Genomic DNA, 72,089 nt, shown 5'->3' with positions numbered 1-72,089 from the left:
GAAGCCTTGAATATGGACTTCATTACTTGTTTTCCTCGTACTCGTAGGCAACATAATTATATTTAGATGATTATTGATTGATGACTAAGTCGACCCATTTTTTTGTCAAGCCTTCATATTCAGCCGAGGATTGTACTAGATTATATATCTGAGAGTTGGTTAAACTTCATATGGTTCTATTATCTATCATTTCAGATTGAGGTACTCAGTTTACATCTCAATTCTGGAGATCCTTCCAAAAGGGTCTTGGAACTCAGGTGAAGCTTAGTATAGCATTTTACTCAGAAATGGATGGTCAAATCGAGCGTACCATTCGGATACTAGAGGATATGTTGAGAGCATGTGTTATTGATTTTAAAGGAAATGGGATGACTATTTTCCATTAATAGAGTTCGCCTATAATAATTGTTATCACTCTAGCATTGAGATGGATCCATATGCGGCTTTGTATAGTAGGAGGTGTAGATATCCTATTGCTTGGTTCATGGTAGGTGAAGTTTCTCTAATAGAACCCGAGTTGGTATTTGAGGATATGGAGAAGGTTAGACTCATTAGAGAAAGATTGAAGACAACCCAAAGCCGATAAAAGTCCTAATCAGATGTGAGGATGAGGGAACTTGAATTTGAGGTTAGTGATTGAGTTTACTTGAAAATTTTACCCATAAAGGATGTGATGCATTTTCTTAAGAAAGGAAAGCTAAGTCCCCTCTATGTTGGGCCATATCAGATTGTGAGGTGTATTGGTAAGGTGGCTTATGAGCTGGATCTACCTTTTGATTTGGCATTGGTTTATCTAGTATTCCATGTGTCTTTGTTGAAGAGTTTGTAGGTGATTCTATCTCCATTATGACATTGGATAGTATCGAAGTTAAAGAGAGCCTTTCATATGAGGAGCTTCTAATTGAGATCTTGGACCGGCATGTTAGAAAGTTGAGGAACAAAGACATAACTTCAGTTAAAGTATTATGAAGGATAGTAGAGGTTGAGGGTGCTATTAGAAAGTAGAAGCCGATATGATGTCCGGATATACTCATCTATTTCCTTTCTTGCTGAGTTAAGGTTTTTATTTCCTTCATGATCCAATCAGCCGAAAACAATTGTTTCAATTATTCTCATAGTTTCATATGTATTAATGTTTCATGAAATGAGTTTTAGAGTTGTGTTTTAGGTTGCGATGAAAGTTTTCATGTTTTATACAAGACTCAACTCAAGAAAACCATCAGGAAATGTTGTTGTATGTACAAGAACATAATGGAATTTATAAACAAAACTCAATGGAGATTATAATTAATTCAAGAACTCTAGAAACTAGGGCTAAAATTCAATTCAACTATTTAACAATAGAATTTAGATGTAGGGCACATAGATAAACTCAATCCAATGATATGATTAGACTTACATACCTGGAAGATTCATATTATAATAAAAACTCAAAAAAATAATAGCTTTCTTTGAGGAAACCTTTGATCTTTGAACCTCGAAGCTTGATCTCGAGAAAAGAAACTCTTTTATGAAGTTCTTAGAGTGGAAGAGCTTGGAAAAATATTGTATGAAAAGTTTCTCTTTGTATCTTAAATTTTTGACTTAAAAGCCTTAGGGTTCTTGATGAAGAAGAGGAACCCTAGGTTAGGTTTGCGAGAGTTTCTTGAAACTAGATTGTTTAGATTGATGATTGTGACAGGAAAATAAGTTGGATGATATACTCAGTTAAGACACTCAAAAAACACGTAAAATAGGGCTAAAAAGATTGCAAAAGGATCCAAATAGCCTTGGAGGATGTGCAGGATTTTTCTAAGAAAAGGGCGTCTACGATATGTAAAAATCTCTAGTAGTCATAGAGTTGAGTTGTAGCCTTTTATGCTCTGACATCCTCTTAGTAAAACGGTCATAACTTCTTACTTCAAAGTTGGAATGAGTCAAACTTCATGTCTTTAGAAAGAGGACTCAAAATCTTTAATTTGATAGGTCATGGACCACCTAATTATTTATATTCTAGGACATATGATCATTTGAATTTGACCCACGTAAAATATTTTACAAATATTTCGAGTTAATACAGTGGTCCCCACCATGGTTCGTGGTGTGCAACAGTGGTATAAGTCCAACAAATCAAGACCTGTAGGTATAGGGACCATGCTAGAACCATATGCCATGGTGAGCACCACTAGTTGTGGTGCCCTCCATGGTGATCCTATCAGAGACCCTCAGAACTTTTGTTAAGTCAGGGACCATGCACCACCAACACAGACCATATTGACCTTAACAGACCATAGTGGATCTTGTGGTGCCACCCTTTCCAAAAGTCTTCTTCCAGAATTTTTAAGTCTATCACCACGACCCTGAATACAACCCGTATTGGCCTTTATGGGCCATGGTGAGGTCCCATCCAGGTAACCAGTTCCAGTTTAAGTTGGGGTTATTTTGGCCTTTTCCTAATATTTCATTAATGAATGTGGATGGCTTTTGGGAAGATTCCTACCTATTAACTACCGTAAAGTCTTCTATCCCTGTCATTCTCAACATAATTCCCCAAATCACAAATCTTCTCTCCAAGGTTTTCTCTCAAGAGTCTTCTTCTCCCTCAAGCCATCCAAGGTATTTATTCAAGGTCAAGCTTCCATTATTTTCAATCTAGGGATCATCAAGGTCAAGTTATGTGGGACTTCAGCCATGGGTACCTTTCACCCATGGAATCCCAAAGATTTCCTCAAAATTTCCATTATGATTTCTTTGATTAAATGCCCTAATTTCATGATTTGCATTGGTTCTTTTAAATTATGATATGTATCTATGATATTAACCTAATTGTTCATAATTAAAATCATATTAAATAATTTAAACTTGAATTTGAATAACCAATGATATATTCTAGTTTCAAGTATGAGTTATGAACTATGATCATCATTTTCAAAGTCATTCCAATGAAAATCTTAGTGAATGAGATTAAAGATACTTTATGCAAAGAATTTGATGAATAATTCTCTAATTATGTTTCAAGCAAGTTTAATGAAAGGGTGATTTGAGGTCCTACAAGGTGACTAAAGACTCTAATGAAAGAGTGACTTAATATCCTTGATGAAGAAGGTGACTTAAGACTCTAATGATATTTGTATAAGAAGGATTCATAATGATGGAAGACCTACACCCACATTATATGAATCACATGATAATGAGCTATTCCTATGAACAAGTTTAGGAAATATGATTATGGAAAGCTTATGATTATTTCTAGTATGATTTATGAATTTTGCATGATATGTATTTCATGGAATGATGTGCTTAGCACCGAGTGGATTTAAGGTGGGGGCTTGACCTAAGCCCTAGTAGCAACCTCTAGTGTCTTAAACTACATTTCCACCATAGGTTTTCCAATATTTCTTAGCTAGTGGATCCACATATGGCACATGATAATGACAAAGTTGGACGGAGCCTACCTTGGCAAGTAGCCCCCCTTTCTCGATGTGGGAATCATCGGATTCCCTTTAATAGATGGCATGGTCTTAATGTCGGTTACGATTATCTCCCACATATGTAAGTTCTTATGATGATTATAATATTTTGATGCATTGACCAATGAGATAAATGTTTTATTGTTCTCACATCTTTGTTCATGTTTTAATGATATTGGTCTTGCATCCATGATCCATGTTGGTTATATTCGATGTTTAGTATTCACGCATATTCTCACATACTTAATGAATTTCATGTAGTAACACATATTTTTTGCCTAAATTGTATCATAATTTAGGTTCTGGCAATCACGTTCATCTTTCTCCCACTCGTGGCTAGAGTTAGCAGTATTGCTTTGTTGGTGAGTCCTCATGTTTTGAGGATGAGACATTTACTTACTTATCAGTATATGACTTCATTTATCTTTCTTATTGGGTGAGATGGGAGATTTTCTCATGCCTCATTCAAGTATTAGAGGCATGTTAGAATAGTGAGAGTCTATGTTGTCACTTATTCTGCATTTTTGAGACTTATGTTCTATTTGAGATTTCTGCTTCTGTATCTTGATTTAGCTTTATTTCTTATTACATTATGTATGCTCATGAATGTTATGTGAAGAGGCTTGGTTGAGGTCATTCGGAATTCTAATTGTCGTGTTATAGTTAGGCCCTAGGTCGGGTCATTAAATTCTTACACACCATTTTTTATAATTTTATCTTGTGAGATGGAGGTACCGATATCGTGTTGTTGAAAAAATAATAATTCAACCCATGATAATATCCACGCCAAATAGCAATAGAAAGAGAGTAAAAACGACACTGAATATTATAATAGGGTAAATATGATATCTGACTAGAGTAATACAATAACACTGATGACAACTTGATAGTGTCAAAAGAAGACTCCTTTTTTTTTAAAAAAGACTCTTTTATTTTGTACAACTCACTACAATATTACTCCCACACTATTTTTTCACAAACTAAGAAATAGACTTTGGATTACTCTCAATGCTCTCTATTTGGTATGTCCTTAAAAATGAGCATAAATGCTCTATTTATAAGGAAAAATCTACCCCATATGATGTCACTAATGAAATCAATGAGAAATAACAATTCAAATATGTAGGTCAATAAATCTAAGCTTTCTTTGACATTGTTGCAATCTTGCAACAATTGAGGACCTTTGTTGTTGGCTTGTTACAACAAATAAAGACTTCAAATATATGGATGAATCTAACATCACCGTCCCATATGTTTTTCACGCCCTGAGCCTAAACCCTAGGCATTGTCGGCATTCAAAAATCATTGTTAGTTCCTAAGTGAACCTTTGGCCTAGCTAACTCACTAAGCGGAATACTTAACTAATAAGAACAATACTCAGATGGGTGCAGTAAGTATATGCAAACTTAGGAATCTTAGTTTAAATCTCGATACTCAAATATATATGAGATATAACGCAATGTTTTAAAAACATAACCCAAATAAATAAAACTAAATAAACTCAAACTCTGTCTGACTATTCTATGAAGCCTCTAAATACTGACTCTGAATAGGTACTATAACAGGTCCACGGCTACCTTAAAATACCATAAGTAAAGACTGAAAGAAAAGACTAAGATCTCCTTTGAATGCAAAAGAAGTCTCACCAAAATCTGTATGGGAAACTTATCTTCAACGATGTGTCAGTTGAGGATCTTTATCACCTATGTCTGCATCATAAAATGATGCAGCGCCAAATGGCTTCAGTATCTGGAATGTATGGTATGTAAAGATTAGTTGAAAGAAAACTTACTCAAGGATACTCAACTCAATGCAATTCAAAGGATTGAACTCAAAAAATAGCTTAACTCAACAAAGCATGCAATATATGTAAAACAATGTTATAAAAGATATGAATACATAAATAAAACTCATTATATAAAAATATAATATTTAAATCTTGGAGAGTTTCTCTACCCGATAACCATAACTTATGAGCTACATGATAGTACAATGAAGTGTTCCCATTTCCACAACTGTCCAATGCGTTGTAAGGGTAAGGGACACAACTCATCTCTGGATCCAATAAAAGTCCTCTTGTAGGAGTATGAGGAGTCGCCTGATTGAACGGTATGATGCTTTCCTACACTGGCTATGTAGTTTATGGGGTTTGAGTTGGTCTATACTCTTAACCAAATAGATGATCAATACTACTCCAAAAATATATTTACTGTGCTTATATCTCAAGTTAGTGTATTTACTCAATTAATTCATTTAGCCTCTTTTGGACTTACCTCAAAACTCAACTCATCTCTTTTCTTTAAAATAAATATATCTCAACTCAATGAATGCATTTTAAAACATAATTTAACTTCTCAACCTAATCTCAAAATAGATGTTTTAAATATATTAATTCTCAACTCACTTACAGTCAAAATACTCATGCTTAAAATAATAATTAAGAGACTTCTCAAATTCATGCTTAAAATAATAACTAAGAGACTTCCCAAACTCTAGCTCAAAATAATAATTAAGAGACTTCTTAAACTCAACTCATGCTCAAAATCAATCTCATTTAAAGATGAAAATATACCATGCTTTAATCTCAAACAATGCATAAAATATGTAATGTAAAAACTCAATTAAGGTTCATGTGAATGTAGACATGAACGTTAATATCAAGGACTTAACTCATGAAAATCCTCAACGTATATTTAAATATATACAAAAACTGAGTGGAACTCATATAGGTAACTCAAGAATTCAATTTATCGAAATTCAAAACTCAAACTCCAACTCAATTCGACTGAATGATTATCTAAGAGAAACTTGAAGAACTTGGTTGAATCGCTTAAACCCTAGCATTTCTCTTCCTCTCTAATTCTTACTCTCAAAATATTTTAATAGTAGTAGTAGTAGTAATAATAATAGTAATAGTAGTAATAATAGTAGTAGTAATAATAGTAATAGTAATAATAATAGTAGTAGTAGTAATAATAATAATAGTAATAATATTAAAGTGATAAAGATAGAAAAACCCCGTCGGGTACTGATAAGGGACTAATTTTAGTCCTAAAACGTCTTGTCTAAGTGTCGGGGGTTCTATGATCCCTTCCTAATTCTCTTAGAACACTCTACGGGTCATAGAGTTGGGTTGTAGCTACTGATCCTGAAAACTCTAATTTGACAGTCTTTGGTAAAATGGTCATAACATTTTATTTTGAACTCCAAATGAGGCAAACTTGGTGGAGTTGGAAAGAAGAATAATATAACGTTAGTTTGGTAGGTCAAGGGCCACCTAAATTTTAATATTACAAGAGATATGGTCATTTGAAGTTGACCCTTGTATGATCTTATATGAAAACTAAATCGATAGAGGATCTTTGAACTCGACTTAGTACTAGAGGTTCCTTATGACCCTAATTCATATCAAATAAGATTTAAATATTTAGGAATTATTCCTAATAAATATATATAATTATATTTCATCGGGTTCAGGCCTATACACATATAAAAAATAGTTTGGGTCTTAGCTTAGAAATTTTAAGGGTGTTACAGTATCTTCCACTTGGGATCATTCATCCTATAATGATGGCCAAGCTAGGAATTAGCTCACAGCACGAACACCATAGAACAATTGAAACACTAAAACTCATGAATATATATTGGATCGAAAATGAGAGAATGGCCTTAATCTCAAACAAAATTTCCCATAAGCTTTTGGGAAAAGGATTACGGGCATGATTCACTGGAGACTTCTAAGTATGAACTATTGATAAAGTTAGAGTATCTAAGTCAACGGACATGGGTTCATGAAGCATGAACGATTTAGATTTGGACAAGACTTATACTTTGTCTAAAGCTATTTGACATGAAACATATATACCTCGGGAATGGAATAAATAAGGCTACTATGCGTTGAATGATATAACTAATAGAATTTGAGCTTGGTAACTCTTCTCAACTATGCTCTTTCTTTCTGAATACTACAGTTCATTAACTGAACTCATAGCTCCCACCAAAGCGTACGTCTAACTACATGCTCTCACAGAGTTCAAGCCTAACTCAAAGTCAGAAGGTGATACACATAGTTGATCAAGCTAATCTAAACTACTAGCTTCATGTTCTACACCACTATATAGAATTTCAACCCAAGAGTACTACTCCTTAACACCATTTTCAACAAACCTCGATCCTAATCAAGAGACACCTAATGCACTGTGCATTCATCTACATGCCATAAATACCACATTTAATCCTAGTTCTATAACCACTCCAATACAATTACTTGAATCCCCTAACAAGAAGTCATCAATAGCCTGCTGCAATGACTCACATAATGACAACCACACATCCAAGCATATCATTCTAACCACTTTATGGTTTCTTTGAAGTCAACATCACTTAAGAATTTTCATTTCTACCTTGCATCTTACATCCACAGTTGCATTAACTACTACCAAAAGAGCATACCAATATACTCCTACCAAAAAGGCATACCAATATACTCCTACCTATTTATTGGGCACAACAAGATCCCATCCCGCTCTTTCTTTATATCTACAAGATTAAATGGACTAATCATGTAACAACTATCATAATAAGAAACATCAACCCTCTCCTATCTATCAACATTCAACTATACCCATCTGTATCACCGTCAAAACTAAAAAAAGATTACTGAAGGTCTTAAAGAGAGAAAACTAGAGCACGATTTATTTGAGAAATTTTGATACGAGGATATGTATGACATAACATTACTTTTCAATTCACAAAGAGTAAATCATGAATTCATGAGACTGAGTATATTATGTTACCTGACTGCCTATATGAATGGCTTCATATCTCCTAAGACCAATTTTTAAAACACTATGGAATAAGATTAAGATTAATGGGCTAAAGTCTTCGTCTCTTATTATAGGAACTGAGCATATTAGTGAATCTATCTAAAGTATATGAGCATAGGTCTTGGATATAACACTAAGGCTATAGACCTATTCCATATTCTCTAAGCTGGTCTATATTTGCTTTACTCTAATACTTAAAAATTGTTAATCTCGTGTCTACTGAACTCTTCAAGTGCAGGTACTAACATTTCTCTAAGGCTTCTTTCTAAGATGCTTATCTTAACTTCATCATACTTCTATAGAAGTATTTCTATGATCATTACCCACACTATCTTATCAAGTCACTTTATCTAACTCTTAATAATTTGACTTCTCCTTCTTAGCCTGATAACACTTATCTGTTAGGTTTATATATAACTAAATGAAGGAAATGTGAACTATAATGGGAGACTCATCATCATCTATAAGTAACCCCTTCAACCTAATTATGAATACTATAAATACTTACTTCAACCTTCTTCACATTGGCAATTGAAGGACACTAACTAGGCACACCTAGCAAATCATAAACATAGAGCCTCATACAACTATATATTATCTTAGGTATAAATCTTAAGCCTCTTGTTACCTACTGACTAGAAAAAATTCACTCTTTTCATCTAAAGGTCACATACCCCACATTTGTGACATCACACTTTTCGCAAGGTAAAATCTTAATATATTGCATATGTTATGTCTAGTCTACTAGATAAAATTTCAAAATAACACCCTCACTCTCATAATTCTATCTCCCTTTTCACAATGCTCATAAAAATTTCAAGCTTAGGGTCTAGTACTAAATATGTACATCACACACTTCTCTCATACTATACCGACTTATAACTACTAGATAACATTGAGAAATATTAGACCACTTAAAACCTCATGAAAAGTAAGTGGTCCTTATCTCATAGTTTATCTAATTACAATCTATCAACACATCTACTTTCACAAACTAAGTACTATTTACCCACTATTATACATCCTAAACTATTCAAGCTCATAACTCTATAAATATTATGAGGCTTTCAGAACAAAATCATAACCTAAAATGATTCTCCAGGTTATTTTCATCCTTTTAGATTTTTTCAGCATTTAGAGCTTTCTTGTAGCGACTTTAAGCCATTTATGAATAGCTAGCAATAATAGTTCAGTCGCCTAGACATTCATTTGGTTTTTATGCCCGTTTCCCTATTTTGGGGGTCTTGGAGTTTGAATGGTTAACTTCGGTCAAAACTCCAACAAAATGACCTCAAGTGGAATTTTGATAGTTTCATCAGCTCTAAAATAGCTAAATTAGGCTAGTAGCATGGTTGGCATGAGCATCGAGGCAATCGATGCGAGTTTGGGGACACTTGGTGCTTATTCTTTGAAATTTGGCCTAAGGTTCACATTGGTCAATATTCTTGGTAAACGCACTTGGATTAAAATTCTGTCATCATAGTTTGCTCTAAAATAATGAGTTTGGTCTATAACAACCTTTCGTTCATGTCTTGAGGCTTCTGGCCTAATTTTGAGCCTCTTTATGGAAATGACAAAATTATGCTCAGGTGTGGGACCCATCTTATTATGAGACGACCTTCGATAGAAATTTTGATTATGCCATTGAGTCTGGAATGTCAAATTTGGAGGGGGTAGCATAGTCTATTTTCACATACGGGATTCTGAATGAACCTCGAGCACCCCGTTGGAGCTTTTTAAATGCCAAGTTTGAGCTGGTGCAACACCTGATGGTGCAAGCATCATTGATCATCGCGTTCACAATCCATAAGCGTCGTGATCACAAAGCTATGTCACCTAGAACTTCATGTTCATGAGGCTGGTGGTTGAGATCATGATGTACTAGCTCAGTGACATTCGTGATCGCGAGCCCAAAGGCCGCGATCACGATGCATTGTCTTGTCTTTTAATTTAAGACCAGATGTGAACCAGACCCGACTGCCATTATATTTCTTTGATTTTACGAGCTAGGGAGCTCTATTTTTGGTGATTCCAAGTCCGATGGGTAGGTATTAATCATGTATGGTAGATATGGGGAAGCGTGCAAGGTATCATTTTAAGGTAAATTTTGCTCCCAAAGGGGCTGCTCTAGCTTGGTTTAAGCTTTAATAGTGGTTTAAATTTTTGGCTAATTTAGGGCATTTTGAGCATCAATTTGTACCCATGTTGGTGTACAAGCTTAATAATGCATTTAGAATCTTTTCATGAAGTCATTTTTGAGATTTCAATTGCACATCCCACAATCCTATTTTGACCCTTTTTTGGATCCGTCTCTAAAAAATACAATTTTAGTGTCAAAACATTTATATTGATTAGGTGGTCAACATTTTGATAGGGTATAGGCATCTGGAGTCATTTTTGGATGAAAACCTATTAGAAAGTCAACTTGGAGCGTGCGTGTTTGGCTTCAAGATAGGCTATGGTCTCCATTCTTTTGATTGAACTTTATGAGGTATTGTTTAGTATAAATTACTTGTAGTTTAGATTGTCTATGGAGGGTTAGGTTCGATTCTTGAATTATTGGTTCTTTTTCCCAATGTGAGCCTTAGGCTAGGTTGCCTTTATGAGACTTCCAGTCTAGTAGGTAATATTATTGATTATGCCCTAGTTTGTCCTTGACTAACCCATTTTAGGTGACTTGATTGATGTTTATGGTGGTTGGTGGATTTGTGCCTTAAACTTGAGATGTGGTTTGATCCTTAGTTGTTGTAGCCATTGTTGGTGGGAGTTTATGAGACTTAGTTTTCTTCATTATTGGAGTAAACTTATGTTGGAACCCTGGTGTAGTGTTCTTCACCCAGATAGGGTGTAAATTACTATCGGAACCTATTTCTAGATTTAGAGATAGAATTCCCTATGCTTTTTTATTTCCATTTGGTGGGGCTAAGTGTGGTTCCATTTGGCGGGGCTAAGTGTGGTTGTATTCTTGAGGATATATTCCCAGTTGGATTTGGAGGGTTTAATTAACATTTGAGAAATGTTTCCTCACTTTCCTCCTCCTTGTTACCCAGTTAGGGTTGAGTTCCATTTTGGGCCTTATTGTTGAGTTAGATGAGTAAACTTGAGCCGTAGGCCTTTATTTGAAGTTGGTTGCATGTGCTAGTTGTTATACCCCATACCTTTGTGCTTCTAAACATATTCTTAAGCTTCTTAAAATTTGTATTATGACCCTGGTTATCCATAACATTATCAGATAACTCTAAGGAAGAGAGGATGTGATGCCTCATAAGAGTGAATGTTGGAAATAGGTCTATAAGGATTTGAAACGAGTTGGGGGCCAAAATAACAAGTCGTGGGACTCGACTTATTTGCGTAAGCTACCAACTTAGACATTTTACATACTTAATCTACTGGAGTACATACTGAGCTTCCGTAGCAAGGATTGCATAGGCTTCTAAAGTAAGACGAGATTACGAACCCACAAAAGAGACGGAAGGAGGCACAACACCTATTCAGAAGCAAGCAGGTGATGCACCTACTTGCCCTAAGTAGGTGATGCACCTACTTGCACCAAGTAGGTGACATACCTACTTGAGGTGGGTCCCATGCTTCCACATGGCAACATGTGATTGGTCGCATGAGGTGATGTGGCTGCCTAAGGTTGTGAAACATGTCACCCTTAGGGGATGATACGTGTCACTCTCCAAAAGGGTGTATATATATGCATGGATGACTAAGACTCCATTTTTTCATCTTTACAACTTAAAAAATAAGAGAGAGTTGAGGGGAAATGTTGAAGAGCAAGAGAGGAGGGCTACGGGTTTGCTTCAAATAATAGGTAAGTCCCCATTTCATTTCATGAATTAATTATTTAAGGTATTTTATGGTGATATAATGGTGTTTAACAATGAAAAACTTCCATTTGGGGCAGCAAAAACGTGACACAAATAGTCCACTAAGTTTCAGAATGTTAAGACGAATTCCGAGGTGAATTTTGGCAAGTTTCGGATAAAGTAAGGTCTTCCCTTTCAAAGTGGAGTTAATAATGTTTTTATGGAGGGTATTAAATGAAATTGGAAGTAGGAAAAATGCATAAGTATGCTTGGCATTAGAAATAAACTAAATTGGAGCCGTTCTAGTTGAATTAAAGTTCTGTAGTGTTGTTGCGATTGCGGTGCTGTGGTTGGAGATAGTTTTATTGTGTGTTGCAGTGATGGAACATGTTCCAATAGGTGTTTGGTATCTTCTGTTTTCAGAGACATAACCCTCCGTTACGTGTGGTTAAAGGTGTCACGAAGTAAAAATTGAAAACCTTATTTTGGTACTATAGTTTTGGGCGAGTTGGTTGGAACTTGCATTGCGTAATATTGTAGTGATGTGATTACACGTAGTTGCTGGTTTTTGTTGTAAGTATGTCTGCTAAGGTTAGAGGTTAAGACTGGAAGTTTGGATAGGGCCAGTTATAGGGGAGATGCTGCCCGCTTTCCGCTAACTTCAGATCTAGTAATAAGCTAGTCGAGGGAAATGAATAAGGGAATGAGTCCTATGGATACTTCAATATGAATTTAGAATCTGGAAAGTCGAATTTCATTAATTTTAGTATATTCTCGTGCTAAATAGGTTGAAGGAGAAACAAAACAAGCTAGACTACAATCGAGCTACTACAGGTATGTAAAGATTATCTCTTTGTTTCTTTTGGCATGTTTTCAAGTTAAGTAATAAATGATATGAGCTTGAGGGTAAATCTACTCATAAATGCCAAACATAAATAACATTCCTTATTTCCTCCTTGTTGAAAGTACCCTTACAGTAATTAAACTAGGGCTTCTCAAGCCTTCCATACGTTAGGAAGTGATGAGTATGTAAAGCTATCCTTCCTTTCTCTTGGCGTGTCTTAGTATTAAGTATGATGTGCATATGAAATGTTGGGACAAAATTACTCATGAAGCTCTGAGTATGATTCACGACTCCTACCTACTTCTTGAAGTGAGAGCTCCTATGCTAATTGAGTTAGTATCTCTCACTGTCTCCTAGATGATGAAAAGCAGAGGGTATGTAAAGCTAGCCTTCTTTTCTCATGGAATGTCTTAGCCATAAGTGAATGGTATATGCAATATGGGGATAATTCCATTCACAGAACCCCGAGCATGATTCGTACATTTTATTCACTTCTTATTGTTAGAACTCTTGCGATATTTGAGTTATTGTCTTGTAAGCCTCTTACGTGATAAAAAGTTTTATACGTGAAGCCTATCCCTCCCTTCTCTTGAAATGGCTTAATGTAAGTGAAACGATATGGGATATGAGTTAGAGACAATGTGTTCACAACTTAAGAGTGAACCTAGAGGGAGACTATGTGACTCAAGCACTAAAAAGTACTAGGGTGCTTATTGGATTCTAGTTCCCTTCGGGCGGTGGGTGGAGAATGCTTCATGGCAACATCTTACTAGCTCTTTGCCCACTAATTGGAGATGTAACTTACGAACTGAAAACATAAATTCGTGGGCTATTCAAGGTCATGTGTTGGTGATAAAATGCTAAAGTAATTTAGAAGTGCTGGTGATAATAGGGGATGATTTAGACAAAGGTTAAGAACATTTACCTCCCTTGTGTAATTAACCTATAATAGGAATTATGAAAAAGGTTAAGAAGTATTATACTATGGGATTGAATGTGAACAGGGTATCAGGTGAATATAACGGGGATCGTTATGAGGATAAGTAAAGACTAGGAAGGAAGCAACTAAAGGATACATGTATTTGTGGAACATAGAAGAGCAAATAGAGAATGCATAAGAAAGACTTACACAAACTTATAGGAGAAGTTCAGAATAAAAGGTCAAGAGGTAGCGAAAGTAGAGACGAGCAATAGGACAGGATGAATGCCAGAGATAACTAGTGTGCTAAGAACAAATTGACAGGAACAGAAGATACGAGAAAGGAAGGTTATGTAAAACTAGTGTTTCCCAAAAGATATAGGAATAACATGGAATTCCTTGTGCATAGAAAACAAATGGATATAGACAAGAGAAATGAAAAGACTACTAAAGGAAGCACTCAAGATAGACATGATTAATTAAGTATGGGTATCGAACAAGAAGGGAAATGGACAGCTATGAACTGAAGGTATAGTGCGATGAAAAGGTGGTAAGACAAGGACACTATTAAAATGAAGTTGAGATATGTTTAAGGAAAATCTAAAAGCCAGTAATAGATGGATAAAGTCCAGGATGATATCTAGAATAGCGCTAAATTTATTGGTAAGGACCTCGAACAGTATGACGTCAAAGAAGGGGTGCATACAAAAAGGGATGGATATGATAAAGGAATAATAATGAGTAACTTAAAGATATTGTAAAGGATAATAAGGCTATATTTGACCAAAGGTAAGATGTTGGTAACAGAGTTACTAACTACTAGTATTGTGATATATAAGCAGCAAAAGAGATTGTAGGTGCATGTTAATACAATGACCTACATAAAATAGAGTAACCCAAGAGAAGGACAGATTATGGTTGAAATTGTACGCACTTTGTACAAATTATAGCCAAATGATTATGCGACCTATAAATATTGGTATGCCAAGAGTAAGACTAGGTGATTACTCGATAAAAGAAGTTGGTAGTAGCAATGTAATTCCTATATTCGAATACATTAAGGGAAAGTATAAGATGGTTTGAAGCAAAACCTTTAAGGTATAATCAGTACTAAAGACAAAAGCTATAGTGGAGCCCTAACATCAACTGGGGACTATACAAGGCTGTATATCCGAGGAGTAGTGGGATTTCATGAAGTCCCCACATCTATTATCTTGGATAAGGAAGTTCAATTTATGGCTAACCTCCAGGGATCATTCCAAAAAGGAATTGGGCACATAGATGAATTTTGGTACAACATTTCACCCCTAGACTAATGAACAGGACAAGCATACTATGCAAACACTAGAAAATATATTACGGGCCTGCATCATTAGCTTCAGAGGTAGTTGGAGTGATCACCTGTTACCTATTGAAGCTGCTTATAATAGTATCTAAATGGCATCAGAGAAAGCTTCGTATGGCAGAGCACCCATTGGTTAGTTTAAGGTTGATAAAGGTGCACTAATGGGCCCGAACATGAGCCAACAAGCTATTGGTAAAGTGAAGCTCATTCAGAAGAACCTATTACCAGTCTAGAGTCGACAGAAGTTATACACAGATAACTGATGTCGACACTTCAAGTTTGAGGTTTAGGATTAGGAGTTCTTGAAAGCGTCACTCAATAAGAAGAGAGAAACTTGGCCTTATTAGATCATTCATAGAATAGGAAAGGTTGCTTATGAGTTGGACCTACCACCTAATTTGAGACGATACATTTAGTTTTCATGGATCAATACTCCGCAAATGTATAAACGACCCTCCCAGAGCATTCTTCGTGGATGAGGTCCACATAACAGAGAAGTTACCCTGCAGGGAACAACCTATCACTATCTTGGATCAACAAATTAGAAGGTTGCAAACTAAGGATGTGGCTACCATCAAATTATGGTAACGAAATGAGAATACAGAAGAGATAACCCTGGAAGCCAAAATTTTTTTTGAAAATAAATATCTGTACCTATTCTTTATGCCCACAGGTAATCTACCCTCTTAAATTGATTATATGGGTTAATAAGAGGCCTATGGATGGCAACTAGTACAAAGAAATCCTGAAGCACTCGTAAGACATTATGAGACTAGTCAACATTCGAGGATGAATATTCTAAAGGGGGGAAGGATGTTATACCCCATACGTTTGTGCTTCAGAATGTCTTTTTAAGAATCTTAAAAGTTGTCTTGTGACCTAGGTTATCCATAACATTATCAGATAACTCTAAGGAAGGGAGGATGTGATGTCACATAATATTAAAGGTTGGAAATAGGTCTATAAGGATTTGAATGAGTTGGGGGATAAAATAACAAGTCGTGGGACTCGACTTACTTATGTAAGCTACCAACTTGGACGACTTACATACTTAAACTAATGGAGTACATGTTGAGCTTACGTAGCAAGGATTGCATAGACTCCTAAAGTAAGACGAGATAACGAACCCACGGAAGAGATGGAAGGAGGTGTAGCACCTACTCGGAAGCAAGCAGGTGATGTACCTACTTGGACTAAGTAGGTGACCTACTTGGACTAAGTAGGTGATGCACCTACTTAGACTAAGTAGGTGATGCATCTACTTGGACTAAGTAGGTGACGCACCTACTTGAGGTGGGTCCCATGTTGCCATATGGCAGCATATGAATGGTCGCATGAGGTGATGTGGCTTCCTAAGGTTGTGACATATGTCACTCTTAGGGGCTGACACGAGTCACTCTCCTAAAGGGTGTATATATATGTATGGATTACTAAGACTCCATTTGTTCATCTTTACAACTTAGAAAAGTAAGAGAGAGTTGAGGGGAAACGTTGAAGAGCAAGAGAGGAGGGCTACGAGTTTGCTTCAAAAAAAGGTAAGGCCTGATTTCGTTCCGTGAATTAATTATTTAAGGTATCCTACAATGATATAATGATGTTTAATAACGAAAAAATTCCATTTGGGGAAGTAAAAACGTGACACAAACAGTCCACTAAGTTTCAGAACGTTAAGAGAAATTCCGAGGTAAATTTTGGCAAGTTTCGAACAAGGTAAGGTCTTCTCTTTCAAAGTGGAGTTAGTATTGCTGTTATGGAGTGTCTTAAATGTATTAAATGAAATTGGAAGTAGGAAAAATGTATAAGTATGCTTGGCGTTAGAAACAAACTAAATTGGAGCCGTTCTAGTTGAATTAAAGTTATGTAATGTTGTTGCGATTGTGGTGCTGCGGTTGGAGATGGTTTTATTGTGTGTTGCAGGGATGGAACACGTTCCAAAAAGTATGTGGTAGATTCTGTTTTCAGAGACATAACCCTCTGTTACGTGTGGTTAAAGGTGTCACGAAGTAAAAATTGAAAACCTTATTTTGGTACTATAGTTTTGGGCTAGTTGGTTGGAACTTGTATTGCGTAATATTGTAGTGATGTGATTACACATAGTTGCTGGGTTTTTTTGTGAGTATGGCTGCTAAGGTTAGAGGTTAAGACTAGAAGTTTGGATAGGGCCAGTTATAGGGGAGATGCTGCTTGATTTCCGCTAACTTCGGATCTAGTAATAAGCTAGTCGAGGGAAATGAATAAGGGAACGAGTCCTATGGATACTTCAATATGAATTTAGGATCCGGAAAGTCGAATTTCATTAATCTTAGTATATTCTCATGCTAAATAGGTTGAAGAAGAAACAAAACAAGCTGGACTACAATCGAACTAGAGCCCGTTTGGATAGGCTTAAAAAAAGTAACTTTTATGTATAAAGTGCTTTTAGAACTTTGAAGTGCTGAAAGTTATTTTTATAAATATGCAGTTGAGTGTTTGGATAAAAGTGCTTATGATGTGAATTTTAGGGTTAAAAGAATAAAAAAAGATAGTTTGAGAATTTAGTTAAAATATAAAGGATATAAAAGTAATATCCATGGTCAAAGAAAATGACTTTAAGCACTTTGGAAAAAAAGTTAGAAATCCTAACTTTTCATTTCTGACTGACTTTAAGAACTTTATGGCTTAAAGTCAGCATTAGGCAAACACGTCCAAAAGCTAAAAAGGGGCTTTAAGTTGGTTTTGACCAACTTAAAGCCAATCCAAACGGGCTCCTACTATAGGTATGTAGAGCTTATCTCTTCCTTTGTTTTGGCATGTTTTCAAGTTAAGTAATGAATGATATGAGCTTGAGGGTAAATCTACTCATAAATGCCAAGCATAAATAACATTCCTTATTTCCTCCTTGATGAAAGTACTGTTACAGTAATTGAACTAGGTCTTCTCAAGCCTTCCATACATTAGGAAGTGATGAGTATGTAAAGATATCCTTCCTTTCTCTTGGCGTGTCTTAGTATTAAGTATGATGTGCATATGAAATGTTGGGACAAAATTACTCATGAAGCTATGAGTATGATTCACGACTCCTACCTACTTCTTGAAGTGAGAGCTCCTATGCTAATTGAGTTAGTATCTCTCACTGTCTCCTAGATGATGAAAAGCAAAGGGTATGTAAAGCTAGCCTTCTTTTCTCGTGGCATGTCTTAGCCATAAGTGGATGGTATATGCAATGTGGGGATAATTCCATTCATAGAACCCCGAGCATGATTCGTACATCTTATTCACTTCTTGTTGTTAGAACTCTTGCGATAGTTGAGTTATTATCTTGTAAGCCTCTTACGTGATAAAAAGTTTTATACGTGAAGCCTATCCCTCCCTTCTCTTGAAATGGCTTAATGTAAGTGAAACGATATGGGATATGAGTTAGAGATAGTTCCATTTATAAATTCTGGATGTGATTCATGACTTATACTAACTTTTGGGTGGTAAGGGTCTTAAAATTGTTAAACTACAACCCTCGAGCCTTCTACATACTAAATAATGATTGGATGTGTAAGCTCCTATACCTAGAGGCTCTTGGACATACTTTATGATAAAATGTTGAGAGATGTTTGATATGTTACCTAGTTTTACATGCACGTATATGCGTTATAATATATATGGATCTGGCTGAATGTACCTCGGCATATTATACTATATGGGGATTGGGCTGAACGTACCTCGGCATATGTTACTATATAGGGATCGGGCCAAACGTACCTTGCATATGTTACTGTATAGGGATCAGGCCATACGTTTCACAGGATTATTACATTATATACATTTTAGGCCGTACATTCCTCGGCATCATTATACTACATATGGATCAGGCCAAATGCTCCTCGGTATTAACCCATCATATCTATAAGGATCGGGTTGTACATCCCACAACGCTAATAGTATCATATGCCTATGATGATAAAAATAAAGATCGGGCTTGTCACGACCCAACTTTATAGGCCATGACTGGTGTCCGATTAGGGCACCCATACGTACCCTTATCCCTAATGAGTATGTTAGCCAAATAAACATATGAACAAATCAAAAAAACATCGCTAGAGAGCGCACGAAATAGATGTAGCATACAAAGGTCAATAAGGCCATCACGGAACATAAAGCCCAAAACATATATACAGAACCCATATCACAAGTCTACAGACCTCTACAGAATGCTAGCCTAGTCATATAATGGGACAGGACCCCGTCGTACCCCTGAATAAACAAACATTTATATCAAATGACCAGTATCAAAAGTTAAGCTCTAGAATAGTGGAGCACTTCCAACATTGCTGAGTAGAAACCCTAAGCTGGCAGATCTCTAAAGTTAACATCTGTACCTGCGGGCATAAAACGTAGCCCCCCGAAGAAAGGGGGGTCAGTACGACATATGTACTAAGTATGTAAAGCATAGACTGTAACAAGTAAAGCCATTACCAGAACAGAAGGTGCAAAAGTGAGCTAAATACCCAGAATATCAAAATGTTTTTCATAACCACAAATAATGTATGTAGATAAACATATGCCATATTCGGCCCCATTATGAGATGCAGTGAACAAAATGTGGTGGCCACCCCATCACTGGCGCCATAGCACAGCATACATCAAGAGTAGGGAATATCTTTGTAACAGATCATATCATATCAGATAGTCATATCGGATCATATCATATCATATGTGTACATGGCACATCATAACTCCACAAATCCCATGTACAGGTCGTACCTGCCCCCTCACATTGGGGCACGGCGAATAATACAGAGAAGTATGCATGATAACAAAACCTGGACTGGGCTCGGTGAAGGTAACATTGAGGCATCCACAAATGGAGTAGTGAGAAACTATATGCAATTTAAATCATATTTGAGACTCGACGGAATAATCAAAATGAGCTTTCGTTCAAAATCCAGACAAAAGTCATATCAAGTACCTTTTGAAAGTCACTATGGACTATATCAAAATAGAACTTCTAGGAATCATATATATGTATCAAGTCATAACAAAATATCTTTTGGAAGTCGAGAAATTGGCCATCCTAGTGGCTTCAAGAATAGGAACTTCTTTGGAATCATATGAAAGTCATATACTTGCTTCGTAAAAACCATGCCGAAAAGGGAGATTAGCTTTGTATGCTTATGTCAAATCATGCTAAGAGAAGGAATAATATTTACATACTTATGCCAAAGACATTCTAAAAGAAAGTATAAGCCTTACATACGTATGCCAAAACATGCCAAAAGAAGAAAATGTTAGCTTTACATACCTGTTATGGGTTACTTTTTATCCCGTTCGTCTCGTCGTCCTTTAAACCTAAGTAACATAAAAGAAATACGAGTATTAACAACCCTTGTTTTTCCAGCACCTTAGGATACACATGAGTATTTGTAGAACTCATCCCCTCGCTCGCCTTCTCGACTAGTTCCTTAACTAGTTAAAGAGTTAACGAAAATTGGGCAGCATTTCCCCTATAATGTGCCCTATCCGAATTTCCAATTATAGTCCTAATAGATACAGCCAACCAACAACAATAACCTTCAGCATATATATATACAATTCACATCAATCTTATACCACATAAACTCCAAATGACTCGCTCGAAACCACGATACCAAAATAAGGTTTCTAGTTTCCGTTTTGCAAAACCTTTAACCGTACGAAGTGGGGGTGTCATGTGGATACAACCAGAAGCTCCCCAACCTATTTTAGGACACATTTAGGACCTTTAACACACACCACACACCTTCATCCACACACCACAAGCACAACACCTTGCTTCGACTACAATTTAACTATAGCGACTCCAATTTGGTTTGTTTTGAACGTCGAGCATATTTATGGAATTTTAATATTTCCAGCCACTTAAACAATGTATAATACACTTCATAACAACACCATAAACTCCAAATTGAAAGGAAAACCCTTACCTTAACCTAAACTTGTCAAACTCGCCAAAACTATCAAAGCGCAAATTCTGGACAGCCTACTGTCTTGTATTGTCGCTTAGTTTCAAAGGGGTAATTTAGGGAAACAAGATTTGTGGCCTCAATTAAAGTTATATACATGTGTCTTAGGGTCACATACAATTTCTAATCAACCCTACAACAATTCTATACCAAAAGATATGCCCAAAATACCAACAGCAGCGCGTGTAGGATTTCTGAAACCAAATCTGGGCAGCACCTCACCTATACTTCATCATCTTTTTTCGAGAAGATAAAAGAAAAACTGGGTTTTATAGTATAAATTTATATCCCTATGAAATATCTTTCCAAAACATCTTGAATAACTCAAAACTAAGCTTTACACAAGGAGTTATACTATTATTACTAACAACAGTCTCATTCCAAAAATGGGTTTGTTGACAAGAACGAGAACCTCCTCGAAACCCCAACTATAAATTTTATGTTGTTAAACACCGTTTCTTAACCGAAGAATACATTAAATAATTAATTCATGGAATGAAATCGGAGGGCTTACCTTGCTTAACTAAATCCGTAGCTCTCTCTCCATGTTCTCCAAGTTTTTCTCCAATTTTTTTTAAGTGTAAAGATGCTGAAAAGTGAGTTGATCCATCAATACACATGTATATATATGTGTCCTTAAGTGGATACATGTGGAATCCCCTAGGGGTGATATGTGGCAGCCCCCTAGGGCGCCACCTCAATCATACATCCAATCCAAAGCTGCCACGTGGAAGCATGGGGTCCACCCAAGCTGCTGCATCACCTACTTGACCCTAAGTAGGTGCATCACCTGCTTGTCCAAGTAGGTGTATCACCTACTTTCTTTGAGTAGGCACGTCGTTTCCTTATTTCTCTTTCGTGAGCCCGTAATCTCATCTTACTTCAAGAGCCTATGTATTCCTTGCTACTTAAGCTCGACATACACTCAAGTAGCTTAGTATGTAAAATGTCCCAAGTAATAGCTTTCACAAGTAAGTCAAGTCCTACGACTCACTACTTGATCTCCAACTTCTTTCGGTTTCTTATGACCCTATTTCCAATCTTCTCTATTATGGAGTATCTCCTTCTCCTTTCCTTAGGATTATTTGATAGCATTATAGATTATTCGACTCACATGACGACTTCTACGAAACTTAAGAGCTTTCCCAGAAACTTAAGAAGCATTCCAAGGTACCAAAGTACGGGGTGTAACAGGGTTGTACGTCCTACAATGCTAATAGTATGCATATGCCTATGATGATAAAAATGATGCATCGGTAACACCGAGTCTTCGAGCGGGCCAAATACGGTAGGTGATAATGGTATACATGAGTTTATTTTGTGAGGTACACGTACAGTACTCTATTAAATGATCTACTTGGTTTCCTACATCCCTATTTCAGTTGTTATTTCAGTTATGTTATGCTTATATACTCAGTACATATATCATACTAACACTCCATTCTTTGGAGGGCTGCGTTTCATGCTCGCAGGTACAAATGTTCATTTTGGGGGATCCACCGGCATAGGATTTCCACTCAGCTATGTTGGAAGTGCTCTACTATTCTGGAGCCTAACTTTTAACACAGTTTATTTAGGGGTACGACGCGGGCCTTGTCCCTCTATATGATATAGTTAATACTCTTAGAGGTCTATAGACATATATATGTGGGTTGTTGTTGAGTTTGTTTTAGCTATGCCTGTATATCGTGTTATAAATGTTATTGTGTATGGTAGCGTTGTCAACATGTGTTCTCTTTCATGTTATGATACAGGTGAAAGAGGCTACAGGTATATGAAAAAGCTTTTGACCCATTGGGTTGTTATGTATAGTATCACATCACACATAGTTCAACTTGACTATAGCGGATAGATACGTATACGAGGGTCTAGGCCGGACCCCAGTCGCGGCCCCCTGGGTGGGTCGTGACACTAGTCCTGTTTCTGTGCTCTAAAGAGTAAGGAGCTTGTGGAGTCATTAGTGTAGGTAATTATGCATGTTGATTAGGTGCTAGTAATGGCATGCATTGCATTGAATCATTATTTTCTTATAAATGCAGTCGACCCCGAAATATACATTGGTTCTTAGCATTGATTTGAGAAAGCTGGATTGTAACCCAAACTATTTTATACTGATTTTCAAATGGGGGATCATACTACCTTTATTACTACTATTTTTAGTGGACTTTTTTTTTTTTATGGGAACAGACCCTACACGAGGCTCCCACCTCTCGTGCACAGTCAGGGGTTAAGCAACACCCCCAATCCTTAACATAAATAACCAAAATATATATTGATTCGAGGCATCGAGGATACGCTCATTTTATGGTATTGGACCAGACGTAGTGATTTCTAACCCTTTTTATACTGATTTGACTTTTTATCTCTGGTCACCATGACAGAGCGGACTTTGATGATCCGAAATATATATTGATATCTATATTTATATAAGACCTGGATTGGAACTAGACAGGTATATAAAGGTGTTTTCAAGCCCCCCATGGCAATTCCAAAGAGGCACATGGTCCTACTCCCTGCCTGAGACCTGAAGTAGGTGCATATATCTTGGTATGAGGAACTTGGAACTGACAGTACAACCAATTTTATTGCATGAATCTAATTCATATATGCATTGTCTATCACCAGCATAGTTATTTGTACCTATCTGTAGTTTGGGATGCTGCGTGGGTTTATCTATTTGTGAGTTAACTTCCTGAGCACACAGGGGTTTGGGAGGTATTGTCTTACTATTTCCGAACTTGTGGCAGTATAAAGGGTTGTCTTTTTTAAAGGTAGTCACTGCCCTTGTTCTTATTTATCTAACTTTTTGTATAGGGATTTAGTTGATACGGTTCTTTGGGCCTTTATGTGATATCTGTTTTTACATCGGATAGTAAGTTGTCACTTAGTGGTTTCCCCTTTCGTAGTGTGTCTTCATGTTTAGGTCTTGGGCTGGTGCCACCAAGTACGTCCTTGGTTCCCTTGCTTTGTTTCCTATCTTTCTCTTTCTTATATCTGATTGTTCTTATTGCAGGATTCCTATTTTTATTGTTAGTTACTTGTGATGTATACTCCTTGCTTACATGTTCTTTATAATTTCTTTATCTTTGAAGCTCAGTCAGTCGATGCCTACTTAGTGCCACTTGTTGGTACTCATACTTTACTTCTTCACCATGCGGATCATAGTACGGGCTTTCACTACTGATTTTGATATTGTGCAAAGCAATTCTTGATTTTAGAGACTTGGGTGAGCTCTTGGCATTCAGAGTTGTCAATCTCCTTCTATTTTAGACTTGGACTAGTCTTTATTTTATATTCAGAGATAGTCTGTATTACTATTACTATTATGGTATCCGTACAAACCTTATACTTTTGTATTTAGTTTAGTAGGTTAACTATCGACTGATACAAGGTCTTGGAGGTTGTCTTTTTGTATTATTATTATTCTTCTATTCTTCTTATTATTATTATTATAATTATTATTCATTTCTCTTCTTCTTTTTGTGATGGTCCGTTGCCTTTGGTTTCAAACTGTGGAGTTAGGCTTACCTACTAGTGGGTTGATAGTAGGGAAAATGCTTAGTAGAGTCCTATAAATAGGTGTAGAGACATCCATATCCTATCTTTGGGAGGCTATAGGGTGTTTTAGGGAAACTCTATTCTTGATTTCTTATCGTGTGAAACTTCTCTAATCAACTCTAGATAATTTCTTGGAATTCATTCCTCCTTAGATGGATTGTACGAACTTTCAAATGGGCATGGTCAAAGCATCAACATATACTACCAAGGCGTCGACAGTATCAATGACCACCTCAGCTCATTTGGATCCAACATTGGAAATTCAGCATCTCGATGGGAATACACCACAGGCAAGAGTATTTTTGGGTACACCAAGTGGTTTGTAGCTTAGAGTTGGACTCTTAGATCCTTCGTAGGGTTTTCATCGGTCTCTAATTATGTGATGGAGTTTCTAGATTTGATAGGGAATCCTCCTACACTATTTCCCGTGGAGCGAGACATGACTCGGAAATTTATTAAAGGATTGATTTTTTTGCTCTACCTAGCATCACAACACTTGATAATAGTTGGGTTTACTTTTCCCCAAGTGGTTAGTTATGTAAAGTCTATGGAGCATGTATGTATGGAGACTTACAAAAGTGGCGATAGGAGATCATGTCGTAACATAGTGGAGGTAGCACCTCACTGTGAGGTTGGCACCACCATTAGGAGGGTTACCCTCACCTTTGACCTACCAAACCCATGGCGGGATCACCTTAGGTTCCAGGCGGTCCTGTGATAAGTTATAGTACCTACAGTGGACAAATTTCACGGCAGACTTCTTAGTGTGTGCTTTTTGAGCATCTATGTTCTTGGGTTCATGTTAATCCAGTTGGCACATCTTAGTGGGTTGCAGTTAGGAGTAGTTATACATGTGATGAGTTAGGAAATTTGGCTAGAGATTGTCTACAGTTACACATCGCAGGCGACAGGCTCGACAGGATCGGGTTCGTAGGGCCCAAGGATAATCAGTTAGGGGTGGTGCCTCGAGAGTTTCTGTTAGTAGTATAGGTGTTCATTTCGGGGCTAGGCATATTCCATCTCATGACTTATGGACTTTTAGGTGCTTAGTCAATACATTTCAAAAATGTCAGTCATAAGTTTAATTTACCTTACAACTAGGGCTACCTTCTGTTTCGGGGATTCCTGTTGTGCCTTGGTTCTACTGGTAAAATACAAAGGGTGTGTTGATGGTTCAAGAGAGTCAAATTGTTAAATTGGGTCTTCTATGGTGGTTTGATTTGACTAATTCAAGCTTTGGATTCCATAGGGAATGGAATTTCTCATAGAAAGCTCAGCTTCAGGATATAGTCAAAGTAATTCATGGGATCATCTCTTGGTTTCTTACTTATAGTGCAGGTTTTGCGTGTATCAATGTGGTTAGCTGGCAACATTCTTGTGGCGTACCTTGCTATGGTTCTATTTCATTTGGGTCATTTTTGATGGTTGATCTATTTACTCGCTATGTGCCACCTTAGCCTTTCTAGATTTTGAGCGGTTAGCTCAGAATTGTATAGGCGGGTTAACTTGTGGTATTTGCTACAATGGTTCGGTTCCATTAGGCCTCTATTGGTAGGTTTAATAAGATAATAACTGCTTATATGGTTAGTTTTTCTCTTGGCTTGGTGGTTTACTTAGATTTGCACTCATGGAGTGCTGCATGGACTCATGGACTCATGCCATCAATTGCTATTGCTTTTAATTTTTGATTTTCATATTGGTTCATCTAAGAGTCCTGTTGGCAGCAGAGTGATATTGGAATTGGCCTAAGTGCATCTTTTCTTTCTACCTGTGGATTTGGTTATCCCTTGGAGTTGTTATTTTTGAAACATAGATTTCAGACTAAAATTATTGGTGTTGGGAGTCATTGGGTTAGAACTTTGGGTTTGTGCCCTGGGTTGAGGTTCTTATTTTGAGTTCTTGCCACTCCTCAATGCTAAGGTGGAACTTGCATTTCCTTTATAGTTTTTTAGGTAGTGTTTAGGTGGTGCGGGGAATTGTTATTGTAGTTTAGGATAGGTAGGATACCCATGATGACAAAATAGTATTGAGTATAGAGTATAAAGCAAAGGATTCAACTTATTAGTTATTTAACATCTTCTCTTGTCTATTGGTTGCATAATTCTAAGGTATCTTTGTGTCTTTGGTTTATTTTGGATTAGTCTGTTGCATTTAGTTGGGTTTGTTTGTGTTGAGTGGAAGTCAGTATCAAAAGAGAGAAATTGGAACTTGGGTTGACATATAAAGAAGAAAAGTGAATTTGGGAGTTTTCTCTTACCTTGAGATCTGGATTGGTGTTGCCCGGCCCGAGAAGGTACCTATAGGTCTTGCGGAGCTTATTGGCCTAGCTTCCTAATCTTTTCATGCCCTTGGATTCCTTTCTATTCTTTGACTTTTGAGGACGAAAGTTCTTTTAGTAGTGGATGTTGTAATGACTCTTTAGGTCATTTTCATCCTTTTTGATCTTTTCATCATTTAGAGCTTTCATGTAGTGACTCTAAGACATTTATGACTTATTTGCACTTACAACTCATTCGCCTGGTTGTTCGTTTGGGTTTTATGCCCGTTTCCTTGTTTTGGGGCTCTTGAAGTTTGAATGGTTCACTTCTATCAAAACTCCAGGAAAATGACATATGAATGGAATTTTTATAGTTCCATCAGCTTCGGAATGACAAATTAGGCTATTAATATGGTCGGAACGAGCATTAGGGCAATTGGTGTGAGTTTGGGGCCACTTGGCACTTAAGTATTTGAAATTTGGCCTAAGATTGACTTGATCAATATTTTTTGTAAACGCGCTCAAATAAAATTTTTATAAGCGACTAGCTTTGAAATGTTGAGTTTGGTCTAGAACGACCTTTTGTTCATGTCTTAAGGCTTCTAGTCAAATTTTGAGCCTCTTTGTGGAAATGGCAAAATTATGCTTGGGTGTGGGCTCTATATTTTTCGACATGAACTTGAATGTAAATTTCAACTTCACCATTGAGTTTGGAATGTCATATTTTATGGGGTAGCATAGTCCATTTGAGCATCCGAGCACCCCATTGGAGCATCTCAACACCTAAGTTTGAGCTGGTGCAGGTATCATTGCTCATCACATTTGTGATCCATAGGTGTCGCGATCGTGAAGCTTTTTTTCCTAGACATTCACATTTGCGATGCTGGTGGTTGCGATGGTGATGTACTAACTAAATGACCCTCACGATTGCGAGGACAAAGGCCGCGATCACAAAGCATTATCTCGTCTAGTCTTTTAATTTAAGACTGAACGCGAACCAGCCCTAACCCTTATTATCTTTCTTTGACTTTGTGAGCTAGGGAGCTCTATTTTTGGCTATTCCAAGTCTGGTGGGTGGGTATTAATAATGGGTACGTGTTGGTAGATTCGGGAAAGTATGCAAGGCGACATTTTAAGTTAAATTCTGCCCCAAAGGGTTGCCCGGAATTGGTTTGGGTTTTAATGGTATTTTTAAATGTTGGGCGGAATTAGGGTGTTTTGAGCATCGATTTGTACCCATTTTGTGGTACAATCTCAATAATTCATTTAAAACCTTTTCACATAATTGATTTAGTGTCAAAAAAATTATATTGATGAGGTGATCAACATTTTGATAACATGGAGGAATTTGGAGTCATTTTTGGAGCGAAAAGCAATCAAAAAGTGGACTTGGAGCGTGTGTGTTCGTCTTTGATTTAGGCTACCATCTCATTTCTTTTCATTGAGCTTCATGAGGTATTGTTTAGTATAAATTACTTGTGGTTTGGATTGTATGTGGTGGGTTAGGTTTGATTCTTGAATTCATGGTTTTTTTCTCGGTGTGAGCCGTAGTCTAGGTTGCCTTTATGATACTTCCAGTCTAGTGGGAAATATTATACATTATGCCTTAATTTGGCCTTGATTAACCCATTTTAGGTGACTTGATTGATGTTTATAGTGGTTGGCAGATTTGTGCCTTAGACTTGAGATGTGATTTGATCCTTAGTTGTAGTAGTCATTTTTGGCGAGAGTTTATGAGACTTAGTGTGCTTCATTATTGTAGAACACTTATGTTGGAGCCCTGGTGTAGTGGTCTTCACCCAGTTAGGCAGTAAATTACTATCAGAACCCATTTTTGAATTTAGAGCTAGAATTCGTTATGTTTTCTTGTTGCCGTTTGGTAGGGCTAGATGTGGTTGTATTCTCGGGGATGTATTCCCAGTTGGATATGGAGGGTTTGATTGACTAGCTGAGTACTGTATCCTCACTTTCCTCCTCTTTTTTACCCAGTTAGGGTTGAGTTCTATTTTTGGCCTTGTTAAAGAGTTAGAGGAGTAAATTGTTCTATTTCTATGCTCTAGAGGGTAAGGTACTTGTGTAGTCATTATTGTATGTGATTGTGTGTGTTTTTTGGGTGTTGGTGATGGCATGCATTGCATTGGATCATTGCTTTTTCATAAATATAGTCGGCCCCATGCATGCATTGGTTCTTGGCATTGATTTGACAAAACTGGGTTATAACCTAAATTATTTTATACTGATTTTCAAATAGGAGGTCGTACTACCTTTATTGCTACTATTTTTAGTGGATTGGAGGCATCGAGGATGTTTTTATTTTATTATACTGATTCGAGGCATCGAGGATGTGATCATTTTTATGATGCTAGCCCGATCATAGATATTTTTGACCCTTTCTATACTAATTTTACTTTTTATCTCTGATCCCCGCAATAGAGCGGACTTTGATTATCGAAATATAGATTGATATCTATATTGATATAAGACCTGGATCGGGACCAGATAGGTATATAGGGGAGTTCTCGAGTCCCCTATGGCGATCCCATTGAGGCGCATGGGTCCTACTTCCTGGCCGGGACAGGCAGTAGGTGTATATATCTTTGTATGAGGCACTTGGCACTGACGATACTACCGATTTTACTGCATGGCTATCATTCGTATATCCATTGCCTATCACTAATATAGTTATTTGTACCTGTAGGTAGTATGGGATGTCGTGTGGGTTTACCTATTTGTGAGTGAACTTCCTGGGCACACAGGGGCTCGGGAAGTATTTTTTTACTATTTGCGAACTTGTAGTAATGTAAAGGGTGGTCTCTTGTTTGAAGGTAGTTACTTCCCTTGTTCTTATTTATCTAACTTTTTGTGCAGGAATTTAGTTGATACGGTCCTTTGGGCCTTTATGTGATATCTATGCTTACTTCGGTTTGTACGTTGTCACTTAGTGGTTCCCCCTTTCATAATATGTTGTCGTTTTTAGGTCTTGGGTTGGCGCTACCAGGTACGTCCTTGGTTCCCTTGCTTGTTTCCTATCTTTCTCTTTCTTATATCTGGTTCTTCCTATTACAGGCTTCCGTATTATTCTTATTAGTTACTTGTGATATATATACTCCTTTCTTACATGTTCTTTATACTTGCTTTATCCTTGGAGCTCAGTCAGCCGATGCCTACTGAGTGTCACTTGTGGTACTCATACTATACATCTGCACCATGCAAATCATAATACGAGTTTTTACTACTGATTTAGATATCATGCGGAGCAGTGCTTGATTTTGAAGACTTGGGTGAGCTCTTGGCATTCAGAGTTGCATATCTCCTTCTATTTTGGACTTGGACTAGTCTTTATTTTGTATTCGGAGATAGTCTATATTACTCTTACTATTATTTTATCTTTAAAAACTATGTACTTCCTTATTTAGTTTAGTTGCTCGATTACCGACTAGTACCAGGTCTTGGGGGCTATCTTGTTATATTGTTATTATTCTTTTTTTCTGATTATTATTATTATTATTATTATTATTATTATTATTCTTTTCTTCTTCTTCTTCTTCTTCTTCTTCTTCTTATTATTATTATTATTATTATTATCATCATCATCATCATCATTATTATTATTGTTATTATTATTCGTTTCTCTTTTTCTACTTATGATGGTCTATTGCCTATGGTTTCGGACTGTGGGGTTAGGCTTACCTACTGGTGCGTTGATAATAGGTGTCATCATGACTTGAGAAATTGAGTTGTGACATAACCCTATCTTAGGTCTAATAACTCATGACCTTTATGCCCTTATCTTTGAAACCTATACTTGGTCTTTACTAACACATTCACACTTCAACATAAAATTCCTTCTAGTTCTAGGGTACTCTAACTCATCCTAACTAACAACTATTCCTCTACCTTCTATCATGCAAGATAGACTATAGTCACTACTCTTTAGTAAAAACCAAAGGGACTTGACTTATAAGCCCTATTATTTACCTTATAGATACATAACTCTAGGTACATGCATCAGTCAACCACCATTCTCACTATTTGATTTCTACTCCTCAAACTCTATCTTTCTAGCTCTCATTCTTCTAATTACAACTTACAATGCCTGAAATCACATTCTCTCGGGTGGTAACACTAATCATTCAGAGACACAACTTCCCTCTCAAAGAAAACATCTAAAGCAAAGTTTAAGGAAGAGAGTCTAGGAGTACATCTTTCTTTGGCTCAATGCACGATTCATATAAATAAGAGTGCATTCTTTTGACTCAACAGACTTAAGCACACTAATAAGCTCCTCTCGAGCCTAGTGCCATCTCTTTACTTTTGAAGACTTTATCCGAGAGTAACTCATTGATAAGGATTTGAGCTTTACTATTTCGACCACCTTGAGTATGAGGGGTAGTCGAATGAATATGAGAAATGAATGAATCTGAAAATGTTTCTTAGAGAACAACTCTGTGGCATAATCTAGAATTTTAAAGAAGAAAAACCTTACTTAAATGTCACTAGTCCCTCACTTATTGAAGTGGGGCCCTCACAACCATAAATAAGATCCAACTTATATGGCATCACAGACTCCTTAGGACATTTTAACTTGTCACGCTCCAAGCCTACACCCTGGGCATAACCGACACTCAAAATTTATTGTTCGTTCTTTAGTGAATCATTGGTCTGGCTAACTCACTAAGAGGAATACTTAACTCATAAAAAGAATACTCAAATGGGCGCAATAAATATATGATAACTTAGAAATCTCAGTGTAAAACTTGATACTCAAATATATATGAGATTTAACTCAATGTTTTCAAAACATAACTCAAATGAATAAAACTAAATAAACTCAAACTTTGTCTAACTAGTCTATGAAGCCTCTAAGTACTGATTCTAAAGAGGTACCTAAACAAGCCCACGGCTGCCTTAAAATACCATGATTAAAGACTGAAAGGAAAGACTAAGAGCTCCTCTGAATGCAAAGAAGTCTCACCAAAAATTAGATGGATACTAATCTTCAATGCTACACCGGTTGAGAATTTTTATCACATGTGCCTGCATCATAAAATGATGCAGAGCTAAATAGCGTCAATACATGGAATGTATAGTATGTAAAAATATATGAAAGGAAACTTACTCAACGATACTCAACTCAACGATACTCAAAAAACTCAACTCTGGAAATAGCTCAACTCATAAGGCATGTAATATATGTAAAACAATATTTTAAAAGATATGGTTATGTAAATGCAACTCATTATATAAAAATGTAATATTTTACTCTTGGGGTATTTTTCTAACCAACAAGCATCAATTATGAGCTAGGTGATGATACAAGAAATAGTTGTCGTTGACATAGTCATCCAATACCTTGCTAGGGTAAGGGACGCAACTCATCTCTGTATCCAATAAAAATCCTTTTTTGGGACTATGAGGAATTGCCCGAATGAATAGTACGTTCTTATACTACGTTGGCTACGTAGTTTATGGGTTTTAGTTGTTCTATACTCTCACCCAAATTGGTGCTCAATACTACTCGCAAAATATATTTACCAAGATCGTATCTCAAGTGAGTGTATTTTCTCAATTAACTCATTTAGAGCCCGTTTGGATGGGCTTCAAAAATAACTTTTATGTATGAAGTGCTTTTAGAACTTTGAAGTGCTGAAAGTTAGTTTTATAAATAAGCAGTTGAGTGTTTGGATAAAAGTGCTTATGTTGAAAATAAGTATTTGAATTTTAGGGTTAAAAGAATAAAAAAGGTAGTTTGAGAATTTAGTTAAAATATAAGGGATATAAAAGTAATTTTCATGGTCAAACAAAATGGTTTTAAGCACTTAGAAAAAAAGTTAGAAATCCTAACTTTTTATTTTTGACTGACCTTAAAAACTTTATGGCTTAAAGTTAGCATTAGGCAAATACGTCCAAAACCCAAAAGGGGGCTTTAAGTTGGTTTTGATCAACTTAAAGCCTATCCAAACGGGCTCTTATTCTCGTTTGGGATTAGCTCAAAACTCATCTCTTATCAACTCATCTCTTCTCTTTAAAATATATATAATTCCACTCAATGAAGGCATTTAAACATATTATTTAACTTCTCAACTCAATCTAAAAATAAATATTTTAAATATATTAATTCTCAACTCATTTATACTCTAAACTACTCATGCTCAAAATAATAATTAAGAGACTTTGAGGTATCTACAAATTACACATTATCTTTCACCATCTTCTTTATCTCCACAAACATGGCTTTGTGTCCCTACATATGATTGCTTTCTTCATTGTCAAGACACTATGAACTTAAATCATCTGTATCTTTTTCTTTGAGTGCCATTAACAATGTTGCCTCATCTGCGTCTTTGTTGTTGTTAACAAGGTTAGCTTTCCTTTTAACATTACTATGAAACTCCCAAGAGTGATGTCCAAATTTATCACAGTTATATCAATCAATTTTATTTTTATCATACCTCATTTCATTGGTACCTTGATAAGCTCCACGTCCTCTACCTCCGCGTTATCCACTACCATCACCTTTGAATGATTAGTGACTTTTATCTTCATTATTGAATTTGTTAATATAATTTCTTCCTCTTCCACTGTCTCTACGACTATAACAGCATTACCATTGTCCATTTCCTCTATAACTTTTTCACCGTCAAATTTTTTGAAGGATGCCTGAGTTTTAAGAAGTTTCTCTAGTGACTCTTCTATTTTCCTTTTCATATTTTCTTTGAAGATTTTAAAGAACCTTCCAATTGCTCTACTATTATAGAGTTTTAAATCTTTACACTCCTCAATAGCATATACCACATAATCAAATTTAGGTGTTCAAGAGTGAATGATCTTTTCTACCACTTGCATATCATCTACTTCCTCCCCATACCTTCTTAGTTGATTCATAATAACCATCAATACTTCCATTTTTAGAACTTCAAAATTAGCCCCTAGAGTTTGAAGTTTTATCTTCTTTACATTGTTAATTCCTTGAAGAGAATTTTGTAAAGTCTCCTAAACTTCTTTTTGAGGTGATTGCATCACACACCTTCTCAAACGTGATATCAACCAAATATTGATGGAAGAGAGTGAAGGCCTATTGGTCTTTCTTCCTTGTGTTTAACAAGACCTCCTTTTCATTTTGGGAAAAAGTTTTCTCATTAGCGGGTTTTGTATTCCCTTTGTCTACACTGTCTCATTAGTGAATTATTATTTTCATGGCTCTGATATCATTTTATTGGGAAAATTATAATTCCATCCAAGATAATATTCACGCTAAATAACAATAACAAGAGAGTAACAATGACATTAAATATTATAACATGGTGAATATAATACCCGAATAATTAAACAAAAATACTCATGACCACTTGATAGTGTCAAAATATGACTACTTTTTAAAAAAATAGCACTCTTTTATTTCATACAACTCACTATAATATTATTGACACATTATTTATTCACATACTAAGAAATATATTATGGATTAATTTTAATGTGTTCTATTGCTCTCTCTATGTAGTCTATCCTTATAAATGAGCATAATTGCTTAATTTATAGGGAAAAATCTACCTCATATGATGTCATTAATGACATAAAAGAGAAATAACAATTGAATATTCTAGGTCAATAAATCTTAGCTTTTTTGGACATTGCTGCAATCTTGTAGTAATTGAGGACCGTTGTTGTTGGCTTGTTACCAAAAATGAAGACTTCAAATACATAAATGAACCCCATATCACCATCCCATATATTTATCCAGCCCCAAGCCTATACCTTGGGCGTGACCGGTACTCAAAAGACATTGTTGGTTCCTAAGTGAACCCTTGTCCTAACTAACTCACTAAGTGAAACACTTAACTCATAAAAAGAATACTAATATGGGTGCAATAAGTATATGGAAACTTAGAAATCTCAGATTAAAACTCGATACTCAAATATGTATGAGAAATAACTCAATGTTTTCGAAATATAACTCAAATGACTAAAACTAAATAAACTCAAACTCTGTCTGAATAGTCTATGAAGCCTCTAAATACTGGCTCTCAATAGGTATAGGGACAAGCCCATGGATACCTTAAAATACCATAAGTAAAGACCGAAAGAAAAGACTAAGATCTCCTCTAAATGCAAAAGGGTCTCATAAAAAACTAGAAGGAAAACTGATCTTCAATGATGCGCCGGTTGAGGAGATTTATCACATATGTCTACATCATAAAATGATGTAGTGTCAGATAATGTTTGTGTATAAAATGTACTATAATGATCCTCCTAGTCATTTCCACCATTTCCCAATCTTTTTTGTAATGGTCCCATGTAATTTATGACTTACTAGCACTAATATCTCGATCTCCTACTCATTCATTTAGTATTTATGTATATTTACCTATTTAGGAGCTCTTGGAGTTTGAACGGTTGACTTTGGTCAAAATCCCAGGAAAATGACCTTAGAAATAAATTCTGACAGTTCTATCAGCTTCTGAATGACCAAATTAGGGTAGTAGCAAGGTCAATACTAGTATCGAGGCTTTTGGTGTGAGTTTTAGGCCATTTAGTGCTTTAGCCTTTGAAATTTGGCCTAAGGTTGACTTTGGTCAACATTCTTGATAAACGCACCTATATTGAAATTCCATTAGCGCAGTTAGCTCCAAAATATCGAGTTTGGTCTAGAATGACGTTTCGTGCATTTCCCGTGCTTTCGATCTTACTCCCAACCCATTTGTGGATTTTTGTTTAAATTGGTACTTGGGTGTAGGACCTAATTTTTATCAAAAAACCTCTTTTTGAAAATTCAACAGCACTGTTAAGTCTATAATGCCAAATTTAATGGAGTAGTATAGTCCATTTGTGCGTACGGAACTCCGAATGAATCTCGAGAACCCCGTCAGATCTTTTTAAAGCTCAAGTTTGAGCTATTGCAGTACTTGCTAGTGCCAGTACTTCTCTTCATCATGATACCTATGAATTCTCTGTGATTAAGGAGGGCCCCTCTACTTAGCCATCGCAATCATGAGGCCCTTAACCGTGATCATAAAAGGTTTCCTACAGGGGTGGACCAAGTGGTCATCGCGATTGTGGGGTTTGACCTATATAATCACGATTGTCATTTACTATAGGTGTCGCAATCGTGACCTAATTTTCCGTGATCATGATAGCTTGTTGGGACTGGTCTTTTAAATAAAGATTAGTAGCGAATTAGCCAAAACACCGACCCCTCTTCGTCTTTACGCGACTTTAGGAGCTTTAGTGCTCCAAATTGGGCGATTCCAAGTCCTGGAACTTTGTTTTGATTATGTATATGGGGTGGAGTATTTGAAGGAGCGTGAAGATTGTCAATTTAAGGTAAATTCCTGTCCAAAGGGGTTGCCCTAGCTTAGTTTCAAGCTTTAATGGTGATTTAATTGTTAGGATGATTTCTCTCATTTTGAACATCAATTTGTTCCCTATTTTGCTGTATAAGCTCGATAATGTGTTTAGAACCCTTTTACAGATATGATTTTGGGATTCCTATCACAATCTCATTTGTTTTATCAAATTTTGGGTCCATCTCTAAAAAATACAATTTTGGTGTCAAAATATTCGTATTGACGAGGTGATTAATATTTTAATAGAATGGAGATGGTTTTGGAGTGAAAATCTATTGAGGTGTGGAGTTGGAGTGCGTGTGTTCAGCTTTCAGGTAGGCTATAGTCTTCATTCCTTTGATTAAGCTTCATCAGTTATTGTTTAGTATAAATTGCTTGTGGTTTGAATTGTATGTGATGAGTTAGGCTTATGTAATGACCCTCAAGATCATTTTCATCCTTTTTGATATTTTCAGTGCTTAGAACTTTCCTAAAGTGACCCAAGTCATTTATGACTTCCTGGCACTGACAATTCGGTCGCTTGGTTGCTCGTTTGGGTTTTATGCCCAATTCCTTATTTTGGAGCTCTTGGAGTTTTAATGATTGAATTTGATCAAAACTTTAGTAAAATGACCTCAGAATGGAATTCTGATAATTCTATCATCTGTGAATGACCAAATTAGGCTAGTATTTTGGTCGGCTCAAGTCCTAAGCCCTTCGGTGCGAATTTAGGGCCATTTGGTGCTTTAGCCTTCGAAATTTGGCCTAAGGTTGACTTTGGTCAACATTTTTGAAAATATGCTTGGATTAAAATTCTATCAGCGTGGTTAGCTCTGGAATATCGAGTTTGGTTTTGAACGACCTTTTGTGCGGGTTCCGAGGCTTCTAGTCTCATTTTGAACCTTTTTGTGGATATAGGCAAAAATGATGCATGGGTGTGGGACCCACTTTTTATGGAGACGACCTCAGATGGAAATTTGGACTGTGCCATTGAGTCTGGAATGCTGAATTTGGTGGGTTAGCATAGTCTGTTTTCAAGCACCAGATTCCAAATGAATCTTTTGGGTTTTGCCAAAGTCTTGGTTGCAGCAGTTGCTGGTGCCGTCACTTTAGTGACCCTGTCATCGCTATAGAAACCTTCGCTTAAGTGGCTAAGGTATCGGTTAATCAAGGCCTATCAATGAAGCATTTATCGTTTAAGCGGCCCAGGAGTTGCTTTAGCGAGGCTAGCTTAAGCGGCCAGGGATCACTGTAGCGATGCTCGCTTAAGCGGTCAGGGCTCACTTTAGCAAGGCCCACCTCTTTTGAGGGGTTTGCTTAAGCAAACTTCAAGGTCGGTTTTGCGATACCTGAGGGTCATTTTAAGAACCATTTTTAGCCTTTTCGTCAAAACTTCAAAATACAATTTCTTAAGAGTGGGAGCTCTGATTGAGATGATTTCAAGTTCTGAGTATTCGTGGTGATCTTGACTACACGTGGGAGTATTGGAGGATCTTTGGAAGATTTGTAGTAAGGTAATTTCTTACCCAAAGGGGTTGCCTAGCTTAATTTAAAGCTTTAATGGTGATTTATTTTGTTAGGTTGTTTTCTCTTATTTTAAGCATCGATTTGTGCCCCATTTTAGGGTGCAAGCTCAATAATGCATTTAAGGTTGGGTTGATCCTTAGTTGAAGTAGTTATTATTGGTTGGAGTTTGTGAGACTTAGAGTCCTTCATTGCCGCATCACCTATTTTGGAGCCTTAATATAGTGGTTCACACCCAATTAGGCTTGTGAATTATTGTTGGGCCGGATTTCTAGATTTAGAGTTAGAATCCTCTATGCTTATCTTTTTGTTGTTTGTCGGGGCTACTTGTGTTTGTACTTTTGGGTTTGTATTCCCAATACTATTTGCGAACTTATGTCGGTAAAAAGGGTGGTCTCTTGTTTGAAAGTAGTTATTGTCGTTGATCTTATTTATCTAACCTTTTATGTAAGGATTTAGTTGATGCAGTCCTTTGGGCCTTCATGTGATTTATGTGTTTATTTATTTTAGTAGGTTTTCACTTAGTTTCCCTCCTTCATAGTGTGTTATTGTGTTTAGGTTTTGGGCTGGCCCCATCAGGTGCGTCCTTTGTGTCCTTAGTTGTCTCCTATCTTCTCCCTTCCTTATATCATATGGTTCTTTTTGCAAGATTCCATATTATTCTTTTTAGTTCCTTGTGATATATACTTTTTTCTTACATGTTCTTTATACTTATATTATCTTGGAGTTCAGTCGGCCGATGCCTATTGAGTCCCACTTGTTAGAACTCATACTATAATTCTACACCCTACAGATCATAGTATGGGTTTTCTTTATTGATTTGGATATCGTATGGAGTAGTTCCTTGATTTTGGAGACTTAGGTGAGCTCTTGGCCTAAAGAGTTTCCTTTCTCCTTCTATTTTGGGCTTCGACTAGTCTTTATTTTGTATTTAGAGGCAGCCTATATTACTATTACTATTATTATATTTGTATAAACCTTATACTTCCTTATTTACTTTAGTAGCTCGGCTACCGATTAATACCAGGTCTTGGAGGTTATCTTATTATATGGTTAGTATTCTTCTTTCTCACTATTATTATTACTATTATTCACTTCTTTTCTTTTGCTTGTGATGGTCCATTGCCTATGGTTCTGGAATTTGGGGTTAGGCTTATCGACTGATGGGTTGATAGAAGGTGCCATCATGACCTAAGATATCGGGTCTTGACAGAATGGTATAAGAGCCTAGGTTCGCCGGTATCATCGGTATAAGAGCAAGTGCCTCATAGAGTCCTACAAATCGGTGTGGAGAAGTCTGTATCGTATCTTCGGAAGGCTATAGGGCATTTTAGGGATACTCCATTCTTGATTCCTTATCGTGTGAAATTTCTTTAATCAACCTATAAATATTATCTTGGAATTCATTCCTCCTTAGATTAATAGTATGAGCTTTTAGATAGGTATAGCTAGAAATCTACAACAGTATATATGAACACCTCATCTTTTTTTGATCCAGCATTAGAGATTCCGCACTTCGATTAGCATACACTACAGTAGGAGTATTTTGGTTTCACGAGTGATTCTTAACTGATGGTTGGACTTGTTGGTCCTTAGCAGGGTTCTTCGTCGGTCTCTAAGTATGTGATGGAGTTTCTTAGGTGGATAGGGAATGCTTTTACACTATTTCCTATGGAGCGAGGCATGACTCAAGGATTTATTGATGGATTAATCTTACTGATCTACCTAGCATCATAGAACTTGATAGCTGTTGTGCTACTTTTTGTCAGGTGGTCAGTTATGTGAGGTCGATGGAGCATGCATATATGGAGAATTACAAAGGTAGAGGTAGGAGATTCCATAGTTAGCGTAGTAGAGGTAACATCTTTCTGTGAGGTAGGCATTATCCTAGTGAGGGCCAGCCTCACTTTAGACCTAATGTACCTATGACAAGAGCACCTTAGGTTCCAGGTGGTCCTGTGACCGATTATGGTACACATGGTGGATAGAATTCAGGACAGACTTCTCAAGATGTGCCTTTTGAGCATCCAGGTACTAGGGTTTATTTTATGCCAGCCAGGCTATCCCAACGAGTTGCAGTTAGTAGGAGGTGTTATACATGTAGTGAGTTGGGGAATTTGGCTAGGGATTTTCCTACAGTCAATTATCGCAGGCGACAGGCTCGATAGGATCGAGTTTGAAGAGCTCAGAGATAGTCAGTTAGAGGTGGTACCCTGAGTGTTGTAGTTAGTGGTATGGGTGTTCAGTTTGAGGCTAGGCGCATTCCGTCCCATGCTTATACAGGCCAGATAGAGGACAAGGCTTTAGGTGTTAACCAGATTTGTGCAAATTTTATTTGTAGGACCTTCCTTGTTTGTAGTGCATGTATCTTGAGGTATTCTTACCCATCGGTGATTACTTGGCTTATAAGATTCATCTTGCGATTCTGGTGAATACTTTACTTGGACTTATATGGGCATGCTTACTTAGCCTGATTACTTGCCTATTATTGGTTATGAGAACTTTACTTGAAACTATGTGTATGTGTTTATCTTTCCTAAGTGATTTCTTTTAGTAGTGGATCATTTTGGTATTACTATTATATTGTAGTAGTGGTAGAGTTATACCTTGTGGATGTTGCGCTAGTTGATCACTCTGGTGTATTTCCATTTAACCATTCTAGAGTTTCCTAGTTTAGTCATTTCCCTTCATAGTTTACCCTCTAGCGTGCTTAGCTGGTGTGAGGTTTCTATATAGAGAAGGGTGTCTCAGTAGTGTTAGGCCTTGTGGTCTACTGTAGATCCCGTTCATCGATTCCTTCTTTGTTTGATTTCCTATTCTTAGTTCCTAAGGTGGCCAAGTTAAGGTTTGTGTGATATAGTGTTAGATCGCTATATTTGAGTTGGGAAGGCTGGAAATTGAATTGCCTTTGTTAATTCTATGCATAGTGACATTTTAGCTTAAGGTGTCATGTAAAGAAAATGGTTCTATTGGGTTCTTGGAAATGTTGGTCTTCTTATGCTTATGACGTACTAATAATTTTCAGGAAAAAGGTGATTGTGGAGCGAGAGCATTCATATTGATGAGTCATGGTTTATCAGACTAGCCTAGGTGTGCTTTGATGATTCTTGGGTTTTTAGATGGTTAGTCAATATGCTTTGGAATTTGCAGTTGAAGGCTTGTTTTACCGTACAACAAGAACTATGTTCAATCTTGGTAATTTTGTGTTCTGCCTTGGTTCTGGCAGTAAACTAGAGCAGGTGTGTCGATGGCTCAAAGAGTCAGATTGTTGATTTGGTTCGTCTGTAGTAGTACACTTTGACTAAATTAGACTTTTGCCTCCATGAGTGAAAGGAATTTCTCTTAGAAAGCTCAGCCTCAGGATGGAGTCAAAGTAATTCGTGGAATCATGTCCTGATTTCTTGTTCAAGGTGCGAGGTTCGCGTGTGTCATTATAGTTAGCTAGCAATGTTCCTTGTGGTGTACCTTGTGGTGGTTCAACTTTATTTGGGTTGCTTTTGATGGGTTGATTTATTTTAATCACTACCTGCCAACTCAGTTACTATTGGATTATGGTTGTTTACTCAGATTTGCACTCGGGGAGTGGTACACGGACTCATGGAATCAATTCTCATTGATTTTGGGTTTGATTCTCATATTAGTTCATTTTTTAGAAGTTTTTTTGGCGGTAAAGTGACATTAGAGTTGGTCGTAGTGCGGTTTTTCCTCCTGTGGATTTGGTTGCCCTTGAAGCGATCATTTCAGTTTTGAAAGATATGTTTCAGACTTAAATTATTGGTTTGGGAGTCATTGGGTTAGAACTTTGTTCTTATGCCCTAAAATGAGTTATTTATTTTAGGTTTTTGGCGCTCTTCGATGTTCAGGTGGTGGTCGCTTGTCCTTCATAGTTATTTGGGCAATGTTCAAGTGATGCTGGGAGTTGTTGTTATGGTTTAGGATGGGTAGGATACCCATGTTGACTAAAGAGTCTTGAGTTTTGAATATAAAGCAAAGAATTCGACTTGGAAGTTATTTAGAATATTCTCTTATTTGTTGTTCTCCTAATTCTGAGGTCTCTATATGTTTTTGGTATATCTCAGATTGGTTTGTTGCATTCAATTGAGTTTGATTTCATTGGGTGGAAGTTAGTATCAAAATACAAGAATTGGAAGTTCATTTGAGTTAAGAAAAAGAGAAGTGAATTTGAGAGTTTTCCCTTTTGCTTGAGTTCTGGGTTGGCGTTGCCTGACCCAAGAGGTTACCTTTAGGTCTGGCGGAGCTTACGGGCCTAGCTTTCTAATCTTTTTGTGCCCTTGGGTTCTTTTATACCTTGTGACTTCCGAGGATGAAAGTCCTTTTAGTAGTGGATATTGTAATGAACCTCAAGGTCATTTTGATCCTTTCTGATCTTTTCATGTTTAGAGCTTTTTTAAAGTGACCCTAAGTCAATTATGACTTATTAGCACTAACAATTTGGTCCCCTAGTCATTTATTTATGTTTTATTCTCGATTCTATATTTTAGAGTTATTGGAGTTTGAATGGTTGACTTCAGTCAAAACTCTAGGAAAACGACCTCAAATCAGAATTCTAAAAATTCCATCATCTTCAGAATAGCCAAATTAGGCTAGTAGCATGGTTGGCTTAAGTCCTGAGCCCTTCAGTATGAGTTTAGGGTCATTTGGTGCTTTAGCCTTTGAAATTTGGACTAAGGTTGACTTTGCTCAATAATCTTATAAATGTGCTCGGATTGAAATTACGTCAGCGCAGTTAGCTCTAAAATGTCGAGTTTAATCTCAAATGACCTTTCGTGCGTGTCTCGATACTTTTGATGTTATTTCGAGCACTTTTATAGATATTGGCAAAAATAGTGCATGGATATGGGACTCATGTTTTGTTGAGATGACCTCGTATTGAAAGTTGAACTATGCCATGGAGTCCTGAATATCAAATTTGGTGGGGTAGCATAGTCAGTTTTTGAGCATGTGATTTCGAACTGATCTTGAGCACCTCGCTGGAGAATTTTAGGTTTTGCTAAAGTTTTGGCTGCAACAGCTACTGGTGCCCTAGCTTTAGCGACCCTAGCATCACTATAGTGACCTTTTCTTAAGTGGCTAGGGCATCACTTAAGCGAGGCCTACCAATACGGCGTCTGTCATTTAATCGTCCTAGGGGTCGCTTTAGCGAGGCTCACTCAAGCGACCAAGGATCGCTTTAACTATGCTCTCTTAACTGGCAAGGGCTCGCTTTAGTGAGGCCAGCCTCTTTTGAGGGGTTCTCTTAAGAGAACTTAGAGGTCAATTTTGGGATACCCGTTTTCATTCTTTTCCTCGAAACTTCAAAATATGATTTCTTAAGAGTGAGAGCTCCGATTGAGGCTATTTCATGTTCTGAGTGTCTGTGGTGATCTTTTCTAAGTGTGTGAGTTTTGGGGAACTTCAAAAAGCATTGTAGTGAGGTGATTTCTTGCCCAAAGGGTCTTCCCCATCTTACTTTTTAGCTTTAATGGTGATTTATTGTGTTGGGTTGTTTTCTCTCATTTTGAGCATGGATTTGTGCTCCATTTTAGGTACAAGCTCAATAATGAGTTTGGAATTTTTTTCACAGAGTTCTTTTTGGGATTTCCATCATGGGTCCCACATTCCCTTATTGACCCAATTTTGGGTCTCTCTCCAAAAAATGTCATTTTGGTGACAAAACCTCTATATTGATGAGGTGATCAATATTTTGATAGTGAGGAGGCAATTGGAATTGTTTTTGGAGTGAAAAGCTGCCAGGAAGTGGACTTGGAGAGTGCATATTCGACTTTCAGGTAGGCTACAATCTCCTTTCTTTTGATTGAGTTTTATGAGGATTGTATAGTATAAATTACTTGTCGTTTAAATTTATGTGATGGGTTATGTTTGATTCCTAGTTTCTTGGTTCTTTGTCCCTATATGAGCCTTAAACTAGGTTACCTTTATCAGATTTCCAATTTAGTTTGTAAGATTGTTCATTATGACTTAATTTGGCCTTGATTAGCCTATTTTAGGTGGCTTGTGCAATGTTTATGGTGGTTGGAAGAATTGTGCCATAGAAATGAGCTTGGGTTGATCCTTAGTTGATGTAGTCGTTGTTGGCTAGAATTTATGAGACTTAGTTTCCTTCACTGTTGTACCACCTATTTTGGAGCCTTAGTGTAATGCTTCTCACCTGGTTAGGCTTGTGAATTATTGTAGGGCCCTATTTCTAGGTTTAGAGTTAGAATCCACTATGGTTTCCTTTTTGCCATTTGGCGGGGCCCAGTTGGATTTGGAGGTATTGATTGGCTAGTTGAGCACCTATTTTCTCATTTTCCTCTTCCTTTTTATATAATTTGGGTTGAGTTCCCTTTTGGGCTTGATTTGAGTTAGAAGAGTAGATTGAGCCGTAGGCCTTGGTTAGAGGTCAATTGCATGTGCTAGTCCTTTTTTATGCCCTAAAGGGTAAGGTTCTTTTGGTGTAATTATTGTATGTGATTGTGCATGTTTTTTGAGTGCTGGTGATGGCATGCATTGCACTGGATCATTTTTTCTCACTGATGTAGTCGACCTTGGTGCATGCATTGGTTCTTGGCATTGATTTGAGAAAGCTGGGTTGTAACCTAAACTTTTTTATACTGATTTTTGAATGGGGGTCGTACTACCTTTAGTACTATTATTTTCAGTAGACTGGAGGCATTGATGATGCGTTCATTTTATAATATTGGTTCGAGGCATCTAGGATGAGCTCATTTTATGATTTTGGTTCGATCAAAGAGAGTTCCCAACCCTTTCTATATTGATTTAACTATTTATTTTCTATCACCTCGATAGAGCAGATTTTTGATGATCGAACATAGAGATTGATACATATCTATGTTGATATAAGACTTACATCGGGACCGGACAGGTATATAGGAACTTTCCCAAGTCTCCCATGGCGATCCCATAGAGGCACAAGTCCTACTTCAAGGTCAGAACTGAAAGTAGGTGTATATATCTTGGTATGAGTCATTCTACACTGATGGTATTTTTGTTTTTATTGCATGACTTTCATTCATATATGCATTGCCTATCACCAGCAGAGTTGTTTGTACCTATCAGTATTATGGGATGCCGTACAAATTTACCTGCTTATGAGTAAATCTCCTTGGCACACAGCAACTAGAGGGCTATTGTCTTACTATTTGTGAAATTGTGGCGGCATAAAGGGTGGTCTCTTATTTGAGGGTAGTTACTGCCTTTGTTCTTATTTATCTAACCTTTTGTGCAGAAATTTAGTTAATGCAGTCCTTTTTTTTATTATGTGATTTCTGTGTTTACTTTTGTTAGTAGGTTGTCACTTAGTTACCCTCCTTCATAGTGTGTTATTGTATTTAGGTTCTGGGCTGGTGCCATCAGGTACGTCCTTTGTGTCCTTGCTTGTCCCTTATATTCTCCCTTCCTTATATCAGATGGTTCTTATTGCAGTCTTCCGTATTATTCTTCTTAGTTACTTGTAATATATACTCCCTGCTTACATGTTCTTTATACTTACATTGATATTGGAGCTAAGTAGGATGATGCTTACTGAATGCCACTTATTTGTACTCATACTACACTTCTGAACCCTACAAATCATAATACGGGTTTTCTTTGTTCATTTGGATATCATGAGGAGCAACTCTTAGATTTTGGAAACTTGGATGAGCTCTTGGCATTCAAGTTGCCTATCTCCTTCTATTTTGGGCTTGGATAAGTCTTTATTTTGTATTCGGAGATAATTTGTATTACTATTACTATTATTGTATCTGTATACACCTTGTACTTCCTTATAAAATTTAGTCGCTCAACTACCAACTGATACTAGGTCTTGGAGGTTATCTTGTTATATTATTATCATTCTTCTTTCTCACTATTATTATTACTATTATTTTCTTTCTTCATTCCGCTTATAATGGTCCATTGCATATAATTTTGGACTGTGGGATTAGGCTTACCTACTAGTGGGTTGATAGTAATTGTCATCATGACTTGAGAAATTGGGTCGTGAGAGCTCAACTCCTAGTTTGTTGCTTCCTTGTCCTGATATGAGTCTTAGGATATATTGTCTGTATGAAACCCTCTGTGTATTTGGTAAATTATAGGTTATGGATTAAGTTTAGACTTGTTAATCAATTCAAGTGTTTTGTTCGAAGTTTATGGTATTAGGTGTAATTAGTGCCTTAGGTTTGAGTTTTAGTTGGTTCTTAGCTATTGTAGCCATTTCTGGTGCAAATTTGTGGGACTTTTTGTCCTTCACTAATGTGGAACCTGTGTGGTGGATTTGGTGTTATGGTTATCACCCTGTTAGACTTGTGAGTTACGGTTGATCTTATTTTAGGACTAAGTGTTAGAACCCTCTATGTTCCTTATAGTCGTTTGGTAGAGCTAGATGTGCCTAGATTCTCAGAGTCGTATTTGCAGTTATATCTTGAGGTTTCTGATTTATTTACCAAGAACTTAATTTGTCATATCCTCCTCCTTTTTATCCAGTTAGAGTTGACCTCCCTCTTGGGCCTTGTTGTTGAGTTAGTGGAGTAAATTTGAGCTTTAGGCCTTGGTCCAAGACCGATTGGGACCAGGCAGGTATATAGTGGCATTATCGAACCTCCCATGTTGATCCCAAAGAGGCACATAGGTCCTACTTCCTAATCGGGACTGGATGTAGATGTATACATATTGGTATGAGGGACTTGGTGCTTATGGTAATGGTACTACTGGCTTTTATTACATAACTCACGTTCATTTGTATTTCCTATCACGAGGATAATTATTTGTTCTTATCGGTAGTATGGGCTGACATGCAGGTTTGTTTGATTGTGAATGAACCTTCTGGGCAATGAGGGGCTCGGTAAGGTATTGTTTGGCTATTTGCAAACTTGTGGCAGTATAAAGGGTGGTCTCTTGTTTAAAGGTAGTTACTATCCTTGTCCTTATTTATTTGACTTTCCTTGCAAGGTTTAGTTTTGCTTGGCCTTCTAGGCCTTTATGTGATATTTCTGTGTATGTTACTTGTATATCTTCCCTTAGTTGTTCTCATTCATAGATTGTCACCGTGTCTAGGTTCTGGGCTGGTGTCTCCAAGTATGTCCATTATTTCATGTGATATATGTTTAATTCTTACATGTTCTTTATACTTACTGTATCTTTGAAGCTAAGTCGACCGATGCCTGTTGAGTCCCACTTGTTGGTACTCATACCATACTTCTGCACCCTGCAGATCATAGGACGCATTTTCTTTGTTGATTTGGGTATCATGCGGAGAAGCTCATGGATATTGGAGACTTGGGTGAGCTCTTGGTGTTCAGAGTTGCCTAGACCCCTCTATTTTGGCTTGGACTAATCTTTATTTTATATTCAGAGACAGTTGCACTATTATTGTATCTGTGTAAACCTTATACTTCCTTATTTGGTTTAGTAGCTCGACTACCTACTAATACCATTTCTTGTGGTTTATCTTGTTGTATCATTCTCATTCTTCCTTTCTTATTATTAATATTATTATTTTTCATTTATTTCCTTCTACTTCTGATGGTCTGTTGCTATGGTTCTGAACTATGGATTTAGGCTTACCTAGTGGTGGGTTGATAGTAGGTGTCATCATGACTTGATAAATCGGGTCATGAAAAAATGGTATTAGAATTTAGGTTCGTCGGTATCATTGGTATAAGAGCAAGTTCCTAGTAGAGTCTTGCGGATCGGTGCGGAGATGTTCGTATCCTATCTTTGGGAGGCTATAGGGCATTTTAGGGAAAATCCATTCTTGATTCCTTGTCATGTGAAACTTATTTGATCAACCTCTAAATACTATTTTAGAACTCATTCCTCCTTAGATGGATAGTATAAGCTTTATGATGGGCATGGTCAGAGAATCATCACATACTACCCAGGCTTCGACAGTAACTATGACCACTTCGGCTCCTTTAGATCCAGTATTGGAGATTTCGCATCTTGATGAGCATACACCATAGGCACGAGTAGTTTTGGGTGCACCGAGTGGTTCACAACCTAGGTTTGGATTTATGGGTCCTCAATAGGGTTTTTCATCAATTTTTGAGTATATGATTGAGTTTCTTAAGGGGGACAGCCAGACTCCCACCTTGTTTTCTACCAAGCGAGATTTGTTTTAGGTTTTATTGGTGGACTGAGCTTTCCTCTCTGTTTAGAGTCGGAGCACTTGATAGTAATTGGATCTATTTTTTCCCATGTGGTGACTTTTTTGAAGTCCATGGAGCATGAATGTATTGAGATATATGAAGGTAGCGGTAAGAGGTCCCGCCACCGGTAAAGTGGTGTTAGTATCTCAACCTAAGGTAGGCATCATCTTAGTGAGGGCCAGCTCACTTTTGACCTACCAGACCTATGGCGGGAGCACCTCCAATTCTAGGTGGTTCTAGGAAGGTTATGGTACCCACCATATACAGAGTTCATGATGGGCATCTTAGGGTTTTCTATTAGGGAATTTAAGTTTTGTGGCTTATACTAATTCAGTTGTGCTATATGTGTGGTGAATTTTGGTATTCGACTAGAGAGTGTTCTACAGTCACATATCACAGGCGATAGGCTCGACAAGATTGGGTTTGTAATTCTTAGGGACAGTCAGTTAGATACAGTACCCTGAGTATTGCCGTTAGTGGTGTGGATGTTCATTTCTGGGTCGAATGCATTCCATCCTATGCTCTTACAGGCCAGATAGAAGATGAGATTCTAGCTATCCATCATATTTGTGTGAATTCTTTCTTGGACCTTTCTTTCCCATAGTGATGGTTGTTAGGGTCTTCTTTCCCATCATTGCTTGCTTGACTCGTTAGTCTCATCTTGTAAGTCAGATGATTTCTTTACTTGGATTTGTGTAAGTGTACTTACTTAGCGTGATTACCTGTCAATAGTTTTTATGACATCTTTGCTTGAATTTATGTGTATGAGATTATGTTCTGTAGGTGACTTCTTTTAGTAGTGGATCATATTGGTTTTACTGTTATGTTGCAGTAGTGAAAGATTTATATCTTATGGATGTTGAGATTTGTTGAATGCTTTTGTGGATTTTTATTTAGCTATCCTAGATTTTTCTTGGTTTAGTCCTCCCCCTTCCTAGTTTGTCCCCTAGTGTGCTTAGTTGGTGTGAGTTGCTCTCGAAAGGAGGGTGTGTCAGTATCTGTTTTCCCTTGTGGTCTATGGTAGATCTCGTTCATCGATTCTTTCCTTGTTCAATTTTAGATTCTTAGTTTCTAGGGTGGCGAAGCTAAGGTTTGTTGTTTTTGTTTGGATAGGTTGTTTCTTCATTGTAAGTTTGATGGTTCAATTATCATTTCGATCGGGTGTGTGCTGCGGTGACAAATGGCTATGTTTGAGTTGGGAAGATTGGGAATGAATTATCAATTATCATTCTAAGTATGGTGATGTTTTAGCTTGAAGTGTCATGTAAAAAGGTTCTATTAGGTTCATGGAAGGTGAACTTCTTATTCTTTTGATCGATCAAAAATTAGCGAGAAAGGGGTGAGTGCGGAATGAGAGCATTCATATTGGTAAGTTGTGGTTTATCAGAATTTCCTTGGTGTGGTCTTGTGACTTGTGTACTTTTAGGTGGTTAGTCAATACATTTTGCAAATTTCAGCCATAGACTTGTTTTACCTTACAACAAGACTACCGTCAATCTCGTTGAATGCATTTTGTACCTTGGTTCTACCGGTAAACTACAGTGGTTGTGTCGATCGTTCAAAAGGGTTAGGCAGCTGAGATGAGTCATGTGTTGGGGTGTGCATTAATGGGTTCAAACTTTAGCCTCCCTGAAGAAAAGGAAATTTCTCATAGAAGGTTCAACCTCAGGATGGGATCAAAATAATTTGTGGGATTAGGATTATCTCTTGTTTTCTTATTTATGGTGTGAGTTCACATGTGTCATCATGGTTAGATGGCAGCATTTCTTGTAGTGTTCCTTTTGGTGGTTCAATTTTATTTAGGTAACTTTTGATGGGTTGATCTGTTTACTCACTACCTGTTGGCTCAACTTCTTTTGAGTTTGGGTGGTTAGCTTAGACTTGCACTAGCGGGTTGATTTGTGGTAGTTACTGTGTTAGTTTGGTTCTATTGGGTTGCTTTTGGTAGGTTTGATATGTTGCTAACTGCTTATTGGATAATTTTTGCTCCTAGTTTGGAAGGTTTGTCTCAAATTTGTGTTATGGGATAATTTGTGATTTCATGGCATTAGCCTCTATCACTTCGTGCCTAAGTCTTTTTATTGGTTTTGTTTTCTGAGGTTATCTCTTTCAATTTGGGGAGTTCGCATTTCAGGCTAAAGTTGTTGGCTTTAGGTGTTTTGGGACATAGGGCACAAGTTGGATATTTTGAACTTTTAGTCGAGTGGAAACTATTGTTTCAGACTGGTTGCTTGGTTCTGTAGTTTTTGTGCAGTAGTGGTTTGACTCAGATGTAATGGGTTTGTCAGTGGGTTTGATTCAATAGGGCAGGGATGTTGGATTTGAGTTTAAGGTAGGCACTCTAGATAGTAAGGTGGATTCACTTGCGCTTGGGGTTCAATGTCGGTTCAAATTTTGTAGTTTTAGTGTGGTTTTGATCTTCTCGCGTTCTTTTGATGATTTTGGCTTCTTTTATTTCAGATGGCTTCGAGTTGGTGTGAACTAAAGATTTGGGGAAGATCTTGACGCTTTGAGGTAAGTTTGGGTTTTCCCCTTAACTGGAGTTCTATTTTGGCATTGCTCGCTTCGTGAGGGTGCCTTGGGTCTGGAGGATCTTGCAGGCCTAGCATCCTTGTCTTTTTGAATTTTGCGACTACGTCATCCTTGAATTTCAAGGATAAAAGTCCTTTTAGTAGTCGATGTTTTAATGACCCTCTCAGTCATTTCCACTATTTTCCAATCTTTTCAGTGTTTAGAGCTTTCTAATAGCAACCCCAAGTAATTTATGACTTATTGGCACTGACAGCTTTATCTCTTAGTTGTTCGTTAGGGATTTATGCCTATTTCCTTATTTAGGACCCCTTGGATATTGAATGGTTGACTTCAGTCAAAACTCTAGGAAAATAACCTTAGAATTGAATTCTGACGATTTTATCAGCTCAGAAATGGCCAAATTAGGCTAGTAGCATGGTCAACATAAGTATCGAGGCTTTCGGTGTAAGTTTGGAGCCATTTGGTGCTTTAGCATTTCAAATTTGTCTTAAGGTTGACTTTGGTTAATATTCTTTGTAAAAATGCTTGGATTGAAATTTTGCTAGCGTGGTTAGCTCTAGAATATCGAGTTTGATCTAGAGCGACCTTTTATGCATGTCCTGAGGCTTCCGATCTTAGTTCTTGGGTGTAGGACCCACTTTTCATCGAAACAACCTCTTTTGGAAATTTTGATTGTGTTATTGAGTACGAAATGCCAAATTTAGTAGAGTAGCATAGTCTGTTTGGACGCACAGAATTTTGAATGAATTTTGAGTACCCCATCGGAGCTTTTCAACGGTCAAATTTGAGTTGGTGCAATACATGTTGGTGCTAGTACTTCTCTTCATCACTATTGCGATGAAGCCTCCGCGATCGCAGAGGGGAACCCAACTTAGCCCTCATAATCGCGAGCCTCTGACTGTGATTGGAAAAGGTTTCTAGTAGGGGTGGACCAAGTGGTCATCACGATCACTAGGTTTGACCATCACAATCGCAATGGTCATTTAAACTGGGTGTCATGATCACGACCCTTGTTTCTGTGATCGCGATAGCTTGTTGGGACTGGTCTTTTAAATAAAGACCAGTTGCGAATAAGCTAAAACCCCGAGCTCTCTGCTTTTTTTATTATTTTTGGAGCTTTAGAGCTCCAAATTAGGTTATTCCACATCTTAGAACGTCGTTTTGATTGTGTCTACGCAGTGGAGTGTTCATGTAAGAGTGGAGATCATTGATCTAAGGTAAATTCATGCCCAAAGGGGCTGTCCTAGCTTAGTTTTAAGCTTTAATGGCGATTTAATTATTGGGCAGATTTGTCTCATTTTGAGCATTAATTTGTACCTCATTTTGGGGTACCAACTCAATAATACGTTTAGAACCCTTCTACGAATTTTATTTTGGAATTTCCATCGCCGGTCCCACAATCCCTTTTTGATCGAATTTTGGGTCCATCTCTGAAAAATGCAATTTTGGTATCAAAATGTCCGTATTACAGAGGTTATTGATATTTTGATAGCATGGACACAATTGGGGGTGATTTTGGAGCAGAAAGTTAGCGAGGAGTAGACTTGGAACGAGCGTGTTTGGCTTTAAGGTAGGCTACAATATTCATCCCTTTGACTACGCTTCATGAGGTATTATTTAATATAAATTTCTTGTGGTTTAGATTGTATGTGATGGGTTTGGCTCAACTCCTAGTTTTTTGTTTCCTTGTCCCGGTATGAGCCTTAGGCTATATTGTCTTTATGGAACCCTCTGTTTATTTGGTAAATTATAGTTTATGCCTTACGTTTAGCCTTGTTAATCCATTTCCAGTGGTTTGTTTGATGTTTATGGTAGTAGGTGGAATTAGTACCTTAGGTTTGAGATTGAGTTGGTTCTTAGCTATTGTAGCGGTTTTTGCTAGAAATGTTTGGGACTTAGTGTCCTTCTCTAGTGTGGAACTTGTGTTATGGATTTGGTGTGGTGGTTTTCACTAGGTTAGACTTGTGAGTTAATGTTGATCCTTTTTCAGGACTGAATGCTAACTCTCTATGTTCCTTACAGTCGGTTGGTGGGGCTAGTTGTGCCTAGATTCTCGGAATTGTATTTTAAGTTAGATCTGGAGGTTGTTGATTTATTTTTCAAGCACACTATTTCTCATATCCTCCTCATTTTTTATATAGTTAGGGTTGACCTCCCTCTTGGTCCTTGTTATTGAGTTAGTGGAGTAGATTTTTGCCCTAGGCTTTGGTTAGAGACTGATTGTGTGCCAATTCTATTTTTGTGCTCTAGAGGTTAGGGTGATTATAGCGATATTATTTTATGTGAGTGTATTTTGCTTGGGTGTTGATGATTACATGTATTGGTTTCTTAATTTTGCATGGTTGTGGTTGACCCCGGTGCATGTATTGGTCCTTGGCATTGATTTGAGAAAGCTAGGTTGTAACCCAAACTGTTTTATACTGATTTTCTAAATGGAGCCGTACCATCTTTAATACTACTACTTGAGATGGGATGGAGGCATCTGAGTGGCGTTCATTTTATATATACTATCTTGGTCATAGAGATCTCCAACCCTTTCTATATTGTTCTACATTTTTATCTCAAGTAATCATGGATGAGGGAATCCTAGAGGATCGAGGATATATTTATATATTGATATAAGACTTGGATCGGAATCAGGCATGTATATAGGGGCATTCCCATCCCCCCATGGCGATCCTAGAGAGGTGCATGGGTCCTACTTTCTGCCCGGGACTTGAAGTAAAGGTATATATCTTGGTATGAGGCACTTGGCACTGATGGTACTACTGGATTTTATTGCATAACTCTCATTCATATGCATTACCTATCACTAGCATAATTGTTTGTTCCTATCGGTAGTGTGGGCTATCGTACGAATTTGTTTAATTGTGAATGAACCTTCTGGGAACAGAGTGGCTCGATAAGGTATTGTCTGGATATTTATGAACTTGTGGCAGTATAAAGGGTGGTCTCTTGCTTGAAGGTAATTAATGCCCTTGTTCTTCTTTATTTGACTTTTCGTGTAGGGTTTAGTTTTTCTTGGACTTCTAGGCCTTTATGTGTTATCTGTGTGTATGTTATTGGTAAATCTTTGCTTAGTTGTTCTCCTTCATACAGTGTCATTGTGTCTAAGTTCTGGGTTGGCGTCTCCAGGTATGTCCATTATTCATCTACTTGTTCCTCTTTTACTCTCTTTATTTATATCAGCCTATTACTTATTGTGAGCTTCCTATTATTGTTTAGTTACTTGTGATATATGTTCCCTGCTTACATGTTCTTTATACTTACTATATCTTTAAAGCTCAGTCGGCTGATGCCTGCTGAGTTTCATTTGTTGGTACTCATACCACATTTCTGCACCCTGCAGATCATATTACGCATTTTGTTTGGTGATTTGGGTATCATGCGGAGAAACTCTTGGATTTTGGAGACTTGGGTGAGATCTTAGTGTTTAGAATTGCCTCTCTCCCTCTATTTTAGCTTGGACTAATCTTTATTATATATTCGGAGGCAGTTTTCCTATTATTATATCTGTATAAATCTTGTACTTTCTTATTTGGTTTAGTAGCTCGACTACCAATTGATACCAGGTCTTGAAGGTTATTTTGTTGTATTGTTATCAATCTTCTTTTATTATTATTATTTGTTTCTTTCCTTCGGCATGTAATGGTCTGTTGCCTGTGGTTCTGGACTGTGGGGTTAGTCTTATATACTGGTAGGTTGATAGTAGGTGCCATCATGACTTAAGAAATCGGATAATGATATGTACGGTATATAAAAATAGTTGAAAGGAAACTTACTCAAATATACTCAACTCATCTCTGAAAATAGCTCAACTCAATAAAGTATGAAATACATGTAAAACAATATTTTAAATGATATGGCTATGTAAATACAAAGTATATAATAAAATAAAAAAATTCACTTGGGGATATTCTCTATCTGACAACCATAACGTATAAGCTACGTGATGGTACAACGAATTATTATCGTTACCACAGCCGTCAAATATCTTGTCTGGGTAAGGGACACAACTCACTTTGGATCCAATAAAAGTCCTCTTTCGGGACTATAAGGACTCACCCAAATGAACGGTACGATTCTATCCTATGCTGGCTACGTAGCTTATGGGGTATCTAATTGCTCTATACTTTTATCCAAATCGGTGCTCAATACTACTCCAAAACTATATTCACTATGCTTATATCTCAAGTGAGTGTATTTACTCAATTAACTCAATTAGTCTCTTTTGGCCTGTGCTCAAAACTCAACTCTTCTCAACTCATCTCTTCTCTTTAAAATAGATATAATCTCAACTCAATAAATGCATTTAAAAACATAATTTAACTTCTCTACTTAACCTCAAAATATATGTTTTACATGTATTAATGTTCAACTCATTTATGTCAACATACTCATGCTCAAAATAATAATTAAGAGACTTCTCAAGCTCATGCTCAAAATAGTAATTAAGAGACATCTCATACTTAACTAATGCTCAAACTCTTTCTCATTTAAATATGAAAATATATCATGTTTTAAGATCAAACAATTCATAAAATATTTAATACAAAAGCTCAATTAGGGTTCATATACATGTAGGCATGAATATTAATCTCAAGGACTCAACTCATGAAAATCCTCAACGTATATTTAAATATATCTACAAGAACTCAATAGAATTTATATAGGTAACTAAAGAATTCAATTTATCGAAATTCAAAACTCAAACTCAAACTAAACTTGACTGAATGAAGATGTAGGGAACGTGGACGAACTTAATCCAACGTTCTGATAGGAATTACATACCTGGAAAGATGATAATCTAAGCGAAACTTGAAGAACTTGGTTGAAATGCTTGAACCCTACCTTTTCTCCATTTCTCCAATTCTTTCTCTCAAAGTATTCTAAATGGTAATGAGAGAAAAACCTTGATGGATACTGATAAGGGGCTCATTTTAGTCCCAAAACATCTTGAGTTTAGTTTAGGAAAAGTGGAAAAAGTCTAAAATACCCCTCATTAAAATTGACTCTAGGATGCTACGGGTACTTCTACAGACTATAGAAGGTCAGTCATAGAAACCTAGGTCCAGAGTAGGACCTCGCTGGTTCAAGGTTCACTGAGTCTACGAGTCCTTTCTACAAGTCGTAGACCCCTTGATGGCTCATAGGTTCGTAGAAATGATCCAAGAATGACAATTTGTCCAAGTGTTGGGGCTTCTACGAGCCCTTCCTAAGGCTCGTAGAACACTTTATGGGTCGTAGAGTTGGTTCGTAGCTATTGATCCTGAAAACTTGGATTTGTCAGTCTCTGATAAAATTGTCATAACTTTTTACTCCGAACTCCAAAAGGGGCAAATGTGGCATTACAAAAAAGACTCATAAAACTTTAATTTGGTAGGTTATGTGCCATTAGATCTCAATATTCTAAGAGGTGTGGTTATTTGAAGTCAAAATTTATATGATCTTATATGAAAACATTACGGTAGAGAATCTTTGAACTCGACTTAGTACTAGAGGCCGGTTTCTTATGACCCTAATTCACATCTAATACACTTCAAATACTTAGAAATTGATCCTAATAAATATATACAATTAGAATTCATCAGGTTTGGACCTATAAACATATGAAGAATGGCTCGGATCTTACCTTAGAAATTTTCAGGATGTTACAATGTTGCTTCATCCGATCCTATAAGAAAAGGATGTATCCTTTTCTCATCCCTATTGATTTCCAAATGTTTCCCCCAATTACAAGTACACTTTATGTTTAAATTTTCTCATAATCTAGCAAATTCCTCATACAACTTAGTCAGTTTACTATAAAAATGATGATTATACCCTTCTACTTATATCTAACTAATTCAACCTTCAATTGATGCAACTGAGACCGTTAACAATCACGAAATGATCTTAAACACTTCCTATGCTTCCTCTCTCTAACATATAGTGAGTGAAGCGTAAATTCGAAATATTGCAATTTACAATACTAATAATGAATTTATAGTCCATCATCAATCTTTTAAATTTGCGACTCCTTGCTTGACTGTTTTATTGTTTCATCAGGAGAGTCAAACTTCTTCCTTCCTCTTAAAATCATCTTCATGAATCTACGAATTTTTGTGCAACCTATGTATATTCATAGAATAAAATTTATTAAATGAATCTCAAATCACATGAGTAGCCATTAAAATTACTAAGAGATAACTCATTCCTCATAATAATTCTCTGGCTTCAATAGAAATCGCATCATCACAATTCTTGGATTAGCTTGTATTATCACAATTCGAATTATCATTCTTGGATTATCTTGTATTATAGCAATTCGAATTATCACCATTCACGGTGAGATCATATAATACAATAGTCTTTCTTTTATTATGATCTTCTTCGACAAGAGTTTTCCATTTATTATTTCTTTATAATTTTCTATTTCTCTCTTATTGTGACTATTATACCATGTTAAATAAGAATGCAAAAACAAAAAGACAAACACATATTTTTAGAGAAATTTCGCCTTCTTCCTTTCTTATTCAATATTCACAATATCACTTTCTTTTATAACCTATTTAATATTCACAATATCACTTTCTTTTATATCCTATTCAATATTAACAATACCACCTTCTCTTATAGCCTATTCATTATTCACAATATCATCTACTTTTATGGGATAAAAGGTCTCCGTTGTCCAAATAACTCTACTCCCTCCGTACCAATCTCATATTAGGTGGACATCTTACTAAAAATATTTATTACATATTACTTGACCACTTAATAAATCAAAATAGAATTAATAAAATTTTCTTTATGCTTTGAAAGTTCAAACAAATTTTGAAAATCCAAAAAATTCTTTTTTCAAAAATCTAATTATTATGAGCAAAGGGAAAAATGTAAAATTAATCATTCTATTAATAATTTTTTAATCACGATATAAAATAAAAAGTGTTCAGGAAAAATGTTCATCTAATACTCCCTCCATTTCAAAAAGAATGATCTCCTTTCTTTTTTAATTTGTTTCAAAAAAACTGACCCGACCTTTCATTTTTGGTAAAACTTTAATTTCAACTTTCCACATAACATGTTTAAAGCCGCAAAATTAAAGGGTATTTTGGTACATTTTAGATAACTTTAATTTATGATCACAAGATTGAAAAATCTTCTTTTTTTTTTAACTCCATGTCAAATTAAAAAGGAAGAAGTATGAAATTCGGAATGGAGGAAGTACTATAATTCTTTTAGCAATCCCAACAAGATTACACTAATTTCTTTCCTTAACCATTACAATTACATACTTATCAAAAATAGTTGCTCAGCTTATAAATTTAATGAGTAATTTACCATGATATGTATATTTTATTCTTGCTAATAAATACTATTTATTTTTTAATGTTTAAATAACTTATATTTAATAGGGTGATTTGGTCCTATCATTTACTGTTCTTAATCCAAACACATGTGCCAAGCCAACTGTGGATAATTTTGTTGGACGAGGGGACATTCGTTGTATTAAATATGGTACTTCATAAAGTAACAAACATTTTTTTTAAAAAGCAATTCACAACTTGTCATTTTTAATTTATTTATTAATGTATACCAACACAAATATTCACTCGCAGTTTCACTTTAGTCGGTTGATTTATAACCGCAAAACTATTTATAATTTATCCTAAGTCACAAATTTGATGGTGTCCTATTTTTTCTTTAAAAAAATATTGTACCTAGTCAACCACACAATTTTCTCTGTCTATTTATCCCCGACTCGATCCCTATGTTAAAATATTTACTGTGGCATATTAAGAAAATAAAAAGAAGGTAGATTAACAAAGAAAAGGAAAATAAGAGAGTATTTATTGTAGAATGATACAGAAAGATAAAGAGGCATATACAGTGTAAAAGAGTTGCTACTATCCAACTAACACATAGAGTGCATAAATAATGCTCGGTATGTATCCCAGAATTGTCTGCAACATACATATCAAGGACTCCACCTGCATTAAAATAATAATACATGAGAATTGCTATTTTCTAGCAGTACTAAATCGAACTATGTATAATTACTTAATTTGAGTAGTGATCGATCGACATGAGAACTATGTCGTGGCACAACCCAGCTCTTGCTTCACTCATTTTTCAATTCGATGGCTTCCTCCTCATGGTCAACATCATTTCCAAAGTAGTACTTGACTCTTTGTCCATTTACCAAAAATGTAGACGTCTTCATTGTATTCCACAATTCCATAGCTCCATGCGACGTCATACGCACCACTTCAAAAGGTCCACTGCACTTGGACCTCAACTTTCCTGAAAAGAGCTTGAGCCTAGAGTTGAAAAGGAGTACCTTTTGCCCTTGTTCAAAATTTTGAGACACAGTGTGCTTGTCATGCCATCGCTTTCTTTTCCCTTTATACAACTTAGCATTTTCATAGGCATGTAGCCTAAACTCTTCCAACTCGTGTAATTGATCCAACCTCTTCCGTCCTTCTAACTCTGGATTCAGATTAAGCTTTTGATGCTCTATCTCCACTGGTAGGTAACATGCTTTAACAAACACCATCTGATAAGGGGATGTCCCGATGGGGGTTTTATAAGCAGTTCTATATGCCCATAATGCCTCATCTAGCTTTTCTTTCCAATCCTTCTGTTGTGCATTGACAGTCTTTTGCAAAATTTGCTTCACCTACCTATTGGAGACTTCCACCTGTCCACTAGTTTGTGGATGATAAGTTGTGGCGTACCCCATATTTATCCAAGAGGTTCTTCACTGTTTGATTGATGAAGTGTGATCCTCCATCACTGATAATCGCCCTGGGAGTTTCAAAACAAGTGAAGATGTGCTTCTTAAGGAACTTGCTTACCACCTTTGAGTCATTCATGGGAAGGGCTACTGCTTCAACCCATTTAGATACATAATCCACTGCTACTAATATATATTGATTTCCATAAGATAATGGAAAGAGACCCATGAAGTTCATTCCCCAAACATCGAAGATTTCAACTTCCAGAATGTTTTTTAAGGGCATTTCATGTCTCCTTGATGTCGTGCCCATTCTTTGACACTGATTACAGTTCCTTACATACCCTACAATATCTTTGAACAAAGTAGGCCAAAAGAAACCTGATTGGAGTACCTTATGGGTAGTACACTCTCCTCCATAATGTCCACCATATGGTGATGAATGGAAACTATTCAACATTTGGTGCACCTCCGCTTCTGGCACATACCTCCTAACCATTCGTTCAACACCTTTCTTGAATAGATAAGGTTCGACCTAAATGTAGAAACTGGCATCATGTATAAGCTTCTTCTTTTTCTGCAAAGTAGCATTAGGTGGAAACACTCCCACTAACAATGTAGTTCACAATATCTGCATACCGTGGGAGTTCTTGTACCTCTATTTTCAACAGTTGCTCATTTGGAAACTCATCCTTTATTGACTTCTGCTCATATACATGGGATGAATCTTCTAATCTTGATAGGTGGTCTGCTATTTGATTTTCACATCCCCTCCTATCTTTGATTTCAATATCAAACTTTTGTAGCAACATAATCCACCTTATGAGCCTTGGCTTGGTATCTTTCTTATTAAATAGGTACCTAAGAGTTGTATGGTCAGTATATACAATCACTTTTGTACCTACCCGGTAAGAGCGGAATTTATCAAACGCATAAACCAATGCCAATATTTCCTTCTTTTTGACTGTGTAATTGGTTTGAGAAGAGTCAAGAGTCTTGCCGGCATAATAAATGGAGTGAAAGATTTTCTCCTTCCTTTGTCCTAGAACTGCTCTCACTTGTTTGTCATTTGCGTCGCACATCCGCACAAAAGGTAGCTCCCAATTAGGAGCTATTAGGATGGGGGCTTCAATCAGCTTCTTTTTCAAGAGTTCAAAGTCCTACAAATATTTATTATTAAAAATACATTTTACCTCCTTTTCAAGCAACTTGCACATTGGTCTAGCGATCTTTGAAAAACCTTTGATGAATCGTCGATAGAATCTGGCATGACTTAGAAAACTACGGACTCCTTTCACTGAAATTGGTGGTGGAAGCTTCTCAATCACATCAATTTTAGATTTGACCACCTCTAAAACATCTTTTGACACTTTATTCACCAACACAATGCCCTTTTTTACCAGGAAATGATATTTCTCCCAGTTTAAGATGAGATTTGTTTCTTCACACCTTGCTAGAACTTTCTCTAGATTTTGCAAATAGAGATCAAAAGACTCTCTAAAAACTGAAAAGTCATTTATAAAAATCTCTACAAATTCTTCCACTATATCATGAAATATAGAAATCACATACCTCTTAAAAGTGGCAGGAGCATTGCAAAGACCAAATAGCATACGCTTAAATGCATATGTCCCATATAGGCATGTGAATGTTGTTTTTTTCTAGTCCTCCAGTGCAATGGTAATCTTGTTGTAACCTGAATACCCGTCCACGAAATAATAGTACTCTTGGCCTACTAACCTGCCAAGCATTTGGTCATTAAATGGTATAGGGTAGTGATCTTTTCTTGTGGCATCATTCAACTTTTTGTAGTCCATGCATATGCACGACCCCATTTCTACTCTTGTGAGGATTAACTCATTCTTCTCATTAGTCACCATAATCATTCCTCCCTTTTTTAGTACATACTGAACTGGGCTTACCCACTTACTATTAGAGATTGGGTATATTATGCGTGCATCTAGTCATTTAATTATATCTTTCTTCATAGCCTCTTTCATGATGGGGTTCAACCGACATTGTGGTTGTGCACTAGCCTATTGTTCTTATTCCATGAAAATTCTATGTATGCATAAAGTGGGGCTGATGCCGTGAAGATCATCTATTTTCCATCTTGCCTTTTCAATACCTCAAGTGCGGCCGTGACCTGAAACTCAGACAAAGCAGATGAAAGAATTACAGGTAAGGTATTATTCACTCTAAGAAAAACATACCTGAGATGTGCTGGCAATTCCTTCAACTCCAATTTAGGAGCTTCTTCTAGAGATGGCTTCAGTAAAGAACACAATTCTATGTTCAAAGGTTTCACATTCGTTTTCCACATGCTGACATTTGGCATATCAAGCACGCTAGATAACTCTTTAACTTTCATATCCTCTTCAATATCTTGACCTATCATGACTCTTTCCAAAGGATCTTTTGCTAAAATGCATTGAGCTGAGACTTCCTCATCGATAATGGTTATAGAGGACAGTTCTTCATAAACTACAGGTAACTCCAGTGAATGATATACATAGAACACCTCCACTTTGTCATGTACTCTCATAGTCAATCTACCTGCAGCCATAACAATAAGTGCACCACATGTTGCTAAGAATGTGCGCCCCACGATAAAAGGAACATTGGGATTAGGCTCAAAATCTAATACAACAAAATCAATAGGAAAGATGAGGGATCCCACTTGAACTAACACATCTTCAATGATGCCATCAAGTCTAGCTATAAAATGATTAGATAATTGAAAAAAATGGTGGTTGACTTATGTTCTCCCAAACCTAATTTCTTAAGCATAGATCTAGGCATCAAGTTTATACTAGCACCTAGATCACAAAGAACTCTTGTATTACTGTACTTACCAATAGTTATATTTACCGTGAAACTACTTGGAGCTTTTTGTTTAGCTGGAATCTTAACTTTGTTCTAGATTCTTGAACTACACTCTTCAGTGAGTACCACTGTTTCTAATTCAGCTAACTTGCTCTTATTGGCCATAATATCTCTGAAAAATTTGGGATTTCCTGCAAAACATCAATCAAAGGTAAATTAATTTGCACTTGTTTTAGCAAGTCTATGAACTTCGCAAAGCATTCCTCATCTTCCTTCTTCTTAAACTTTTATGGGAAAAGAGGAGGAGTTATTGTTTTTTGTTCCTAGACTAATTTTGATCCGCTGGATTCACCTTCTTCCCCAACTTTCTCTTTACCTTTCACCTCTGCCGATTTAAATTTGGGATCCAATTCGGCGAGGGAGAGTCTACTACGAGTACTTACAGAATTCACCTGTTTGGGATTTGGGTTAGTGCTACCTGGTAAACCTCCTTGTTGGTGAGAACCTTGTGCACTTAGTAATTGTCCAAGCTTTTTTTCTAAATTTTGAGTGGCCAACTGATTCTGGCGAACATCTACAGTCAACTTAACTTGGTCCATCATGATCTACTTCAACATGTCCTTTACACTTATGCTTCCTAATTTTCCTGAGCTTTGATTACCTTAATTCTGGTTATTGTACCCTTGACCTTGATTGTTGTACTGTTGCCCACCTCTTTGTAGTTTGTATAGAGTTTGCCTTTGCTGTTGGTTTTGCTGATTTCCACCCCATCAGAAGTTAGGATGATTTCCCTAATTTGGATTGTAAGTGTTACCATAATTAAGGTTGCCACACCTCTAGGTGCATTACCCATAAAATTTACTAACTCTGGATTAGCTTCACAATATTCAGCCACATGTTCACTTCTACCACATACCTCACATCACTTGTGTTGTTGCCGAACCATGCCCACTGAAGCTTGTTATTGTCCTTTTTCTAAAGTGTTGAAATATGTTTTCATCATATTTTGCACTCCTGCAATTTATGTTGTCAATGCAGTTATAGCATCAACTTCTAACATGCCTTCTTGTTTTTGAACCACGGGTCTAGAATTTCCTCCATTCCACTCAGGGTTTCCCTTAGAGATGCGATTAAGCAATGTATAGAGCTCATTATAGGTTTTATCCAATGCCTGTCCACCTGCAGCAGAATCAAGAAGAATTTTGGTATTGGGTTCTAACCCTTCTATGAAGGTATGGACTAATACCTCATTAGCTTAATGATGGTGAGGACAAATAATGAGTAACAATTTAAACTTATCCCAAAATTGGAACTAATTTTCTCTACATTTTTGCTTAAAGCTCAAAATTTCATCTCTTAACTTAGTTGTTTTCCCTGAAGGAAAGAAGCTGATAAGAAATTTGTGAGACAAATCATTCCATGCAGTGATTGAATTTGGCAGTTCTAACTTCAAACACCTCTAAGCTTCCCCCAACAAAGAAAAGGAAAACTATGTTAACCTCACATAGTCAGGAGATACCTCATTAGGTGTATAAGTGTCGCTAATCTCCAAGAAGTTTTGTATGTGAACTTGAGGATCTTCATGAGGCAAACATATAAACTGCCCATTAGAGTGCAACAATTGCACCATGTTCTGTTTCAATTCAAATCTTTCTCCAGCTGGCGGTTTCTGAATACTGGAAGTGACATTCGCTGTGAGTGGGATTACCACATCACATACTATCCTGGCTGCCATCTCTATAGGGATCTCTATCAGAACTTTGTTAGTATCACTCAAATTTAACTGTGGTATAGGATATAGAGCAACTGCTCTCTTTCTTTACTGATGCAGAAATTTTTAGGCTCAGCTAACGGCTCTACAATGTTCCCACTTTTGTCCGGTATGCCTTTTTAAGTTCTCTTGCAAGAAATATAGCTATGATAAAGTTGTTAACACCGACACAAATAAAGAAACTTCACAAAGAAAACTATTGCCAAATTAAACAATGTCCCCGGCAATGGCTCCAAAAACTTATTGCGTCCAAAAGCACACACAAGTGCACACGGTCACAAAAGTAATATAGTGACCTTTTTTAAGAGCCGAATATCGAACCTACAGGGAAATGCAAATAAGCGTAGCCATTTTTTTAATGAATCAAATTATTCATGTGTGATTCAAAGAGTTGAGTTCATTAATATCTACAAAATAATTATTTCAAAAATAATGTGAGAACTTGATTTAATGATATTGGGTAAAATTTATCAATTTAAAGAAAAGTCATTGGGTTGTAGCATTTATAGATTTCCAGTTTATATCCTTTACTATGGTCTCCAATGGGTTTTCGATTATTTATTTACAGGGTTGATTTTAAAATTATGATCTTCCAACCTCTAATTGCATACTCTTGTTGACAGCTTAACTACATCGTTGAGCGGGGATAAGCATGAACCAACAAAAATATATTATTACTCTCATCCTATTTAGTAATCAAACAAGGTGTATAGATATTTGTCACATCCATTCTATACACAAATCATCCTAGACAATTCTAGGACAAGCATGCTCCTTATATTCTAGTGTTCTATCCCCTTTCCGTCTTTCGAGTTTCAGGTGGATAATATATTTATTCTAATGGTGATCAAACATTAAAAAAATAAACACAAATACAAGGGTAATCATAAAAACCCATTTTCAACCAAAGATATCAAGATTTAAACCTTCATCTTATGGCTACAACCCATGAATAAGGGAATTTCGCCACTCATAGTTTGTGACATACTTACATGAATCATTTGTAACATAAAGCTTGAATTTAAAATGAAATAAAGGAGAAAATATCACCAAAGATAGGGTTTCCATCGTCCTCTCTAGCTCTCCTTCAACATTCTGAAGTGCTTTTCAATAAAATATGTAAAAGTGCTATTTATAGCACCAAAAAATACAGAATTAAAGAAAAAACACTTAGGTCCGCGATGTGGACTTGCTTCATTTAAGTACAAAATTTTATTTCCTGCTTCGGCTGAAAATTTTTCTTATATAGAGCAACGCGGACCTGGCGCGGACTTTACTATCTTGATGAATAATTTCCAAGTATGAATTTGTTTTATCCATGGCCAGGTCCACGATGTAGTCCTAGTGCGTACTACATTGTTCGAAAAATAAATTTCAAAACCTGGTATTAAATCTCATGGTCCAAATACGCGATACGGGCCTACTTTGTTGAAGTGTATTTTCTTCATGTTTTGTTTCAACCTTCTCCTTTGATCTCCACTTTCAATCCAATCATGCTTTGAATGTTCAATCTTACTCAATTAACCCTGAAAATGTCTAATCATGCTGGTTGGTAATAATAATACAAAATATAAAAAATATGAACTAAACTCTAGGAATTTGTTCCAACTTGATTAATGATTTATGGGTTTTGTGCTATTGGGCACATAAATGTACCCAAGATCACCAGTGCACCACTGAACTGGATGAAGGAGTTGCATGGGTCCCACTTGGCAGGCCGGAGGTCGGGGTGGGTCTATACACTTATTAATGTTGATCTTTGAGAGCCACCGATGATGTCACTAGTTTTTACTATTGACTTACATTCATTAGCATTACCTATCACCAGCATACTTATATTGTGTGGTCCCCTGATTTTATAGGAGCCAAGGGTAAGTTTATCATTATTTGTACCTACCGGGGGTATAGGCACCGATCGGTTATTTTGTTATTATACTTGTTCTTATCTTTAGTTGTACTTGTAGTTGATACCTTTGGATTGTACTTGTAGTTGGTTTACATAGTATTTGAGTTGGATTGTGGGTAGTACTCCCTGCTAAGTTTACTCAGAATAGTTCCTAGGTGATTGTAGGGTTTTTGCTTCCTGTTAGTACTGTGTTTTTATTAGTAGACTCCTATGGTGCATTCTTCATGTTAATAGGTTGTTGGATTGCGTTTCAGGTACGTTCTTTGACTCGGCTCCTTTATTTATCTCTCTAATCTCTTTTTCTTATTTCCTTTCATTATTGTGATAATTCTTGATTATTTACTTGTGAAGTATTTACCTAATTATATGTTAATGATACTTGCTTTATCTGTGGAGCACAGTCATCCTATGCCTACTGAGTACCATTCATTAGGTACTCATACTACACTTCTGCCCCTTGAAGATCTTAGTATGGGTTCTCACCATTGATTTGGACTGGTGCAGAGAAGCTTTTAATTTGGACATTTTGTGAGCTCCTGGCATCTGGAGTTGCCTATTTCCATCCATGTCAGAATAGAACTAGTCTTTACTCACATTCGAAGACAATTTGTACTCATATTGTATTTTTAAAAGCCTTGTACTCCTATTTTGATTTAGTTGTTCGATTACTGGCTGATATCAAGTCTTGGAGTGGTTTCTTATGTTTGTTTCAGTTGTTCTTTCTCTTCTTATTAGAACTTACTTTTCACTATATTTATCAATCTTCCTCTTGATAGCCCATTGCCTCTGGTTCTGAGCTAAGGGTTAAGGCTTAGGCTTACCTATTGGTGGGAGTTAGTAGGTGGCATCACGGCTTGAGAAATTTGGTCGTGACAAGTTGGTATCAGAGCTCTAAGTTGACCGGCATCATTGGTATGAGGGCAATGTCTAGTAGAGTCCTGCAGATTGGTGCAGAGCCTTCTATATTTGTCATGACCCAGCCTAGGGCCTAGTTATAACACGGCGATCGAAACCCCAAAGGGCTCCAACCAAGCCTCTTGTATATATCATAAGCATATAAGGTAAAATATAAAAGCGGAAACATCATAAGAGAGTCTAAAATATGAATAGAAATCTGAAAATGTCTTATGACAACATAGACTCAAACATATGTCAAACTAGATGCCTCTAAACATGAGTATAGGCGGGGTCTAAGACATGTTCCTAGCTCACCCTCAATACATCGTAAATAAAATTAATTTGGAAAGAAAAAAATAACCAACTTGAAAACCATTCCTCGATCGATGAGGACTCACCACAACACAGTCGGATAGAGAACGCCTACTAGTTATGTGGATGATTAGTATCTTCAACCTCAAGCCCTATATTATGAGAGAATGTAAGCAAAAATATAAATTAGTACATTGTAATATACTAAGTATGAGGGCAATGCAATGCATGAAAAATCATATTTGTAACGATGACTACTTGAAATAGCATGTTAAGAGAAATAATTGAAAATCATAAGTAGTCCTTAAGAAAGATCAATGCATAATAACCATAAGAGTATCATGTAAAATAAAAGACAGGATTAGTCATTTAAAACATAAATAAACATACATATGTGGGATAGTTACCATAACCGACAATAAGACCATGCGAGCTATGACATGTAATTCGATGATACCCACATCTAAAAGGAGGAGGCTACTTTGCCAAGGTAGACTCCTGATCATAAATATATGCTATTTGTGGATCCACTAGCTAGCCATAAAGGCAACCTACGGTGGCACGTAGTTTATGAGACATGAGGCTGCTACTAAGACTTTTGGTAGGGCCCCCACCTCAAGTCCATTCGGTGCTAAGTCAAATCCCAAGGAATACATACATAGAATAGGAATCATAATTTCATATATCATAGTCATTATCATAGGTTTGAAATCATAGAGTAGCTTATTTTCATAACATACTTGTAATGTGAGAATTGTCCTTTCATCATTACAATCATATTTTCATAATTCATATCGTTAGGTCTTAGGTACATAGGGCCCTAAGTTACCTTACTTCATAACTTGCATTAAATTCATACCTTGAATTTTGAGTGACACTCAATTTCATAATCAATTCACTTTGAAAATCGTCTAATTCACTTGAAAATATGTATTATCATCAACTTTATATCAACCCATACATAATTCATATAGATAATACCCTTTGGAATTATAATTCAAAAATACTCATAATTTATATCATGAACCCTAGAGATTAAAATAGGAGAATTCATCGAAAAACTCTTCAATTCAATGAAATAACCATAAATTTATATCAAAATAGATTAATGATCATACTTCAAATCATAATTCATGCAATAGGAATAGAGATCATAAAACCCATAAAATATCATACTTTAATTTGATAGAAAACATTGAGAAATTGATTGGGCTTCATGGATGAAAGAATTCATGAATCAATACACACATACCTTGAGTGAGAACACCAAATAATTGGAAGAACTTGAGAGTTTGAATGAGAAATTAGTAGATTACTTGAATTCTTTAATGGAAACCCTTGAGAGCCTTTTTTGTAGAGAGAGAAATATTTGATAGATGAATTATAGGAGAATGAATAGAATTGAGGGTTTAGGTGAATGTATAGACTCGGCCAAAAAACTCGCCCAGGTCCGCGATGCAGACATGTAGCAGATCCTACTATTTCGTGAATTTCTTCAAAAATCTATCTTCCAATATACAGGTCCTAAATATCCTCCGAGACCATTTTCCTACAGGTTTTGACCCCTTGATCGATATTCTGAACTCAGATTTTCCAAAAAGATTAAGGATAACGCATTACATGAGCGGCCTATTCCCAAGGCATTCTCAAATGAGATTCAACTAATATAGGAAAGACATGGAAAAGGATTTAGAAACCCAACATGGACATGAGGACACTTTCAAAAATTCATAGAACATGTAAACTTCATACTTAACATAAAACATAGTCTTTGAGAGAAATCATTTTCATGAAGCATACATGCATATGAATGACAAATGGAACTGAAGTGTAGAAGTTTAATCGATTTGATCATGAGAGACTTAGTACCTTTAGGCTTGAGTGAAAGGAAAGAGATAAGGATATCGCTTCATCATGTCTGATTTTGCTTCCCACGTAGCACTCTCTACTTGTTGATTCCTCCATAACACTTTGTAAGATGCAACATCTTTATTTCTCAGCCTCTTCACTTGCCGGTCTAAAATCTCAATTGGTACCTCCTCATAAGTCAAATTCTCTTCAATACTCACATTCTCCCTTGGCATAATAGAATTTGGATCACCCACAAACTTTCTCAATATCGACATAGGAAATATCGGATGAAACAAATCCAACTCAAGTGGCAACTCTAACTCATATGCTACCTTGCCAATGCACTTCAATATCCTATAAGGTCCTATATATCTAGGGCTCAACTTCCCTTTCTTACCAAACTGCATTACCCCTTTTATAGGTGAAATCTTCAAATACACCATATCATCCATATCAAATTCAAGATCTCTCCTCCTAGTGTCCGAATAGGACTTTTGACGATTTTGAGCCATTTTTAATCTTTTTCTTATGAGCCTTACTTTCTCCATTGCATCAATTACCAAATCTGGACCAATCAACGCCATCTTACCAACTTCAAACCACCCCACCAGAGACCTGTATTTTCTCCCATACAAGGCTTCAAAAGGAGCCATTGGGATGCTAGAGTGATAACTATTATTGTAGGTGAACTCAATCAATGGGAAATGGTCACACCAACTTCCTCTAAGGTCAATCACATATGCCCTTAACATATCCTCCAAGGTTCGAATAGTTCTATCGGCTTGTCCATCGGTTTGAGGATGAAAAGCGGTACTTAACTTGACTTTGGTGCCAAGACCTTTTTGAAATGACTTCCAAAAATGTGAACTAAATTGAGTACCTCTATCTGATATAATCGACAAAGGAACACCATGAATTTTCATAAGCTCACGAATGTACAACTTAGCATAATCTTCGACACCATAAGAAGTTTTGACCGGTAGAAAGTGTGCCGATTTGTTCATTCGGTCTACAATGACCCAAATAGAATCATATTGTCTTCTAGTATGAGGCAAACCCGTGACAAAGTCCATATTCACATCTTCCCACTTTCATGTAGGAATTTCAATTTCTTGAGCTAGACCTTCCGGCCTTTGATGTTCAACTTTCACTTGTTTCCAACTAGGACACTTAGCCACGAACTCCTCTATGTCCTTCTTCATGCCATTCCACCAATACACTTTCCTCAAGTCACGATACATCTTGGTGGATCCCAGATGAATTGAATACCGAGAACTATAGGCCTCATTCAATATCAACTCTCTTATTACATTAACATTTGGAACACACAACCGACCTTGGTAATGTAGTACCCCATCTTCTCCTAGGGAGAAAGCCTCAACGGATTTTTTGGCAACCGACTTCTTCAATTCAACCAAAATTGGATCATTGTCTTGTTTGGCCTTGACGTCTGCCGCAAGAGACGATTCCAAACCATTATGTATAAGAATGCCTGCATCATTGGAATCAACCAAACGCATGCCTAAACATGCCAATCTATGGACCTCTTTGACCAATTCCCTTTTACCTTCTTAACATGTGCAGCACTACCTATAGACAATCGACTAAAAGCATCGGCTACGAATTTGTCTTACCGGGATGGTAGAATACATTCATGTCATAGTCTTTTAGGAGTTCAAGCCACCTTATTTGCCTGAGGTTCAAGTCCCTTTGACTGAACACATGTTGCAAGCTTCTGTGGTCAGTAAACACATCAATATGCACCCCATAAAGATAATGACCCCAAATTTTCAATGTAAACACAATCGCCGCAAGTTCAAGATCACGGGTTGGATAGTTTCTTTCATGCACTTTAAGTTGCCTGAGGCATAGGCTATAACCTTACCATGTTGTATCAATACACAATCCAAACCAACACGCAAAGAATCATAATAAACAACAAACCCATCTGAACCTTTAGGCAATGTCAAAATAGGAGCTAACGTAACGCGATCTTTCAATATTTAGAAATTTTTCTCACATTCTTCCGACCATTGGAATTTTGCATTTTTTTGTTTCAACTTAGTTAAAGGCGAAGCAATAGATGAGAACCCTTCAACAAACCTTCTGTAGTATCCGGTTAAGCTCAAAAAGCTTGTAATGTTCAAAGGAGATAATGGACTAGGCCAATTTTTAACTGCCTCTATTTCCTTTGGATCTACTTTAATCCCATCACCGGACACCACATGGCCAAGAAATGAAACCTCTCTTAGCCAAAATTTGCACTTACTAAATTTAGCGAATAATTTCTTTTTCCTCAATGTTTGCAACACAATCCTCAAGTGACCCATATGATCTTCCTCATTTTGAGAGTAAATCAAGATATCATCAACAAATACCACTACAAACATATCCAAATATGGTTTGAAAATATGATTCATCAAATCCATGAATATAGCGGGAGCATTTGTCAATCAAAATGACATTACTACAAATTCAAAATGACCATACCTTATCTGAAAAACCATCTTGGGAATATCACACTCCCTTACCCTCAATTGATGACAACCGGAACGGAAGTCAATCTTAGAAAAGTAGCTTGCTCCTTGTAATTGATCAAATAAGTCATCTATCCTTGGGATTGGATATTTGTTCTTTATGGTGACCTTATTCAATTGCCGATTGTCTATACATATTCGGAGTGACCTATCTTTCTTCCTAACCAATAACACGGGAGCACTCCATGGTGAAATACTTGGTCTTATTAAACCCTTATCCGACAAATCTTTCAATTGTTCTTTCAACTCCTTAAGTTCTACTGGAGCCATTCGATAAGGAGAAATAGAGATAGGTTGAGTATCGGGAAGGATATCTATTCCAAAGTCAATCTCCCTTTCGGGAGGAATACCAGGCAAATTATTGGAAACATGTCGAAGAACTCATTAACTATAGGGACCGACTCAAGAGTAGGAGTTTTGGAATCAATGTCCCTAACTCGCACAATATGATAAATACACCCTTTAGAAATCATTTTTCGGGCCTTAATACATGAGATGAATCGACCCTTAATCACTGAATCATTACCCGTCCATTCAAGAATAGGCTCATTAGGGAAGTTACACTTAACCACACAAGTTATACAACATATAGACACGTAAGCGGCATGTAACCAATCCATTCTAAGAATGATGTCGAAATATGTCATATCAAGTTCAACAAGGTCATATGGAATAACTTTATGCAAGATCCATACGGGACAATTTCTATAAGGTCTATTGGCTAATACCAAACCACCAATGAGATTATAAACCGA

Source organism: Solanum dulcamara, chromosome 1 (genome assembly GCF_947179165.1).
Source record: "Solanum dulcamara chromosome 1, daSolDulc1.2, whole genome shotgun sequence".
In the NCBI taxonomy this organism is placed as follows: Eukaryota; Viridiplantae; Streptophyta; class Magnoliopsida; order Solanales; family Solanaceae; genus Solanum; species Solanum dulcamara.
Note: the sequence above shows the minus strand (reverse complement) of the source record.